A 72,089-nucleotide genomic window follows, 5' to 3' on the forward strand; every position below is an offset into this window, starting at 1 on the left:
CTCTCCCTTCACCTTTGGGTAGATTCTATTTTGGAGGTGGGGAGTTCCCTTGGTTCTTTCTGCTTGATTGATAAAGATTCTTCCAATGTTTTCTGTACTACGTATGCTCGCATACTAGTTGAAATTGATGTTTCTAAGGGACTCCCAAAAATGATTTCAGTGGCTTCTTCTTTAGGATCTTGGAATATCCTTCTTGACTATGAGGGTATTCCCTTCTGCTGTAGGAAGTGCCGCAAGATTGGTCACATGGCTTCTAGTTGCTCCCTGGGAAAATCTAGATCGAAGTTGCCCCCTTCTTGGTGGAAAGGGGTCTCAGAAGATCACTACACGATCCACAAGGTCCTCTCTCTAGGGTATGCAGACTCTCTTCAAGATATTGTGGTGGAGGTCTCTTCTACTATTCCAGGCTCTTCGGCAAAGGATCATCCTTTGGCACCTTTGGTTGCAGAAAATCAGTCCTCGGTTTTTGTTGTTTCATCTTCTGGTGCTTTAAAGGAGGATCCTCCATCGGCTCCTCCTCTAGTTTCTATTGTCCCATCTTCTGTGGATGTAGTTGATTTATCTTTTGGTGTCTTGGGGGCAGACACCTCTATTGCTCCATCTATGATTGTTGTTCCTTCTCTTGTTCCTACTGTAAACTCCACTACTGCTATTTTTCCCCTGGCTTCAGGGGTTTTTGGGTCTCGTTGTAGCTTAGCTAATTCTCAGTGCCAGTTGGCTACTAATTTGGTGGGGTTTGGAAGGTCCTTAGTTAATGTGCCCTCCATTTCTGTTTCATCTGGATCAGTCCTTCCTATGTCCTCTTCCCTAGATGCAGACTTTCCTGTTGCGGCCTATTCCCTAGTCTCAAGGATTTCTGGTTGCTCTGATGTTTCTGATTTTTGGTGGCAGAAGGCTATGGGTTTGGTGGAGGATGGATGGACTATAGTAAAAGGTAAAAAGATCAAGCCATCCACAGCCTCTTTTGACATGGCATTACGTTCTCACAAGAAGGGATCTAAAGGCAAGGCATGATTTTGATTTGCTATTCTTTTTTGCCCCCTGGTTTTTGGAATGTCATTCTTTGTAGTGCTTAATGGTTGGGGATTTCTTCCCCTCTTATCTTTGGGTTTCAGGAGCCTAGTCAAAACTTGTGTTGGTGGTTGTTGTTCTGCCACTTTGGTCACCTTTTGTTTGGTGATTTGTTGTACTGGCCTTTTTTTTGGCCGTTGTCCTTTGGTTGGGCTTTATCTGCTTATTTTCAGCCTTTTGTTCTATTTCAAACTTGGGTTTCAGGATCCCTGCAAAACTTGTTTATCTAATCAAAATCAATGTATGTTGCAAATGTCACAAGTTTGGACACTCAAGAAAATATTGCAGAACTCAAGTGCCAATAGTAAATCACAACGACACCAAGGGTAAAGGCAAAGTAGACATTGAGTAAAAAATGAAGGAAAATGTATGTATGGAACTGTATATCTAATGATACATCTTACATAAGTTCCAAACATAAAATGTGCTAAAGTTCATATTTACATAAGTAAAGATGCATAAGAACATATCTATGAAGGGACCAATGCAAAAGGAATCATATACATAGTCAGTGCTGAACATTAGTAAATTGGTTATATTGACTGAGTATTCCAATATGGACCAAGTACTTCAGAAGTTAAATTGATGTATAGGCCAAGTTAGATGGAAGATACCAAGATGTATAGTGAAGATCTAGTTCAAAGGTAAAATAAAAGACCAAGACAACTAGCTTCCACCTACCTAAGAACACAACATTAATGGTGAACCTAAATTGAGAAAAATGAAGTTTATATCATAATTTGAAGGCATTATTTCATACCTTGCATATAGAATTCAAGAGCATAGAGTGACTTGAGAAAAAGGAGACCCTAAGGTGATTTAGAGAGCAAATATGAGACAAGAAGATTGATTGATTGTAAATTGAAGTAGTGTTGAGTGATCTAGAGGAAGAAAGCTTATGAACCCTAACAAAGAGAAAAATGTCAACTTCATCATCTAGAGGAAAGAATCAAGGAGAAGAGGTTAGTAGGATTCAACTGGTGAGGAGTGATGCTTGTCCTCCACCTAAATTTCATGCTATTCTTGAGATTGCAATGAAAGGTGACTCAATGGGTGTGTTATCTTCGATGCCACCCAAGGTAATCATGATACATTATGTACACATTTGCTATATATGTAAGATTGAAGAATTAGGAGATTATGAAATACAAAAATCTTATAAGAAATTGTGTGACAAAGGAGTTTTGAGGGAGGAATTCAAAATTGTCAAGAGGAAAGGGTTAACTCGTACTCTAGAGTTCCCAAGAAATTTCAAAATTGAATGGATTAATGTTGTGCTAAGCAAGATTCACGATATGAAGTTTTGGCTACACAATGGACCAATTAAAATAACCAAGAAGATGATTCACAAGGTTACTAGCTATCCTACACTGGATAAGAAGAAGACAATGATAATACTGAGTTGGGAAGAAGTTGAAGAAAACATAGGTGCCAAGTGGAATGGATGAGGATTTTCCATCACAAACATTTCCAATCTATTGATTGAATCTTTAGTGAGAGTTATTTCTCACAAATTCTATCAATCAAGTAGATTGAATAGTGTGTCATGTATGGCAGTGGATCAAGTGTGGAAGATAGTCATGGAAGATCACAAATATGATCTTGCCAAGTTGTAGAAGCTATAATTAGCAGAAAACCTAACATCTATCAAGAAGACAAAGAACTTAATATGTACGTTTGGGTCACTTGTTATGTGTATTTTATTTTACACTCAGAAGTATTTTCCTTGTATTGGAAACATTTTTTGGAAACAAGGAAAACCACTAACAAGACAAATCCATGAATACATAACTCAATTAGGAGAGAATTTTGAGAATGTTATGGATACATATTTTGAAGAATTCAGATAGAGAATGAGGATGAGGATGAGAGTTCTAGAAGAGTTGTAATAAGACATTACAATGATGTATGTCTCCTAGTAGACACTAAAAACACATATGTGCAGGTAGTGAAGCTTAAAAAGGTATGGCAATGAAGCTAGTGTTGAGCAACCTGCAATGCAAGCAAAAGAAATGGAGACCACAAGGTTAAGCCACTCAAAACTAAAGAGAAGAAGATTGGTTAAAGGACCACCCACAAGAAGAATTAAATTTATTGATGAGGTATGTGTAGACCTACAAAGATCCTCAGGATTATCCAATTTTAGATTTGTGAAATATGAGATATTGGATGATGATGATAGAACAAAAGTTGAGGAGGCAATGATAGATATGATGGAAAATCATAAGTTAGCTATAAATTAAATAGAAAAGAAGATACCTATATATTTGTACAATATACTTGATAGAAGGTGGTAATAGGCAAAAGAAGAGAAAAACATAAGAATTGGTACATTAGCCAGATTTATCACAAGATCAGAAAGATTTTTTTTGGAAAAATACAAGAACAATTTTTTTCTAAGTATAGAATTTTTATGATATTAGAAAATAATATTGAAGCTATAATTTAACAAAATGAGTTTCTTTGGAAAAGCATTATAGGTCTCATAACAAAAGAGGTAACATAAACAAAGGATATTGAGGTAGTTACTATTGAAGATGATGAAAGTGATGAAGTGAGTTTAGGTGTGTCAAGCCTACAAGGCAACATGTCACCAATTCATGTTGACACCCTTGACATTCCATATATGTCCTCAGATGCATACAAGGAGGAGCAAGAGGGAGAAGAAACTAATAAGGACACTAGTGTAGACATTCCTACTAAAGGTAAAAAAGGACCAAATGTGTCATAACCTCACATTGAGGTAAATAAAGAGGAAAATAAGATTGTATCAAATGCACCTATTATTGTCTCTAGCACTAATGTACAAACATGACTGAGTGTTGATACCCTCTCACCATCTCCCAAAGTAGTGTCGAGTAGAAACACATCTACACCTTACACAAGGAGAGCAGTAAAGGACCTCTCTCTAGATATAAAAGTTAGTCTAGATGAAGTTATTGAGATGCCACAATTGGATTTTCCAAATGTCACTCTTGAGAAAAAAAAATTGTTGCAAGAAAGTTTGGCTAAGAAGAAAAAGAAGGAAGAGCTAAGGAAAGAGCATTAACATGAGTAGGTACTACATGATGTTAAAGAAATTTTTGTTGAAGCATTTGATATAAAAAATTTAGATGGGAAAGTCTCAATAATTTCCTAGCTTGTAAATATTGAATCAAATTAGAAATTGATGGATTGGTTAGCAAAGAAATTTGAGAATAAGGTTGTAGATAAAGTTTTTACAAATATTGCCAAGTAGAAAGTTTAATTATAGGAACATGTGTAGAACACACATGAACTAATTTATAAATTACAACATTTGTACAATATTTTATGTGATGTGCCAAGATTCACTAGTGATCTTCAGGAAAACATCTAGGAGATTCAAGCTAATATGAAGACAACAAGAAATACTATTTTGCAGCTAGCCAAATCTAGCTCCCAACACTATAACAAGTTATTGAATGCTCAAGAAAAGTTGACTGAGCTTTAGGTAGTTGACAAAAACATGCAATCACAATTGATCTCCATTCAATTGAAATTGATACCTCATTTGGAGGTTATGCAGAGAGAACTCAAATCAACACAGGATCTTATCAAAGATGATCATAATATTTCAGTGGCTGACAATTTAGTTGATTTGGTAGTTAGGTTATAATAGCAAATTCACATTTTGGAATCAGCAAGAACCACTTGGGATCATTCACTTGCTATGATCAACCAAATACAAAAACCTTTTATTGAAAAATATGGTTTGATTCCACCCATTCAACCCCAAAAATATACATAAGTGAAAAAAACAAGGGGGAATATAATTATGATGACATATTTTGAATGGAGAAAAAGAAGAATAGAAGAACAAGGGGAATGCAATGATGATTAGAAGAGTTCAAAGTCAGAAGGCAATTAGAACAAGTTATGACACTAAAAATTAGACTAATTAGCATAATGTATTTATATTGTTCATTATTTTTTTATTTGGCATAAGACAAATTTTTTGTAGTTCTATTTTGAACTAAGTCATAGGCTTAGGGGGAATACTCATATTAGCATTGTAATGATGTAATCATGACAAAGTTTTTTTGCCACTAATGTCAAAGTGGGAGATTGTTGGTATCTCTAACTACTATTGTCTATTAGTGTCAAAAACTTAGTTATATACTAGGCAGAGTTAGATGGTCATCACTATGACTGAGCTACTCTATATAGTCGGAGTCATTTAAAGACTTGTATATAAATATGTATATGTCAAGATCTATAGGAGACAAGCAAGTATATGGTCATCGACTATTTCCAATGTAAGTTGAGTCTAAATGTTAACCAATCAGTTTGAAGATATTGATGCTGAGTCACACAGAAGATGTTGAGCATAGTAAAGACCGAGTGTCAACAACATATATAGTGAGTGTCGAGTGTTAGAATTAGTAAGTATTGAGCAATGCAAAAATTACATTCAAGTTAGGAATGATGAAAACTTTGAGGTAAACCATTTCAAGTTGACATGGGCATGATATTTAATACTTGTAGAGTTTGTTACAAAGAGTTTTATGACATGGATCATAGATCCCTATGTTCTATGATGAATGAATCATATGGAGAGGTGAAACAACGAAGCATCTAGAAAACTCTTTATGAAATATTAAATGGGGTAGAACTTGAACTAGTTTCATATGGTGATAATGATGGTGGAGAGTATTATACGAAGGAGCGAAGAATTTATTCATGTGATTCAAGTGTGAACATTGTAGAAGAGGCAAAAATAGTTATGTTATTACAAGGCAGAGCAGGTGACCTAGTCAAAGCAGTGAAGGGTAGAAAGGCTATATTAGATCAAAGATCAGATTAGATTGGAAAGAGGAGATCCAACATTAGCTTATTAGAGAAGACCAAGGATCAAGTACTAAATCAATTCTAATAGATGGAGATAGGGTAAATCTCTTGACAAAGTAGTCTCAATAGATCTTTGTAGATCTCCTAACAGAGTCCCTACTTTTTTGTAAGTATAAAATCCTCTAATAGGGTGAGATCTAATAGTCTTAAAAGATTTTAGTAGGGCAGACCCCACATAGGGTAGATCATTGGATATGGTCAAATATTTTAAACTTAACATGTTAACTTTACTGTAGTAGTGAAGATTTGTGGGTGTCACCTCCACCCCAGTTTTACCTTCATTTTGAAGTGTTTCTAGGTAACCAAAATCTTTGTGTCATGTGATCAATAGATTACATCTATATGCTATTATAGTTTGATTATATAAGTTATGCATGTATAAGAAATTAAATATGAGATGACAAATGTGGTGAATACATTATAGAATTGTAGAAAAGGTTAAAGTGTTATAGATCCTAATTCACCCCCTGCCTCTCAGTATCTTGGTTTCTAATTTAGGCTTCCAAAAAATTATTCTTTTGTAGAAAAATGTTGACTCTGGCTTAAGGAAAATTTACAATTCAAATTTCCTCTTCCAAATAATTCACTTGATATGTTTAAAAGTTGGCCTTCTGCTTCTACGAGCAACACTTTTTGCTCCCTAAGCAAGCTTGCTCCATCAATTACTCTAGAAAGAAAGGAATTGAAGGTTATTCCAAGACAGAGAGTCAGACCTTATAAAACTTTGTAATAAAATTGAAGCCAAAATTGTAGAGGTTTCAAATAATAGACTTAGACAGATCAAAAAGTTTGATAATATTTTTTCTCAATAGGATTAAGATATTAGCAAAAACTGGCATAACCTTTCTATTCCCCCCCAATTAGAGCCTTGGGGTAAGAGATCACAATCAACTAGAGAAAATTATTGGTGGTTCCCTCCCCCAAAAAATTATCTCTAAATTAAATTTTTATGGGGCTTCCCATGGAAATCTAGGTAGAATAGGTATTGGATGCATTGTTCACAATTGGAAAAAGGAGATTCTTGGTAGATAGCCAAACCCACTAGTACTATGACTAATAATATAGTGGAACTTGAGCCATTGTAAAAAGGTTTAAACATCTGTTTAACTGTGGTTATTGAAAATATCAAAATTGAAGGAGACTCTCAAATCATAATAAATACTCTAAGAATAGGAACTATGCCATATTGATTAATAAACTCCAAATGCAAAGAACTAAGGAAATGTTAAGATTTTTTAAGAATGTTAGCTTTAAACACATATATAGAAAAGGAAGTGAGGAGGTTGAGAAAATAACAAATCTAGGTGTGGATAATGACATCATTTGGGAACAAGGTAATATTACTTAGAAGATCCAATAACTCCCCCTAGTCATCAATCTAATCCTTTCACTTATTTTGAACTCTAGATCCCTAAAACTTCTCTACTTTGTAGCCTTGATAATCTATAATCTGGGTTATTTGGTGAATAAATAAACCACACAAGAGATTATTATGATAGAAAGTGATATCATTACTTAGATTTCTTCTATATGTTACTCTGATAAAAATAAGCTTACACGTTCCAAAATTTAGATCTACATATTCTCATTAAAATTTAGTACATGGAGAAGTTAAGTCTAGCACTAACAAAGTTTATGGTTCTTAGAAATTTTTATATTTGGATATTATAATTTTTCAGAATACAAAGTGGTACTAACACTAACAAATTTCTCAAAGCTAATGTGTTTGTTTGTGTAGATTAGGGTGAAAATTATTAAGGAGCCTTACCTTTAGAATTATCAATTTAAATTTATCGAGTAAATGTCCAATAAGGACATAATTTAAATTTGTATTTTTTTGTAAAACAAGGGTACGCCCTTGCAAAAGCTTTGTAATCATAAATAAATGAGGGATGCCTCATAGATATTCATATTTTAGTTTATAGGACAAAGTCTAGACAATACCAAAGTTTTTTCCATCTTTTCCTCTAGTGCCCACAATGAATGAAGGAATATTGGAAACAAATTTAAAAATATAATAAAAAAGGCATTAGCCTATTGCTTATATATATGCGTGTGTGTACATATACACATATATGTGTGTGTAATGTAAAAATATAATATTTAAATATTTTAAATATTTATAATGTATTTTTTAACCATATACACACAATAAAGGAAGTATTCAAATTCAAGCTTAGAGTCATAATAATATTAAATATAAATATTTTAAATTTAAAATCTATGTTTTAACAATCTATATATAATAAAATAAATATTTAAGTTCAAGTTTAGAATCAAAATAATATTAAATATTATAGTAACATAAATGATAAAGATAAGATAAGATAAAATCATTAATGTCCAACTAGAGACCAACAAGGGTCTATGGGACTGAAAACTTATAGAACAACAAGCAAAAAACCAACAGACCACCAAATAGTGGTCAGGAAACAAAACAAAAGAGAAGAAAACCAGATACAAGACCAGACTAAGGGTTCTTCCTAGGCTAGAAGAAGTCCAACATTGAAGGATATGGACCCAGGTGAGGGAGTTTTGGTCTCACATTGGTTTTGACAATTGAGTGTCAACACACTTAACCAATTTCTAAGCTGATGCCAAATATGATATATATGTCGAGCTATAGTATGTGCGAAGCTAGAGATTCAATAAGTTTCAAGTATCGAATCACTATAGGTTCCAAGAAAAGTATAGATGTCGAGCAAGATAGAGTTACTATAAGAGACGAGCAAGAAAAAAAAAACTTATATGTGTTGAGCATTAGCAATCAGTAAAGGCTAAGTAACATAGAATCAACATATGAGTTTGTGGGTTCACAAACTTAGATGTAAGAATATCGAAGGATCTAAAAGATAAGATCAAATCTTTTACATTCCCTATGTAATCAACATGCAACCAATCAAAAAAATGGAGAAAGCATGCAACCAATAGGAAAATTGTAAAGAATTGAGCGAGAAAGATGGATGAATATCATTCATAGATTCATACCTAACCCTAAGTCTTTGAAGCCTTTATAAGGAAGTTGATACCCCATAATTTGTGTGTGTGAGAGAGTTTATGGGATAATTCTAGCAAAATTTAGAAGGGGTGTAAGGACTCAGAGGAAGAGGAGCATCATAGAATCTAATTGGTTAGAACAGAGCATCAACACTTAGAGCAAAGACATATTAGATCAAGAAGGATCAGATCAGATTGAGTAGAACAAGGATCTGGAATCGGCAATTAAAGATTGTAAGTCATCAAGTCAATACATTCTAATACTCTCTAGCGATTGTATTAGGAATGAAAATCCTATGATGATAGATTGGTTTAGCAGCCATATTGTAGATCCTTAACAGGGTTGTAAATCGTTTAACAAGGTAATATTCCAAGTGAGTGTTTGTAAATCCTTTAACCAGGTCACTTTTAACAAAGTGTAGAGCCTTTAATAGGGTAGTTCTTTCATAGGGCAGACCATTGGAAGTGGCCAAACTTTGTAACCTTAAATAGTTATATATTGCTCTAGTGATAATTTGTGGGTGTCATCCCCACCCCATTTTTACCTTCTCATTTTGGAGGGTTTTTGGGTACCAAAATCTTGGGTTATCCATTTTCATGCATGTCTTTACTTTCATGTTTATTAGAAGATGTTAGATGCATGTGAATAATCTCAGCTAAAAGTTTTAAAGGTTAAAGTTAGTTACTTTTGATTTACCCCCCCTCTCAAAAGTAAATCTTCCCACCTGTAATTCTAAAAAATGGTATCATAGTAGTGTTCTCACAAGGAGGAGCCTTACAACTTGGAGAAAAAGATCTAGAAATGGAAGATTACAAACTTGAGAAGGTCATAGAAAACTAGGTGATTGATATACAACTCACTCTACATACTCTAGAAGAAGCCAGGGAAGAACTGAGACAATCCTTAAAGAGAAGAAGAGAAATTGCCATAAATGAGAATGAAACACAATACAAGGAGATTGACACCTCAAAAGTGTTTGCAAATGGAGATTCCAAAGATTTTGATGCACCAATAGCATACCTAATGGAGAAGAATAGAGCCCAAGCAGAAGAGGACAAAACTCTCAAGCTTGAACAAGAATCACATGCCATGATGCTTTGTGAAGTGACTAAACAAAAGAACAGAGTCATTGAAGATAAATCTATGCTAGAAGTTGACAAGAGAAACCTTGCTAATAGGTTGGAAGAAAATTCAATTGAGCTTGCAAGAATTTCCAACATGCAGTTAGACACCCTAAGTCAAATGATGAATACACATCATGAACTAAATGTCAAAGATATTGAGATCTCCACATTGAAGATATAAAATGAACAACTAAAAAATGACCTGAAAAGAGAGAAGGAAATTGCAAAGAGCTTCAACAAACCTAATGAGGCCATAAAGTACTTTGAACAACTACTAAAATCATCAAGAGCCAACAATGATACTTCAAGACTAGGATACACTAGCACTGAAAAAAGAGAATCATCTAAGACTACGAAAGAAAGAGGTGAAAAAGGTAAGAACACTAAACCCACTTGTCATTTTTGTGGTAAAAAGGGACATACCTCTAATGTGTGTAGGAGAAAGAATGCCCATCAGCATGACAAACCTAAGAATATGGGTCACTGTCACAAGTGCAACAAGCAAGGACATCAAGCACATGAGTGTAGGACTAGAACCATTAGAACAATGCAGGAATAGAACCATCAGAACACCAAGATTTGAAGGTTATTGCTACAATTACAAGAAGTATGGACATAGAGCTTTTGAATGCAGATAAAAGTCTATGTGGACAACTAATCAACCAACAAGGGGAAATAATCATGGAACTCACTAATTGGGACTAGTACAACACTAGGTATAGCTATCACTACTATGAAGAATATGGACACATCCTTGAAAACTACATAAGAACACATTTCAGTGGACACTACAGTAGATGGTTGAGCCAAACCACATGTTTCGATTGTTTGAAGACTAGTCATATCAGTAGAAATTGCCCAACAAGGTCAAAGGTACCCAACTTAGAGTTCAACAAAGGAAAAAGAAAGGTAGATGTTGAACATATTAGAGGAGAAATGAATAAGACATGAAAGAAGAAAGATGGAAGCAACACATCTAATGAAGGGATCACTTCACCCAAAAGGTCAAGTGGTCACACTTAATCCAGCTAAGAAAAAGAAGGTATGTGGGATTGATATACAAAGCTTTATCATACATCAGTTCCAAGACAAGTAAGTGCTGAAAATGATAGATTAGCATGAATAGAGATGCAAAGTTAAAATTTCAAGATTTCATAAGTGTTGCCAAGTTGCCTTCAGATGCCTAGTACATGCTGAGTTGATTGCCAAAGTTAGTAGAAGCTAAATGGTTAATTGCAGCCGAGTTGGTAGTGGAAGCCAAATGAAGGGAAATTTCAATTGAAGCTGAGTATGGGAAACTCTAGTGTATGTTGAGTGTTGAAAGAAAATGGAAGTCGAGTAATGTAGAAATGCTTAAGAAGCTGAGTGAAGAGCTGTAAATGCACTAAGCATTAAATTCTATGAAATAAGGGTCTATGATCATATTTTGAATTATTTTTCCTCATCGCAAACAAAGAGCAAAGATGAAGAAGAGTGCAAAACAATTTCCAAGTAGAGAATCCAAAATTTGAGCATATTTCTATGTAGATTCAACATAGTTTCATTGATTCCAAGGTATTTATACTAGGTGTCGAGCTATGTAGTTTCAAATTTCTTCATGTTTAAACCCTAGATAGAAGAAATGGCCTCCAGTTATATGAAACCTTAGGAAAAAGAGCCATTTAAAGTTCAAGTTGTGTCAAATGAAGTCAAGCAACCAGATTTTTGGTCTATCCCTGAAGTTGCATACAAAATGACCTAGTCGGAGCCCTATCCATAATTCCTCCTAAGGTAGTGATGGTACAAGATGTTAGGAGATGTTATAATTGCAAGATAGGTGCTATAGGAGATATGGAGATCAAAGAATCTTATGATAGATTGTGTGAGAATGAATTTTTGAAAGAAGAATATCAAATGGCTAAAAGGAAGGTTTTAACTCATGCCATGGAATTCCCTACTATGTTTAAGACTGAATGGATCATAATTGTATTGAGTAGGATTCATGATGGCAATTTATGGTTAGAAGATGACCCAATAAAGATATCAAAGAGGATTGTACACAGAGTAACAAGGTATCCAATCCTAGATTGACCTAAGACCCTCAGAAGTGACTCTAAGGAACCTATTGAGAAATATATAGGAGCAAAACATAACAAGAGATGAATGACTATAGATATCATTCAAGACCCTCTTGTTGATTTTGTTGTTAGAGTCATTTCCCACAAGTTTTACCAATCTAGCAGACTCAATAGTGTTCTATGCATTGTAGTAGATGTTGGTTATAAACTTGTCAAAAAGGATCATACCTATGATCTAGTAGAATTACAACTATAGCAAATCCATGAGAAATTAGGAGCTATAAGGAGAACTAAGGGAGCACAATGTAAATTTGGTGTAATTTTGATTTGTATATTTTTCTATGTACAAAATGAATTTTCATCCTTTGGAAAAGTTAGTTGGAAAACCAATAGGTCCATTGTAGCCTAGGTGAATGAGTATATTGAACAAATGGGGGCAAATTTTGAAACACTTATGACAAGCTATTTTGAAGATTTAAAGAAATCCATGAAGCAGAGACTAAGGATATATATTTTATTAGTTGAGAAAAAAGTAAATGATGTCTGCTTTCTTGTAGATATTGATTACACTTGCATACAAGCAACCATACCTAGGGTTAGATGGTTTAGACCTCTTGAATATGAGATAAACATTGATGAGGCATCTGTAATCATTACAACATTACTAGTAGAAGAATTAGATAAGAGGGCACCACATTTTGGGACTTATGATGTAGTGAGATCAAAAGTAGACATGGAGTTAAAGACAACTTCTACATTAAAGAAAAAGGATAAATTGGTGAAAAAGCTCAAGGCCAAATTTGGAGAAGGTACAATAGAGGCAGAGGAGGCAGAAGAAGATGAAGAGGCAGATGATGGTGAAGATGAACAGGGGCAAGAACCACTAGCATTAACCCAAGGCATGGGTGAGGATACTAAGGAAGAAGAAGGTTTTGAGCAAGAAGCACCAAAGACAGAACCTAAGAAGAAAAAGGCACATAAACAACTTGCTGCACAACCAAAAGGCAAAAAGAAGGCTAAGCCAAGCCCAACCAAACCTACCACAAGGGCAGATACAAGGGCAACAACAAAATTGGAAAAGTAATAGGAGAAGCAGAAACCAACACAACAAGGAGGGCTAGAAGAGAAAAAGAGAAGCAAATATGTGGCACCCCCAGAATTAGATGAGGGAAGGACAAAATCTGATAATGAACAATTTAGAGTGGTAAGTCACACCACTAAATCTAACCTTGAAAATATTTATGATAAAATTAGGGATAATGCAGATTTGAATGCATTGAAAACCATTGATTTTAATAAGCTAAGTAGAGAGGAACAAAACATAGTGGAATAATCAATCTATACTATGATGGCCAAGTTCAAGACTACTCCACTTGAACTGGACAATAATATGCCTAAGGAGCTATACTCCATTGTTGAAACTAAATGGCATTATTGGCTAAACATGGAGAAAGAAATAAGAGAGTCAACATTGGCATGTGTAATACCTAACCTAACTAAAGGTCAAATAAGCAAGGCTAGCAAGAAACATGGGAGAAAATTTGCACCCAAATAGAGAGCCTTCAGTATTCTACAAAATAAGATTGAGGATGTTGTAAAGATGTCCACACAAATGTGGAAATTGATTTATGAGATGACTACAATGAAGGAAGGACAAGAAGATCCCTTTGAGGGAAGAAATAATGATGAAGAGGAAAAGGAAAATGAAAAATAGGAAGAAGGAGAGAAAGAAAAGGAAGAGGTAACAATGGAGAAGGAAACACAGAAAGGTGACCTAGCAACAGTTGAGAAGCAACAACAGGAATAGAGTGTCTAAGACAAACAATTGTCACCACCTAGTCCTCCACATGTCACACCTAAAACTATAGAAATTTTAATTGTGAAGGATTTTTTTGACACCTCAGGTCAAAACATTAAGCCATTGATTACAGAACATCTCAAAAAGATCCTTCACCAAACAACTTTGCAATCACAATTGTGTACAAATCTAGTTTTGGTGAGTGTAGAGGAACTTCAAAAGGTTGTAGCTGAGATTACCAAGGAGAAGGTGAATACACAAGAACCACCTTCACAAACTCCAATAGCTAGAAGTGGTCAACCACAAGAGCAAGCAGCACAAGACACATTTTCTAAGGTTGACACTATAGTCATAGTAACTGTCGAGGAAGAAATAAAGGAGAAAACACAACAAAAAGATACCTCTAATCCTATAGCACAAAGTCAAGGTGCACCTTGTCTGATCACTATAATTGATCAAGGAAGAATAGAAGAAGATAAGGAAGAGGAGAGAACCCCTAAGGAGAGAGAACAAGAGGCAATACAAACACTGGTCAATTTTCCTACTACAGGGACTCCTACTAAGCAACCAAGCACTGATGCAGTACCACTACAAATATTAGCACCAAGCTCGAGCTCTACCAAGGTAGCAAGGGTACTTCATTATGGAGACCCTACACTTGATGAGGAAATAGTCATACCAAGTTATGAATACAAAAAAATGAACATAGCATATATTAATGAAGTGCAAGAGGCACTAGAGAAGAAAAGAAGCATGAGATACTCATAATGAGTATAGATAAAGGAAAGCATTAATAGAGATCAAAGACATCTTTCTTGATGTTTTTAGCCTACCAGTACCTAATGAAACAAAGCCCATTATGGAGCAACTATCCAACATAGTGGACCAGGTACAAAATGAAGACCTTGATACCAATGTCAAATTACTAGAATGGTCTGAAAAGAGATTCCAAATGAAGTTAAATGAGAAAATATATGGTGAAATAGCACTATCACAAGTAGAATTGGGAAAGAAAGTTGAGAAGGTGAAAACAGTACTTGAGAATATATTCTCATTATACTCCAAGTTGTGTGATTCCTCATATTTCACAAAAGAGACTAGCAAGAGAATCTTGATCTTGGAGAGGACCCTTAAGTTATCAAGTACACAACTACCAAAGGATCTAGCTCAAAGTGAGAAGAATTTTTCCACAACACTTCACACCCAAAAAGAATTAGCTATACTCATAGAAGATGAGGCCAACATTAAGGCCAAATTAATTCAGATTTAGTCTACAATAACCCCACAAATGAAACTATTGCATAAAGAGACGACCTATGTAGAAAATGTTTTGAAGAAATATACTAATCTTTTTACATTAGAAGTCCTGGTACACCTTGTAGCAGAGATAACCATCTAGCTCAAAGCACTAGAAATTTCCTTAGACAATTGGGATGCTTCTCTGAAGATTATCATGGAGGTAAATCAAATGTTTTTGGCTAAGTATTCCATTCATTCATAGGAGCTTTTTACATAAGTGTCAAAAAGGGGGAGATAATACATTATGTAGATATGGGGGAGAAATACATTTTTGAGATGGAGATAATAAAAGAAACCTAAAGGAGGAGATATACCCAGAGGGGGAGAAAATAAAATTCTGAGGAGAGATAAGAAAATAAAGCCAAAAGGATACAAAAACTACAAGGAGATGTGTTAAAGGGGGAGTAGAAACAAAGGGAGAGTACAAATAGAGTAGAAATAGAGCAAACAGAAACAAAAGAAAAGGAATGATAAGGCAGAAAATGGAAATAGCATGAGACAAATCCAACATAAAAGATTTTGGATATAGAAATGGCACATTAGCTCAAGTGGAGTTACAAGTTTTTAAGTGTTTTTGACACTCATGTCAAAGGGGGAGATTGTTGGTCTCAAATTGGTTTTGACAATTGAGTGTCAACACACTTAACCAATTTCTAAGATGATGCCAAGTATGATATAGATGCTGAGCTACAATATGTGTCAAGCCAGAGACTCAATAGGTGCCGAGTAAACTTTAGGTGCTGAGTAAGTTTTATGTGTTGAGTCACTATAGGTGTTGAGTCACTATAGGTACCAAGAAAAGTATAGATATCAAGCGAGACAGAGTTACTATAAGAGCTGAGCAAGACATAAATCCTATATGTGTCGAGCATCAACAATCAATAAGTGTCGAGTAACACAGAATCAACATGAGTTTGTGCCTTCACAAACTCAAATGTAAACCATTTTTGAGCCAACTTAAGATGAATCTCGAAGGATCTAAAAGATAAGATTGAATCTTTTACATTCCTTATGTAATCAACATGTAGCCAATCAAAAAAATAGAGAAAGCATGCAACCAATAGGAAAAGTGTAAAGAATTGAGCGGGAAAGATGGATGAATATCATTCGTAGATTCATACCTAAACCTAAGTCTTCAAAGAAGTCGACACCCCATAATTCATGTGTGTGAGAGAGTTTATGGGAGAATGCTAGTGAAATTTAGAAGGGGCGTAAGGACTTAGAGGAAGAGCAACATCGCAGAATCTAGCTGGTTAGAACATAGCATCAACACTTCGAGTAGAGACATATCAGATCAGGAAGGATCATATCAGATCGAGCAGAACAAGGATCTAGAATCAACAATTAAAGATTGTAAGTCATTAGGTCAATACATTCTAATACTCTCTAGCCATTGTATTAGGAATGAAAATCCTATGATGATAGGTTGGTTTAGCAACCATATTGTAGATCCTTAGCAGGATTGTAAATCCTTTAACAGGGAAACATTCCAAGTGAATGTTTGTAAATTCTTTAACCATGTCACTTTTAACAAAGTATAAAGCCTTTAATAGGGTAGGCCTTTCATAGGGAAAACCATTGGAAGTGGTTAAACTTTGTAACCTTAAATAGTTACATATTGTTATAGTGATAATTTGTGGATGTCATCCCCACCCCAGTTTTACCTTCTCATTTTGGAGGGTTTCTGGGTGATCAAAATCTTATCTATTTTCATGCATGTCTTTACTTTCATATTTATTAGAAGATGTTAGATTCATGTCAATAATCTCAGCTAAAAGTTTTAAAGGTTAAAGTTAGTTACTTCTAATTCACGCCCCCCCCCCCTCAGAAGTAAATCTTCCCACCTATAATTCCAATAGGGTGAGCATGTAGACATCATTGTGATCTACTTGTGGGCTGACACTGATGAAGATGAAGATGAAGAGAAGCCTTGTGGGGGCACACAGATCTAGAGTAAATAGTGGTGAAGGCATCTGAGGGTCGCTTCACACCTCACCTAGAGGGTAGGGGCAAGAAGAAGTTCGTAATGAGTTGCTCTATAGCTTGCTTCAGGGAGAATAGAAGCGATAGGGTGTGAACACAAAGCTGCATTGCCTCTTGGAGATAAAGCACCAAACATCTTTGATCTGTGTAGTTGAAGGAGTTGATCTGTGTAGCTGAAGGAGCTCAATGAGTTGCACTCTCTGAATAAACAATAGAATCTCCCTCTGATATCGTAATAAATAGGGCAATGGAAAATGAAGTGTAACTCAGTCTCAGTCATGCCCAATGTGCATAGCCTACAAATATGGTCCTCTCTATCAATGTGGTGGTCTATCTGGGCTCGTAGATGATGGGAACCAACCTTGAAAGATCCTAACGTGAATTGAAGAGCATGACACCAACTCTGAGATATATATCTGGGTCAAGCAATAATCCCATCCTACATGTCCAGAAAGTGCTCAGCATAGAAAGTTATCCTTGGACCTAACCTCCCAAGTGGGTTAGTCCAAGTTGTAATGAGGTACTATCTATAGATGTCAAGTCTGACCTGCTCGTTCAACTCCTGTCTAGAAGGGAGAAGATGAGCAAGAGCATCTAATGAGAACTGAAAGTGGGGTAGGTGATCAATGTCTATCTCGATGGAGCTTAGAAGGGAAGGTAAATAATTTAAGAATCTACATTTTTATTTATTTAGTTAGTTAATGTTAGAAAATACTTTTTTTTTGTAAAGACAAGAAAAATCAGAATTGTTCGTTATTTCAAATTTCATATTAAAATTTTACAAACTAAAAATAAGTTATACATTAAATTTATAAAGATTTTACTTTAAGTAGAAATGTATTTTTACTTGAGTTCATATTTATATTTGTTAGAAATGGAAAAAGAAATATGTAAATAAGCAATACCAGGAAAGAATCTAAGTGAGTTAATGCATGAAAAGATATTACCATAAGATAGGAGAGAGAAAGCTTCAAGATCCAACACCATGAGACAAGATATTTGGAAAGGGGAAAGCAAAGAAAACCCCTTGTGACATTATGAATGAGGCATGATAAGCCTAAGGAGAGAGAGAGAGAGAGAGAGAGAGAGAGAGAGAGAGAGAGAGAGAGCAATGCTCATACAATAATTGAGAAGAGGAAGAAAACCTCATTAGAAATGAGAGAGGAGGGTCATCTCTTAAATAGATATGAGAGAGAGGAGTTAGAATGTAACTCCCATGTCTATGAATGCCACCATTCATAAGTGTGTGAGGCCAAGTGTGAGATTCCTCTTAAGGAGGAATAATCTAAATTACAAATTACAATAAATATTTGTCCTCACATATTCCACTAGAGGACAAAATAAGATGTAGTGGAAAAAGGACAAAAAAGAAATATATTAGGATACCTTGGCTTATATCCTAATATATTATAACAATAAAGAAAGGATGTCTAACCTTGGTTTATAAACACACCAAGGAAAGATTACAACTTCTAACACCCCCTTTTAATCTTTACTTGGGGTAATTATATCAAGGGGTATTAAACCCATAATTTACAAAAATCTGCAACTTAATCTTCAATATGAAGTAATTTGATTGTCTTCAAGCCATATGGTACATTTGCAAATCCAAGAGAAGTACATGAGCCCTTTGAATGCGATCAAGTGGAAGCATAGACACATATTCATATGTGGAAAACCAAGAAGGTTCCTTGATGGATCACCTAAAAAAAAAAAGAACAAAAACAAGACAACTATCCACAAATAGAATTACATTGAATGGAGAAATTAGTAAAAAAAAATGAAGTTATAATAATTTAATCAAGGAGGAACTAAGAGAGATGAGAATAAATGAATGTGTTCACCAACATGCAATGGAGTTAACATGAAATCTTAAAAAAGTCATAAGCTCAAGATGATCATAATATGGGTCAAAATGACCAATATTTATGCAATAAATCTCTCATGAAAGAAACATACTAATGCACAAATGACCACAGACAAGGCCAACTAATGAAACTTGCATCAACATTGCGTCAATCACATGGATATAGACAGTCCACTAATGAGTCATCCCACTACAAGTTAATGGGCTGCAACACCATAACTTACATGACCCATGATCTAAGCAATAAAGTATGCAGAACATTATCACATTGTATATTTATCAAAGAAATATAAGAGAGACAAAAATAAATAAGTAGAACATGTGCCTCAAGCACCAAATAATTCAAGTTACAATTTTTCCAAGAATTATAGCTGAAGTGGACCAAAGGAAGGGTTTATGAGGAGTAACAACATATTGCCTTCAAATAAGAAATCCATCATGGACAAGCAACATCATTGCCATGAGGAAAAAGATCAATATGGGTCAAAATAGCTTCTCAAATAAAGTCTCCAATATTGGAGTGCTCCAAGATATGGTAGCCTCATCACCTATACACTCAAAAATGAGCAAAGTGTAGGAAGTCATACCATGACTAAATCAAAACTAGGAGCATACACCAAGGAGATAAAGAGATTGAAATGGGAAATCCCCATAAAATATCATCCTCACATTGAGGAATAAAGTGGAACAAATGGAGGGAAACTCCATTGAAGTAAGTGCACACCAATTATAGGTTGGAGGGATACTCCACGGGCCAGATAAGTCAACTACGAGTCAATTTAAAACTGTCGGGTCCACCATAGTTAACCTTGATAAATTAGCTCCTGATGCAACTTACAAAAAATATCATATAAATCAATGGTATAAAACCATAAAGTGCCAACATGGGCAAGGAACAATGCTATAGAAGCATAAAAATGCAACCATGTGCAGATAGGTCAATTAACTCAAATCATTAAATAATGAAGGCAATAGTGTAAGATACTCATAAACCTGAATAATTGAGATAAAAAGAAGCATTTGGAAGAGCAATAAGCATAAGTTATCAGTTAAAATCTCCATGCAAGGTGAACACGAGTGAGAAGATATTAAGGATGGGCTCACCATGAAAGACAATAATCCTCCTAGATTATGGCAAAAAAGGAATTATAAATGAGGATATTTATTTAAAAAAAAACTCTTTAACTTTTTATATTAAAAAAATAATAATAAAAATTTGATTAGTTTTAATATTTAATACTAAGAAAACTTCTTAAAAAAAATTATCCTTAACTTCTCCTTTTTTTACTTAAAACAACGTAAAGGAGGAAGAGAGATTTAAAGTAAAATATTGCACTTGTGTTTGAGCTGTCTGACAATGAATGATTACATGCCAAAAATAGGTTGACAAGAGGCAATGATAAAAGTAAATGATGCTTCTGTCAAGAGCTAAAAAAGAAAGAATCTTGCAAGAAAAGACAAGAAAACATTACTTACTCATCTAGTGCTATAATGAGCAATTGCAGAGAGATTCCTGTGGTCCAAGACAGGCCAAGGCAAAAAAAGACACTTTGTGATCAGATTGAAGCAAGGTGTGCAAAGAATAAAGCAATGAGAAGCGATGAGGCAACAACAATATGACAAGGGGCCTAGAGACTATCATGAGGAGGCGATGGTGCTGGAAGAGAAAAACGGCCTCGAGCAACAACTATATGAAATAGCCAGATAAGCAGGAAAATAAACCCAGAGCTTTAGGCATGCAAAAGTCGAGCTTGCTCTTACCTTTTGCAACCTTCCCAAATCAAAGCTTAAACCCTAGCTATATGGACAGGTATGCGATAGACATATTACTATAAAGATACTGATAGAGAAAGCACCGAGGCAGGGCTTGCAAACATACTCAACAATGTTCTAGGTCTGGTTCAATCGATCTAAATTTTTTTTTGCAATGTGGGTAGGATTGAGGAGGCAACTTCACACGGCGGTGGAAAAAAACTGCAATAATGAAGCATAAATACAAGGGCTGGGAGGAAGAGCGGAAGAAGAAGCTGAAAATGAGAACCTTCAAGTGTGCACTAAGGTTTTGCCAAAATTATCGTGTCCCTCGGTGGGAGGAGAAAGTCAGCCTAGCGAAGCCCTTCGAAGGAAACCCTTCCTACTGGTGGAACAACCGCTATGAAGAAATTGCGATCGACAAGAACAAGGAAATGACTGGGAATGATGTCTCTCTCACAGGCTTCCATGTCTATGGAAAGAATGGAGATGAATGGCTGGCTGCCTCGCCCGACGGCCTCGTTGAGGGCCAATGCTGTATTGTTCTCGCTGCGTAAGGACCTTGCTTGCTGCCATGGCTTTAATGCTTAGCCTCGGTCCACTGAGAAGAAGGCAGACGAGAGGAAAACCATGGGGAAGAAGAATCCCACCGCTATTGCAAAGAAGAAGCCCAAGGAGAAAGCTCCTCCAAAGGACGGAAAAAGGGGCTGCAGTCTACGGTTAAATTAACCCTTCCTGGTGAGCTTGCCAAGCATGCCGTGTCGGAGAGCGTTTTGGGCAGCAGCAGAATGCAAAGAAAACCCTCTGGCGGGTCGCAGGATTTGGAAGTGTGGGCACCATCGTGGATTACTTCCTTAATATTATAAAAAATTAATTTCTAAAACTCATACCCTATCGAGATGGTACCCTAAATTCTAAATCCTTGTTCTAGTGAACAAAAAAAACATAAATCTGAACATTGTTTAGTTATGAAAGGTTGTAACCCATCAAAAACTAGCATATATATTTGAACATTTCAAATAAAAACTAATGTAACAAAATGATACTGTAGAAAAATAGAACAAGCCTTCCAAAGAGGGTTAGATGAAAACTAATAGAAAATAAGAAGTAACCTGCACAAATTAGAGAAAACAGAAGTTAAACGGGTTTGGCGGTAAACCAACCAAATCCAAAAAAAACTTCAATTTCTTCCAACTTAAGAAGATTAAAAAAAATTACTGAAATCTCTCTCAAGAGTCTCCTTCGAATCGTACCTTCATGCAAACACTCAAAACAAAGATTAAACTGCTTTGATACCATGTTAGAAATGGAAAAAGAAATATGTAAATAAGCAATACCAGGAAAGAATATATGTGAATTAATGCATGAAAAGATATTACCATAAGATAGGAGAGAGAAAGCTTCAAGATCCAACACCATGAGACAAGATATTTGGAAAGGGGAAAGCAAAGAAAACCCCTTGAGACATTATGAATGAGGCATGATAAGCCTAAGAAGAGAGAGAGAGAGAGAGAGAGAGAGAGAGAGAGAGAGAGAGAGAGAGAGAGAGAGAGCAAGATAGCAATGCTCATACAATAATTGAGAAGAGGAAGAAAACCTCATTAGAAATGAGAGAGGAGGGTCATCTCTTAAATAGAGATGAGAGAGAGGAGTTAGAATGTAACTCCCATGTCTATGAATGCCACCATTCATAAGTGTGTGAGGCCAAGTGTGAGATTCCTCTTAAGGAGGAATAATCTAAATTACAAATTACAATAAATATTTGTCCTCACATATTCCACTAGAGGACAAAATAAGATGTAGTTGAAAAAGGACAAAAAAGAAATATATTAGGATACCTTGGCTTATATCCTAATATATTATAACAATAAAGAAAAGACGTCTAACCTTGGTTTATAAACACACCAAGGAAAGATTACAACTTCTAACAATATTGCAAAATATTTCAAATATTAAGCTTGTTGATAAAATGATATAACTATTTAAAATTACAATTTTTATTTAATATTTCTCTTTATTCTCATTACAAATATGGTTATGTCTTTTGTGTTATTTACAAAATACTTGACATTTGAAATATGTGTGGTCTTGAAGAAGGAGAACAAAGAAAATTTACATTGTAAATATGCATTATCTTCAATAATAACAACAAAATAATTGCATTACTAATATCACAATGTTACTATAATCATTGTTTAAGATAAATATAAAATGATAAAAAAATTAGTAAGATAAATTAATTTCACTTTATGTGTTTAAAAAATTGAACTTTAAATTCATAAAATATTATTTTTAATTTATATTGATAACGAAAAAAATTCAATAAACACATAGTGAAAATATTATTTGAAATAGTGAAGATATTAGAAATTAATAAATATTACAATAGGGAAAAAACAATTCAAATCTTGTTTCATGATGTGATTCTCTTTTTCTTATTATTATTTTATATCTCCTAACTTTTTTGCTAATAGAATTAGAAATAATTAATATTTGTAATGTTGCAATGTCTTTTTTTTTATATCGATAATCATTTTTGACTTGAGCTTTGAACCAATGGAGTCACATTTGGGTGACCCAATTTCTCAAGAAAATCCAACTCAAGATGTGCACCTAGTAGACAAAAAGTCTGATAAATGCCAAAACATTTAATCTCCTTACCCCTCCACTACATCAACCTATCTCTTCAAATCCATCACCTTATAACTCCCAAACACCTTATCACTCACATCATTTGTTATATCTTTGTCCCCTTATAACTCCTCTTGAGTGTACAAACAACATCTAACGGACATGTATGAAGTGTGGGATAGAATATCAAGTAGTGAACAAGAAATACTCCTATTCATATCACAATGTTTGATAGAAAATGCATCAATTAGGAAATAGTGAATACAATATTGGGGGCATCATATCCTTTGAATAGAATTCCACATTAACAATAGTGCCAGAGAAATCACATGGGTGGGAAATAAAATGGTAAGCCATTGACAAGGTCCAAATGTGACATGGGTGTGGAACATAAGACCTCATATATTCAAGGCTCATGGCAAACTATCATGTTGTAGGGTCATCCCTCCATGTATAATGTATGTTGTTAAAAATATTGCAACTTCTCTTTAAAAGAATAAATTTTGCTCCAATTTTGTTCACTTAAGCATCCAATATATTACTAGAGATAGTATGTTCTTAAAATATTATGTAGAATTAAAAAATACTATTATAAAAAAAAAAAAAAATGGGTAATAGGGTAAAGCTGAGATTAATTTTTTATTTCTAAGTTCAAATAAACTCAAACACAAGACCTTTCCATTAGAGGTTCATTACCTCAAGTAATTTCAAAAAAATAATAATCTTGGTGATAGTTTTTTAGTATTTTTAATAAAATAAAGTACTTTTACAATAAGAGTTCAAGTAGTAACAGTCCAAAAACACCCCTAAATAGCCATAGAACCACTCTTTACATATTTGAACAATTTAAAGATAGGATTTTAAATAAACCCTAACCCTACAACTACATTCATAAAAAATAATAGAAATTGAAACTTGTGCTACATACTGAAATTGTAGGGTGTATGCCCAAAACCCATCGACCACCCACATTAGAGTTTCATAACATAGTAATAGCAAGAAATTTTAACAAAAAATTCCATGAAAAATAGCATGTTGCCTCCAAATCTACATCAAATCCCTCCATTTCTTGACCAAACCAAAGTTTAGGTCAATGAACAACTACCATTATTGAAAACCAAGAAAGCCACGATTAAAAAACTATTAATGGTCCAATACTCCAGTTACAACCATAATATAATTACGAAAATCAAACCACAAGAAATTTGGCATCCTTCATGTCAACCTAGAATTGTAAAATGATCATTCCCAACCCAATCTACATAAGAGTCCAAACAAGAAACATGTACACAAAAATTCCAAAATGATCATGCAAAAATCCCCAGACTAGAAGTTATGAAAAGAAAAGAAAGGTACCATTGTAGAGTTTCCTTCATCTTTTAGTTTCAACCCTCTTCCATAGCTCCAAAAATTTCTTCATGCAACCAAGCATTAATTCTTTCTTGTGAGAAATCCTCTCCACTATTTCACACCTCCTCCATTTGCTTGAGTTTCTCTTGGAGTTTGGCTTCATCCTCCTTAGTCTACTCAAAATTTTGTTTTATTCTTTCAATGTCTTCATTAGGGAACCAAATCATGACCACTATTTCCACAACAAACCTATGTTGCATGGTCTCTCTAAACCTTTTAATTTTTAAACTTTCATCAAAATACCACATAAAAAATGTGTAGTTAATACCCTCAATCTTCTCAAGGTCAATCTTTTTGTCTCCCAAATTTATTTCGAATCCTAGAATGGATTTCAATAGAATTTCAAAAATTCCTCCAAGTACTTCTTGAGATACAAATATTTCCTTAATAATCTTAATGGTGGCTTTATCATCGCCAATATGCAATTCCCAAGCCATAATCAATGAGTAAATTTTTATGTTGGTCATGTGGCAATTCTCAACATGGTGGAACATTTCCCCTAGTAGAATTAAGACATTTTTTGTGAGCTTATTATTCATAAATTTAAACATTTTATCCAACCTCAACCTTATACTCCACCCATGAAATGGGTTTCATTGCTTAGTCAAGTGAGAGTGAAGGAGGTTTCTATCTCTTCAAGTTGTAGAGAACTTTAGGAATGAGGGTGAAATGACCAAAAAAGAACTTACAATTTTTTGTTCTTGGAGGCAAACAAAACAATCATATTGTTAAGAATTAAAGTCCAAACAAGATAACTAAGAGGGGTGGGGGGTGGTGGTAAATTAGTTGTGAGAAATATAATTAAATCAAAACTTATAAAATCGATCACCAATAACTAAAATAATGAAGCACAACAATATGAAACCATACACCATAAAATACTATTTTTTATTTACTAGAGAAACCCTTGATCAGAGGGAAAAACAAGCTAAGGATGGCACCCATGAAATAATGTTCTACAATATAAGCTCTATGTGAAATGATATGACCTTGTTATGAGTCAAATATAGTGCATTTAGTACAACAATCCCTATTAAAGGATAGATCCTTGTCAGGAGACCTTGAACCCTATTTAGAAGGTTCTATCCCTATTGGAGGTTGATGAGAACATGTAGATCTACATTCCAAATGCTTTGAAAAAAGTGAAAGATAGATATTTTAGTATAATAAATCCAACAAGCATGAACATATTGATCTATAACTTAATTACCATATTTGTTCCTTTGAAGTCCACTAGGAATGATAGGTTCTTCACATGAATCTAAACAAATTCTCTACTCCACTTTGACAATATATCATCAATTCTTGCATATACATCCCAAATAAGGAAAATAGCTTTCCTTTATAACGTTATGTTGAAAATATATTGATACAAGTATGATAAAGGTGTTTCAATCATTGTTTTGTCACTAATGTCAAACCTACTACTTGTCGGTAAGACAAATGCTTATATGATTTAAGTACTATCATTTATTTTGTTGATGAAGAGGATCTAATAAAATGAGGTAACAATAGCACCTAGAGGAAAGGTTGAGTTATGATATGAAAAGGAGTACAAGAATTAGTTAAGATAGTGATACTATAGTGCATTAATAATCTACTTAAGGTTACAAAGGTTGGTTACATTGATTAAGTTCAGAAGAAAAAGTTAAAAAAAGTTTTTCTGCCAAGCTTGACAATTTTCATAGTAGGTGTTGAGAAAAGTTAGTGCAAGCCAAGTAGAAAATCAGTTGGAATTGAGCAAAGTCAATTTCAGAGTAAGTCGATTAAAACAGGGTAAGCTGAGTAAAGTTTAGTTGATATCGAGCACTAGTAAACATTAGTTCATGTTGAGTGTTTTAATAGTGGATGCCAAGAAACACAATATGTGTCAAGCATTAGAAGCCAGTTAATGCTGAGTGTCAACATTATGAGAAAGATTGAGAATCTGTTGAATCTAAGCCAATAAGTTTGATTTCTTGAATTCTGTGAATTGTGTTGAAGATAAGGTTGATGAGCTGGTGGCATAGAATTCATGGTAAACCATTTTGAGGTGAATTCAAGAGAGTTGAAGGAAAAGTTTCTAGAAGGTAATGTGATGAAATAAAATCTAGATTCATTGAATCCTACCTAATTTGACCTAATCCTAAAATAGACGATGGAGGATGAATGACAAAATATCTTAATTCTCTATTTATAGAGATGGTTGGTCAGAAGCAAGGGTTGTCATGTGCAAGAACCTAAGGAAGACAAGGAGTCTAGGGTATTGCATCATTTAGTGACCTAAGAGAAGAGACTGCATTGGCGAATAAAGCAAGAAGGCTTAAGGGTATGGATTCTTGAAGGGTGAACAAGCTATTAGAGCTTAAGTGTGTGAAAGCCAAGTAGAATGGAGGACTGAAATAGAGATTTGTAATCTGAAAGTGTGTTGTAAGTTGTTATTAGATCAATCCTTACTATTACTCTCTAATCATTGTATTAGTCTAGGTAAATCCCTTGGATTAAGGTTGACCTAACGGTCATTTGTAAATCCTTTAACTAGGTGACATTCCAAGTGAATGATCTAAAGTCCTCTAACAAGGCTCACCCCTAACAAGGTGATTGAAATCCTTTAACCAAGTCACATTTAATAGTGTGCATTGTAACCTTTAACAGGATTGGTCTTTCATAGGGCATCACATCAAAAGAGTGAGAATGAGTAGCATTTTATTGGTGGTTTTTCCCAAATTGAGTTTCTACATTAAATCACTGTGTCAAGTGTTTCATGTTTACATTTCTGCAAGTTGATTTGACAGTAACCTACAAGTTTAAGTGATTGAATAATCTAATGGATGCATGGATGATGAAAATGTTTTATGGGTTCACGAAGCTGTGAAAATTTTTAGTTATACATCTGAACCTTGGATAACTGATTAACCCCCCCTCTTAGTTATTCTAAAGAATTCAAATAATTGGTATTAGAGCTACCTGCTTAAGATGACTAGTTTGAAGGTACTAGAAGAAATAAGATCAAGATGTGAAAAAGAGAAGTACCTAAGCTTAATAGAGATAAATTTCCTACATGAAAAGGTCTGATGAAGCTACACCTGGGAGGTCTTGGAGATCATGCACAATCTACCATTGATGTTGAGAATTTTGATCATGTTGGAGCCCTAACTACAACTAGAAAATGTTGGAGATAGCCTCTACCCTAAGCTATGCCAAGTTTGATGATATCAAGGGTCATGACGGTGCAAAGAAAATGTGGGATGCTTTACACACTATCCATGGAGGTGACAAGAATGTTCTAAGAGCCAAAGCTAAAAGTCTCAGAGGTAATTTTAATGATATGAGAATGCAAGAAGGTGAGAATATTGCTCAATATTTCTCTAGGATAAAAGACATTATTAATACAATAAGAGGAGCTACTAGTAAAATGGATGATAATACTATACTAAGCAAAGTTTTGAGAAAACTACTGCCTATTTATGTTATTAGAGTTTCTGCAATACAAGAACTGATAAGTATGTTGGGGAATAATCTAACTCTTGAAGCTCTGATAGGTAGGCTCACTGCTTTGAGCTATCTAATTTTGATAATTATAGACCTGAAAATATTGAATCTGCTTTCAAAGTTGAACTGTCATTGAAGGAACCTAATTTGAAGAAGAAGAAGCAAAAGACAAAATGTGTCCAGTGATAGAGATACATATGAGTAAGATGTAGATCAACTAGAAGCATTATAGCGAGGAGATTTCACAGACGTAAAGACAAGTTTAAAGGTAAGTTACCTATCATGTCTTTCAATTGAAATGAGATTGGTCATATTGCTGCTAGATTTCCAGAGAAGAATAATTATAGAGGTGGTGACAAGTACAAAAGTAGAAGAGATGAAGACAAAAAAGACTACAAAGACAAAGGCGAGAAGTCTTGCTACATTGTTAAAGAGGAAACAAAAGATGGATCTGACGATCATGATGATGAAGTGGTGTATGTTGCAATGAAGGATGAATCTAATGAGGATGAGGCAACTACACTAGTGTCTTGTGTGAACAACAATGACAAATGGATCATTGATAGTGGGTGTTAACATCACATGATTGGAGATAACAGTATGTTCATTACCTTGAACTATTATGATGGAAATAGTGTAATATTTGGTAATGATGCACCATGTCTGATAAAAGGAAAATGTTTTATCAAGCTTGCAGAAAATATTTTATGTGACAATGCTTACTATATTGAAGGAATTAACTATAATTTGTTAAGTGTGTCACAACTGAATAATTTAGGATGTAAGGTTGAGTTTGAAAACAAAATTGCTAAGAATATATGATACTAACGGAAAACTAATTGGAAAAGGTGATCAAACTAGAAGTAATCTATTCTACCTTGATATAGAGGATGCTACTTGTTTAGTTATAGAATTTGGTGATGTATGGCTATGGAACAAGAGGTTATGTCATGTTAATTTTGATAATTTGGTTAGTATTAGTAACATGAGAAGAGTTAAAGGTTTGCCTAAGTTGAAGAAGCCTGACAATATAATTTGCAAACAATGTCAGTTAGGCAAAATGACATAGTCAAGTTTTTTGAGTAAGACTCATACCTCTAAAGGAATACTTGAGATTGTTCATATTGAATTGTATGGACCAATTGAAGTGCAAAGCTACAAAGGAGATAAGTACATTATGCTTCTTGTTGATGATCATTCTAGAATGATGATAGTTATGTTTCTAAAATAGAAATTTGATACTTCTCAAATGTTTAAGTGGTACTTACCGAGAGTTGAGAAAGAAATAGGAAAAAGTCTAAAATGTTTGAGATTTGATAGAGGAGGAGAATTTACATCAAATGAGTCTGAAATTTTTTGTAATGATAGAGGAATCAAAAGATAGACATCTACTGCTAGAACCCCTCCACAAAATAGAATTTCTGAAAGGAGGAATAGATTTGTAATGGACTATGTTAGGACACTCATGATGTAGAAGAATGTTGCTTTGAAATACTGGAGAGAAGTTCTAAGTACAACTATCTATACCTTGAACCATGTGCAAGTCAAGAAAGGTACTCATTCAACACCTTTTGAACTATGGTATGGATACTCACCAAATATAAAATAATTTAAGGTATTTGGAAGCAAATTCTACATTCTAAAAGATTTCAAGAATGGTAGACTAGATGCAAAAAAGTGAAGAAGGTATATTTCTTGGTTATTCCATGAGAAGTAAAGCTTATAAGTGTGTAAATACTAATGCAAACAAAGTTGTGGAAAGTGAAAATGTGAAATTTGATGAATATACAAAAGTATATGAGGCTGAACCTATGAAGGAACCAAAAGAATACAAATCATTTGTATACTTTTATTAAGGTATGCTTGCTGATGAAAATGTTGTAAATCAAGTTCCAAACCAACAACAAGTTTCAGTGACTACCAAGTCACATAATATGAATGTCGAATTGCGTTCAAGAATGAAACTACATTCAGGTGCCAAGTTATAGAATGAAGTTGAAGCATATTCTGATTCTAAGATTAGTGTACATGAAAGAGATGTTGAACTACCTAATAGAGATGTACATAGTGATTTAGAAGTTGAGAGACCAAATGTAGAAGCTAGAGCTGAACCAAGATTATCTAAGAATGTCAAGAGACATCATCTTGCTGCACAAATCATTGGAGATAAAGATGCTAGATCAATGATAAGGAACAAGTTGATAAATGATACATGTTTTCTGAGCATGCAAGAACCCAAAATAGTGAGAGATTCCTTAGAAGATGTGGATTGGAGTAAAGCCATAGAAGAAGAGATTGAACAAATTGAGAAAAAATAAGACATGGACTCTAGTTCCTAGACCAAAAGACAAAAATGTGATTGGTACCAAGTGGGTATATAGAAACAAGTTAGATAAAAATGGTGAAGTCACAAGGAACAAGGCAAGATTAGTCTGTAAAGGATATGAACAAGAAGAAGGAATAGACTATGGAGAGAGATTCACTCCTATTGCAAGATTGGAAGGAATAACAACTCTACTTTCTTACTCTGCATACAAAGGTTTCAAAGTTTATCAAATGGATGTTAAGTCTACATTTTTGAAAGGTATATTGGAGGAAGAGGTTTATATAGAATAGCCAGAAGGATTTGTAGATGCTAACAACAAAAGCATGCTATGTAGACTACACAAAGCTTTATACGGTTTGAAACAAGCACCAAGAGCATGGTATGAGAGGCTTCATAATTATCTTGTGAAGATTGGATTTGAGAGGACTGATGATAACCAAAATCTATGATTGAAGATAGAGAAAGGAAAAGGTATTTTGTTATTTGAAATTTTTGTTGATGATATCATATTTGGAGGACAGAATACTTTATGTAATGCTTTTACAAATGAAATGAAGAAATACTTTGAGATGTCTATGTTTGGAGAGATCAAGTTCTTTATGGGTTTGCAAGTACATAAGATGAAATATGGTATATAAATCACTCAGTCAAAGTATGTGAAGGATTGAAAACTTTTGGATTGGAAGATTTCAAGCTCATAAGTACACCTATGGTGATAGGACATAAATTGTCAAAGAATGATGATTCAGCTGAGGTGAATCAAACATTATGCAGGTCTATGATTGACAAATTACAATATGTAGTACATAGTAGACCTAATTTTGCATTATCTGTAGGGATAGTTGCAAGATTCTCTACTAATCCTAGGGAGAATCATTTGATGGTTGTTAAGAGAATAATGAGATATCTAAAAGGAACAGAGGTCTATGGTCTATACTACAAGAAAAATGAGAAATTTGAATTGAGAGTCTATACTGATGTTGGTTGGGCTGGAAATATTGTTGACAAAAAGAGAACAAGTGGAGGATTATTTTTCTTAGGCAAAAGGTTGGTTATATGGACTAGCAAGAAATAAAATTGCATTTCTCAATCTACTATTGAAGCTGAATATGTTGTTGTTGTAGTAAATTGTACAAACATTGTTTGAATCAAACAATTACTTAAAGGTATGAAGGAAGAAATCACTGAACCTGTGATACTTAATTATGATGATGCAAGTGCTATAAATATATCAAAGAATCTTTTGATGCATACAAAGACTAAGAACATTGCAATCAAGTATCATTACTTGAGAGAATTATTTCAAGTTAAAGAGGTGAAGATGGAATATGTTAACACTAAAGAGAAAATTGTTGATATATTTACAAAAGCATTATCTAAGGATGCTCATGAGTATCTAAGAGGTAAAATAGGGTTGATACCCCTATCAAAGGCTATCTAAGAAGCATGTGGAGTGTCTTGCATCAAACAAGCTTGATTGACATATGTTAAACATTAATGCAGTGAATCTTACTTTAGGAGCTGCCTAAAGCAATCAAAGATCTGGAACTACAAATCAATCACAAGAAAGGTGTCAGAGGGAGAAACTAAAAATATTCATATTTTCATATGAAGATGACATGTCTTTGACATTGTTGTCAAAGAGGGAGAAAGTGTACTTAGAGTTAAAGTGTGCTGAGAGAGAAAGTGTACCTGCTGATTACATCTACCTAGTAAGAGGGAGATAATGTTGAGGGACGATATAAGAAGTAATCAAGAGGGAGTCATAACAATGAGTTGATTGTATGTTGATCATAACATAATTTTCTAACCTATTCAAAAGATGAAAGCTATTGATAGAGGGAGAGATTTCAATACAAGGAATTATTTTCTTTTTGCTATTTTGTTGGTGTTACTGATTAAGTTCGGTTTGCCATCAATGGCAAAGAGGGAGATTTTTGAAAAAATATTGATACAAGTATGATAAATGTGCTTCAATCATTATTTTTCACTGATGTCAAACCTTATATTTGGTGGTAAGACAATTGTTTATATGATTTAAGTACTATCATTTATTTGATTGATGAAGAGGATTTGATCAAATGAGGTAACAATAGCACCTAGAAGAAAGGTTGAGTTATGATATGAAAAGAAGTACAAGAATTAGTTAAGATAGTGATATTATAGTGCATTGATAATCTACTTAAGGTTGAAAATTTTGGTTACACTAGTTAAGTTTAGAAGAACAAGTTAAACAAAGTTTTTTTTGCCAAGCTTGACAATTTTCATTGTAGGTGCCAAGCAAAGTTAGTGAAAGCCAAGCAGAAAATTAGTTGGAGCCGAGAAAAGTTAATTTTAGTGTAAGCTGAGTAAAAAAATGTAAGCTAAGTAAAGTTTAGTTGATGTTGAGCACCAATAAACTTTAGTTCGTATCGAGTGTTTTGACAGTGGATGTCGAGTAACGAACTATGTGTCAAGCATCAAAAGTCAATTAATGTCAAGTGTCAAGATTATGAGAAAGATCAAGAATTAAATGAATTTGAACTAACAAGTTTGATTTCTTGAATTGTGTGAACCGTGTGGAAGATAAGGTTGATGAGATGGTGGCACATAATTCATGGTAAACCATTTTGAGACAAATTCAAGAGGATTGAAGGAAAAGCTTCTATGAGGGAATATACTAAAATGAGAGGTAGATTAATTGAATCCTACCTAATCTGACCTGACCCTAAAATGGACAATGGAGGATGAACAACAAAATATCTTAATTCTCTATTTATAGAGATGGTTGGTCAGAAGAAAGGGTTGTCATGTGCGAGAACCTAAGGAAGAAAAGGAGTCTAGGGTATTGCTTCATTCAATGACCTAAGAGAAGAGACTACATTGGAAAACAAAGCAAGAAGGCTTAAGGGTATGGATGGTTGAAGGACGAACAAGCTATCAAAGTTGAAGTGTGTCAAAGCCAAGCAAATGGAAGACTAAAATAGAGGTTTTTAATCTACAAGTGTGTTGTAAATTGTTATCAGATCAAGCCTTACTATTACTCTCTAATCATTATATCAATCTAGCGTAAATCCTTTGGATTAAGGTTGACCTAACAGTCATTTGTAAATCATTTAACTGGGTGATATTCTACGTGAATGATCTAAAGTCCTCTAATAAAGCTCACTCCTAACAGGGTGATTGAAATCCTTTAACTGAGTCACATTTAACAGTTTGCATTGTAACCTTTAACAGGGTTAGTTTTTCAGAAGGCATCACTTTAGAAGAGTGAGAATGAGTAGCATGTTACTGGTGGTTTTTTCCAAATTGGGTTTTCATGTTAAATCATTGTGTCAAGTGTGTTATTGAATTTGTTATGTTTCATGTGTACATTTTTGCAAATTATTTTGATAGTAACATACAAGTTTAAGTGATTGCATACTCTAATGGATGCATGCATAATGAAAATTTTTTATGGGTTCACCAAGCTATGAAATTTTTTAATTATACATCTAGACCTTGGATAACTGATTCACCCCCCTCTAATTTTCTTTGGTAATATATCATCAATTCTTGCATCTATACATCCCAAACAAGGAAAATAGCTTTCCTTTATACCCTATAGAAATAATTAATTAAGTTGGCCTATTAGGACATCCCCAATGTATGATTAATTACATAGGACCATGTTAAGGCATGCACACGTTCATAAGTATCTAAAAAAATATTATTTAAAGTGTCCCACATGATAAAATAAGAATATAACATTTTCCAATGATAATTCACATGGTACAATCACTCACTTGGTTCCCAATAAAATGCATCGCATGTTACACATCAACAACCTTTCTAAAGTAAGATGAATGACTCAAAAATCCAAACATACTTATATGGACAATTCTTCTTTCATCTTCCATGCTCAACAACATGAATTCCCATTCACCATCAAGATATTGAGAAAATATTGTAATTGACTCTATTAAATTTTCTTCCACACTGGTCTTCAACCAATCTTCACAAAACAAACTCTAACTCAACTAGAATATCACATCTTTACAATGAATATAGACAAGATGTATACACTCATTCTCCTCACAAATATAGGCATGCCTACCTAAATCTACAATTATTGTGTACACTGAGTTGATAAGTAGTTTGTGATATACATAATTTGAGTCTATCATGATCTAAAGAACATATATTGACATTAATGACAAAATTTGTCATTAAAAAATAAATCTTTGTGACATTCCCAACTGTCGACAATGCATTCTATTTCTAACAATCTCCCTCTTTGGAATTAATGGCAACATATGGTAAAAAACCATCAATCCAAAAGTAATCACAAGAATAAAAGTTTCTGACTATCCTCAACATATGTTGTCCTCAAAATTTGCATACATATTCCTTCCTAGATGAAAGTTTTTTCATATATTCTCTCCCCCTTTGACATAAATGGAAAAGAAGCCAATATGTCAAATGTTAACAATATCAATAATCTCCCCCCAGTGAAGATATATCCTTGTCAAACTGATCAAAATACCTACATTAGATCAAGCCAAGATGCAACTAGAAATAAGATCAAGTGCCAACAAACACTGCTATAAAAAAACATTACATAAGAGTTCTAGTACTAGTTCTGCACCATGTGACCACTCCCCCTAAGAATCAATACCAAGCATTGCATCCACATAAATGAATGTGCACTAAATATACTACCTCAATTACTCTTCAAAAGGAGGGTCCATCACCCATGCATGCCTTTGAGATATATGAAAGTTGTGCTCAAGAAAACATTTAGTAAAGATATCTATCACTTGCTCTTTTGTACTTACATATTCCAATCTAATTTCCTTCTTAGTGACTTTCTCTCTTAGAAAATGATACTTGATGGCAATGTGTTTAGTCTTTTAATCTAATGTTGGATTCTTTGAGATGTTAATTGTGTTGAAAAGAGATTGTTTTAAAGTGAAGAACCTATAATGGAATAATCATTATTTTTTTAATGATGTCAAACTTGCTACCTATTGGTGAGGCAATTTATTTTTGGTCTGAAAGCTATCATTTAGTTGATTGATGAAGGGGATTTGAAAAGATGAGATAAAAAAAGCAACTAGAGAAAGGTTGAGTTATTTGGTATATAAAAGGAGCACTGAGACCAAGTAAGACATCAATACTATTGGTGTAAATAAGTATTTACTTATTACACTTACTTAAGTTTATGCATTATCTATTTATTTTGCATTATTTTATTTGTGAGACACTCAGGAGTTTGTGCAATCTTGTGAGTTGTCATGATGACACCACAGGGGGTCCGCACCTCTTTTAAGCACATGGTGTCTACAACACAAGAATCTTCTACACACATATGACACTTATTCATTCTTATCCATTCATCTAGGATGTTGGATAAGGTGCTTGGTTGTCTTATCTTCTGGTTGTTTTTAGAGACATTCTAGGTGCTTCCTGAGAAGCCTTTATATATAGGCACTCCTAGTGTGTTGAACATCACATTTTGAATAGAGCAATGTATTCGAACATACTCTGATTAATTGATCATATCCATTTTTGGTCTACACTTGTGCTTGTGTTTGAGTTCTTAGTTCCTAGGTGAATTTTGCCCTTAGAAAATTTCTTACAAATACTATAGTGTATTGTTTATCTACTTAAAGTCTAAAATGAAAGATTACTCAAGTTAAGATTGAAAGAAGATCAAGTAAGAAAAGTGTATGCCAAGCCTTGCCAAGAAGTTAGTTCAAGCCGAGAAAAAATTAGTAGAAGCTGAATGAAAATTAATACATGTCAAGAAAAGAAGAAAAATAGTGCAAATTGAGTGAATATTAGTATATGTCAAGTAAAGTTTAGTTGGTTTCCAGCATTAGTAAACTTTAATGTTGGCGAAGTGACAGAACAACATAGATGTTGAGTGATAGCAAATAGTGTTAAATCAAAGATCTAATGAATCTAAGCTGACTAATTTGATTTATTGAATTATGTGAAGCATGTGGAAGATAAATATGATGAGTTGGTGACACAAAATTCAAGGTAAACCATTTTTGGGAGAATTCAAGGAAGATTGTAGAGGAAGTTTCTAGAGAAATAAAATGGAAAATTAGGTAGATTCACAGAATCCTACCTAACCCTAAATTGGACAATTGTGGTTAAGTGGTAAAATATCTAAATTCTCTATTTATAGAGATAGCTGGTCAGAAGCAAAGGTTTTCATGTGCGAGAATGTAAGGAAAACAAGGAGTCTAGGGTATTGCTTCATCTAGTGGCAAAATAGAAGAGACTACAGTTGGCATACAAAGCAAGAAGGCTTAAGAGGATGAATACTTGAAGGGTGGACAAGCTATTAGAGCTAAAGAGTATGAATGCCAAGAAAAATGGAGGATTGAAATAGAGATCTGTAATCTGTAAGTGACTTGTATTTTTTATCAAATCAAGTTGTACTATTTTTTTCTAATAATTATACTAGTGTGGATAAAATACTTTGAATTAATGTTGACCTAATAGTCATTTGTAAATCGTTTAACTAAGTGACATTCTAATGAATGGTCTAAAGTCCTCTAACAAGGTTCACTCATAATAGGGTGATTGAAATCTTTTAACTAGGTCACATTTAACAATGTGTATCATGACCTTTAATAGGGTTGGCCTTTCACGGGGCATCACTTCAAAAGAGTGAGAATTGGTAACATGTTACTGGTATTTTTTCCAAAATTGGGTTTCCAAGTAAAATCCTTGTGTCAAATTGTGTGAATGTTCTTATGGTATTTCATATTCACTTTTTTCTAAAGTTGTTTTGACCTGGGACAATAACCTACAGAGTTAAAGTATTGTATGATCTAATGGATGCATGCATGTTGAGGTTTTATGGATATGGATTTGATTAGTATTGAAAATTTTTATTTATACATCTGGACCTTGGATAACTAATCCCCCCCTCTCAATTATTCCAACAAAGTCTAACAATTGGTATTAGAGCCATAGTGCTTGAGAGGAAATGGTTTGAAGGTACTAAGAGCTAAAGATCAAGATGTATAAAAAGAGGTGCCCAAACTCAACAAGAAAAAGTTTCCTATATGGAAAAGTTTGATGAACCTACACCTAGGAAGTCTTAGAGACCACGCACAATCTACCATCACCATTGAGCATGTTGATCCTGCTAGAGCCCTAACCATTGATGATCTAAAAAAGAAGAAAAAACACAATCAAACAACGTTGGAGATTGTCTCTACCCTAAGTTACTCAAATTTTGATGACATCAAAGAATGTGACACTGTAAAGAAGATGTGAGATGCTATACAAACAATTTATGGAGGAGATAAAAATGTTTTCAGAGCCAAATCTGAAAGTCTAAGAGGGAATTTCAATGGCATGAGAATGCAAGAAGGTGAGAACATTGTTCAGTATTGCACTATAATAAAAGATGTTGTGAATGCTATTAGAGGAGCTAATGGTATCATTGACGATGAAACTATAATTAACAAAGTACTGAGAACACTACTTCCTATCTATGATGTTAGATTTTATGCCATACAAGAACTAAGATGTATACCTAGTAGTAATATGAGCCTTGAAGGATTGATGGGTAGACTCATTGCCTTTGAACTCTCTAATTTTGATAATTTCAAAACTAAAAATGTTGAATCTTCTTTCCAAGCTAAACTATCATTAAAGGAACCTAAAGAGAAAAAGAGAAAGGTCAAATATGTTTCTAGTGATAGTGATACCAATGAGGAGGATGTAGAAAAACTAGAAGCATTGCTAGTGAGGAGATTTCATAGAGGCAAAGACAAATTAAAAGGTAAGCTACCTATCATGTGCTTTAATTGTAATGAGGTTGGTCATATTGCTGCTAGATGTCCAGAGGAGAAGAATAATAGAAGTGGAGACAAATACATAAGTAAAAGAGATGAGGACAAAAAAGATTATAAAGATAGAGGAAAGAAGTCTTGCTACATTGTTGAAGAGGAAACTAAAGATGGATCCGATGACCATAATGATGAAGTGGTGTATGTTGTAATGAAGGATGATTTTGATGAGGATGAGGCAATTGCACTAGTATCTTATGTGAACAAGATTGATAGATAGATCATTGATAGTAGTTGTTCACATCACATGACTGGAGATAAAAGTAAGTTCATTACCTTTGATTATTACAATGGAAATAGTATAAGATTTAGTAATGATGCACACTATTTGATAAAAGGTAAAGGATCAATCAAACTGAAAAAAAAAAGTCATGTGTGACAATGCTTATTATGTAGAAGGACTTAACTATAACTTGTTGGGTGTGTCACAACTGAATAGTTCAAGTTGCAAAGTTGAGTTTGAGGATAAGAAAGAAAAGATCTATGATATTGATGGGAAACTAATTGGAAAAGGTGATCAAACTAAAGGTAATCTATTTTATTTTGACATGAACGATGCTACTTGTCTTATTGTAGAATATGATGATGTGTGGCTATGCCATAAGAGGTTATGCCATGTTAACTTTGATAACTTAGTTAGTATCAGTAATATGAAAAGAGTTAAAGGTTTGCCTAAACTGAAGAAACCTAAAAATATGATTTGCAAACAATGCCAGTTAGGCAAAGATGAAAAGATCTAGTTTTAAAAGTAAGACTTCTCTAAAGAAATTTTGAAATTAGTTCGTACTGATTTTTGTGGACCAATTGATGTGCAAAGCTACAAAGGGGACAAGTACACTATCCCATTTGCTGATCATTATTCTAGGATGATGACAATTATGTTTTTGAAACAAAAATCTGATGCTTTCCAAATGTTTAAGTGGTACTTAGCTAGAGTTGAAAAGGAGACATATGAGATCTAATAGAGGTGAAGAATTTACATCAAATAAGTTTGAGAGATTTTGTAATGATAGAGGAATAAAGAAATAGACTACTGCACTTAGGACCCCTTCACAAAATGGGATTTTTGAATGGAGGAATGTGTTAGGATTGAACCTCAGACAGAAATAGCAATTACATACAAATATAACCAATATCAAAAAATAATAGATTGCACAAAAGAGAATACGAGACACCAAGATTTAACATGGTTCACCCAATCCCTGGGCTATGTCCACCAACAACAAGTCCAATATTTGATTACAATCCACAATTCACAATCCCTTACAACTCAATACCATCGCAAGAAGCTACAATCTTACCATTACATTATGAAATCCCTAACCCTAAGTCTTTTTATAAAAGTTTTTTTTGCTTACAAAATTAGGGCTAGAATAAGTCGTCCAATAGGAAAAATAGTAGTTGACACCTTTCACAATATAAGGACTTTTTTGGCTTCGAGGGTGCTACCCCCAAGAACCCCTGTAGGGTTGTTGCCCCTCGACTTTTCCCTATACTATGATAGGGAGTGCACCTGGGGCACTGCCCATTGACCCCATCTTGGGGGTGCTACCCTGAAACCCCCATAGAAATGATGTGGGGAGAAAATTGTGCCAAATAAACCTCTGAGTCTGATTAGGCTCCACATCACAACAGAATGGATCTGTAATGGACTATACTAGAACACTCATGATGGAGAAGAATATTGCTTTGAAATATTGGAGATAATTTGTAAGTACAACTTTCTATACCTTGAACCATGTACAAGTCAAGAAAGGTACTCATTCAACACCTTTTGAACTATGGTGTGGATGCTCACCCAATGTAAAATATTTTAAGGCATTTGGAAGCAAGTGCTATATTATTAAAGATAACATGAATGGTCAATTAGGTGTTAAAAGTGAAGAAGGTATATTCCTTGGCTATTCCACAAGAAGTAAAGCTATAAGAATTTGAATACTAACACTAACAAAGTTTTGGAAAGTGCAAATGTGAAGTTTGATGAATATACAACAGTACATGAAGCTAAACTTATGAAGGAACCTAAAGAGTACAAATATTTTATATACTTTTATGAAGGTATGCCTACTGATGAAGTTGTTGTAAACCAAGTTGTAAATCATCAGCAAGTATCAATGACTGCCAAGTCACATAAAATGAATAGTTGCATTCATTAATCGAGTTACAATTAGGAGCCAAGTTGTAGATAGAAGTTGAGGTACATTCTAATTCTAAGATAATTGTACATGAAATGAATGTCAATCTACCTGATAGAAAAGTACATAGTGATTCTAAAGTTGATAGACCCATTGAAGAAAGAAGACAAAAACCACGATTGTCAAAGTATGTTAGAAGACATCACCCTACTAAACAAGTTATTGGAGATAAAGAAGCTAGACCAATGACAAGGAATAACCTGAGAAGTGATACATGTTTGTTGTGAATTCATGAGTCTAAGACAATGAAAGATGCCTTAGAGAATGCATACAAGAGCAAAGCCATGAAAGAAGAGATCGATCAAATTGAGAAGAACAAAACATAGACTCTAGTATGTAGACCAGAGAACAAGAATATGATTGGAACCAAGTGGGTATACAGAAACAAGTTAGATGAGAATGGTGAAGTCACAAGGAATAAGGAAAGATTAGTTTACAAAGGGAATGTACAAGAAGAAGGAATTGACTATAGAGAAATATTTTCTCCAGTTGCAAGATTGGAAGGAGTAAGAACTCTTCTTACTTACTCTACATACAAAAGTTTCAAAAAAAAATCAAATGGATGTGAAGTCAACATTTTTGAATGGTATACTAGAAGAAGAGGTTTATATAGAACAACCTAAAGGATTTTTTGATCCAAGCAAAAAGAATGTGGCATGTAGACTACACAAAGCTTTACATGGTTTAAAGCAAGCCCCAAGAGCATGGTATGAAAGGATTCACAATTATCTTGTGAAGATTGGTTTTGAGAAGAATGGTGATAACAACAATTTGTAATTGAAGACAGAAGGAGGTAAAGGTATTTTACTAGCTGAAATTTTTGTTGATGATATCATATTTGGAGGTCAAAATGCATTATGTGAGGCATTTGCAAATGAAATGAAGAAATAATTTGAGATGTCTATGTTTGGAGAGATCAAGTTCTTTGTTGTTTTGCAACTATATATCAAATGAAATATGGTATATACATCACTCAGTCTAAGTATGTGAAAGAAATACTAAAAACTTTTGGTTTAGGGGATTCAAAACAAGTTAGCACTCCTATGGTGACAATTAGACATAAACTTTCAAAGAATGATGATTCTGCTGATGTGAATCAAAAATTGTACAGGTCTATGATTAGCAAGTTGCAATATGTAGTACATAGTAGACTTGACATTACATTAGCTGTTGGGATTGTTGCAAGATTTTTTGCAAATCCTAAGGAGAATCATTTGATGGGTATTAAGAGAATTATGAGATATCTGAAAGGAATATAAGACTATGGTCTATACTACAAGAAAAATGAAATATTTGAATTAAGATCCTATACATAAGTTGATTGGGCTGGAGAATTGATGACAAAAAGAGCACAAGTGGTGGAACATTTTTCTTAAGAAAGAGATTGGTCACCTAGACCAGTAACAAACAAAATTCTATATCCCAATTTACTGTTGAAGCTAAATATGTGGTTGCTACAGAAAATTGTACAAATGTGGTATGGATCAAACAACTACTCAAGGGTATGAAGGATAAAATCATTGAGCCTATGGTGCTTTATTGTGATAATACAAGTGTTATAAACATATCAAAGAACCTTGTGATGCACACAAAAACTAAGCACATTGCAATCAAGTATCATTACTTGAGGGAGTTGGTTCAAGACAAAGAAGTGGGGATGGTATATGTGAATACAAAAGAACAAGTAGCTGATATATTCATAAAACCTTTACCTAAGGATTCACATGAATATCTTAGAGGTAAACTAGGGGTGATACCCATATCCCAAGCTACTTAAGAAGCATGAGTAGTACCCTTCATCAACTGAGATGAATGTTGTATCTTACAACTTGATACAGTGGATCTTACTTTAGGAGCTGCCTAAAGTAATGAAGGAGCTAAATTAGAAGACTTACAATCACATGCAAGGTGACAAAGTGTAGTGCCTGCCCCTGGTTCGTATTTTGTTATCGTTGCTGAACTCTTTTATAGCTAATTTTATGTTGTTGGTTAGCAACATTCTTTTGAGATTATCATATATTGTGCTATGGATTCAGTTTATTATGTGATGAGATTACTTAGACTTTACATTTCATGTATGCATGATGATTATTTTTAGTGTTCACAATTATTGATGATGATTATTACATTGCTTTCAATTATTAATGATGATTAGTAAGATGATTTATTATCATATGTGCTTTCTTATGGATACTTACCCCATACTTGCATGTGTATGGTGTGCGTGTTTGCCTTGCGTGTTTGCTTTTGTATGGTGTGTCTAATGTGGTTAAGGAAGGGAGTCGTAGTCACCTGCTAGTCGGGATCTACACAATGCACCACTTCCTACCATTGTTTGTTTAGTTTAGTAAATATTGTGTTTGTGCATGCATGGTTTTTATGCAGGTTGCAGGTACCGGGTATCGACTTCCCTGAATTGCCAGGATGAGCGTACCCTATCACATTATCTCAATGATAAGAGAGGGGAGATAAATTTTCAAGTCCAAATCCCAACCCTTTGAGCCATTTGTCCTAATTGAAAAATTAGGACAAGTATCTGAGTTGAATACCCACCAAATGTGTCGGATGACATATTTCGTAATTTTTAACCCTTTAGATTTATTTTGTATGATTTGTTCTATGATGGGTTTTCATATTTTATCTTGGAGGTCTATGGTGAATTTTCCATTAATTAAGTCTTAATAAATAGATTTAATTAATAAATTATTTATTTGAGAAAATTAATAAAATATCATGATCTTTGATATTTTGATTGTAATTAATTAAATGTGAATTATTGGGGAAAAGGAATTAAATTAAAAAAAAATAGAAATTAACATTAATAATAATTATAAAATAATAATAAAGTAATAAATAAAATAATAATAATAAAAGTTATAAAAATTAAAATGAAAGTTATAAAATTTAAATAGAGATTATTTAAAAAGTAAATTGGAGTTATAAGCTTGCATGGGAATTAACATGTGTCAACAACGCGGGGATTAGTGCATCAATTAAGCACAAGGTGTCTACAACTCTATGACTCATCAAAAAGGTTGGAAAAGACCCATGCTTAGTTGGTGACACCTTTCAGCGGTTTCAAGAAGCAATCCAAAGGTTTCTTGAGAGCTCTTTATATTCAGGCATTCATAAAAGCTTAGGGAGGGGGTGGAGAGCAATTGGAGCATTGGAGGACTCAAGAACTCTGAAGAAGGGAGCTTGCTCTGCGGGTTTTCTAAGGAAGAGCGAATTAGCATTAGAATTCGGGTAGATTCTTGTGATTTTTCTTATGCTATTTCCGCATCATGCATTCCTGTCTTCTTCGTGTCTTCCATATGTCTTCTGAGGAATTTCATATTTATATTGTATGCATTTTCAATTTGGGCAATTAAATTTATTTGAGAATTTTATATGCATAGATTTAAAAAAAAAGAGAAAACGGGTTTGGGTTCGAATTAGAATAAAATTGAAATAGATTTGAAATTAAAATAGAAATTCTAAGTTGAAATTTTGAATAGTTAGATGTAATCTTTCTATCAATTATATTTTTAGATGCGTATGAATAAACCTTTTTATGGTGAAATTTAGAGAACAATTACCTTTTAAGAAGAAATTTTTAATTGTCCTGTCGCTGCCCCTTGGATAGACCCGAACTCAGTCATACATAACTTTTTATTGGGATCAAATTTATTCGATTGCTCCAGTCAGAAGTGGCGCAACTTGGCCCTCTCCAACATATTTAAATTTCAGCCCGATCCAACGGTTCATTAGGGAGATATGGCCATCGTACTGAGACTGTTTTATTCGAAGACAGATATTTCTCCATTTCTCATAACCAAGAGTTCTTTATGCTTAAACTTCACAAAAATAATATATCAAAGCATGGAATGAATTAAGATATTATTGCAATCTTCCCTTATTAGAATCTTATTAACATGCATTAGTTTTATATGGTTTATTATCTAATCTAATTAAATCAAATTTAATTAAGATTAGTTAATAGTAGAAGAAGTGTAATTAATTATTAGTCAATCTAAGTAAATAGATTTTTAATTGAGAAAAAATTAAAAGAAAAGAGATTTTTAATATAGTTTATATAGTGGACTTTTTGTAATGTATATTAAATACTATTTAATATATATTAAATAATTTAGAGATGGTAATTTTATATTACGTTTTTAAATGAAGAGACTTTAATGATAATGGATTAAGATTTAATTGACATGAAGTCACTATTATAACATTGTTATAATTTGAATTACTATGGTATTATTAATACGTTATATATTATTAATTAAATTATTGATATACCTTGATGGTATTAAGAGTTAACTAATGAAGCTTATGTAAAGTTCTCTAGATCGATTAATAATAGTTTTGATGAGTTTATTATTTATTAATGTTTGTTGGGACTAACAAACTATTAATAAATAATAGTGTAAATAGTTTAAATAGTTATCAATTAATACGATCAGAGTTAATCTAGAGGAGATTAGTTAATGATTGAAGTACTGTAAAAGATATTAATCAAATTGACTTGGTTAATAATTTGGAGTATTAATTAATTGAATTATTGTACATAGGGGAAACTTATTTGAGATAATAATACTTGGTATTGGGGATTTATTATAACTTGTTATTATTAAAATAAAATGGGAACATTGTTGGAAGAATGACGAATGTGGTCATTATAGATTTATTAATAAGATTTCCAATATAGCTTGTTATTAAATATTAACAAGTTATTATTATTGAACTATGAATATGAATATTTGTGTACTAAATTATAGATGACTTTTAACGCACAAAATTATAGTTAGTTATTAGTCAACTGATATTAATTGGATTGTTGCCTTAGATATGTAATTATTAATTAAATTAATTAGAGTTAATTAGATTTAATTAATAATCAAGTTATGTGATAGTGTTTTAATTGATATGCTAATATCGATTCCTCTAGTAAAGTTGTGAAGTATTTACATCGAAGTTGATAAGTCGTGCTCTCGTGACTTGGATAACGACCTTAGATGTTTTAATGGTGAGACTTAGTATTATTGAATTGGAAACTATTAGATGTTAATAGGTCATGGAGGGTGTACCTATGTTAATTGTTTGATTTAATTGATCATTTTAATAAAGTTATAATTCTTCTTAATTGGTTCTTTTATAAATGAATAATGATCTTTGATTTATGAAGGAGGTTAATCAATTAGAATATGGATCATGGTTAAATATAAAAGACAATTTAATTAAAGGTCAGTGATGATCAGTTTAATGAGTAAATAATTATCCTTAAGTTATTCTTAGAATAATGCTATCGGGGAACAAATGGGTTGACTTGTAGGTCAAATGATAACTTTATACCCTTGAAAGTATACTTGCAAACAGAAAACTGAAAAACCCCTACACATTATTCAACTATGTGAATTTAGTAAACCAAAACATGTGTTTGCATCGTGTATTCTATATGCTTCTTGTTTTGGATTTTGGGTTGACTAGTGTTGACCAGTCCTAGGATGTTACCAGAGGCTCGGGGGTTATGAAATATGATGGCATGTTGATCTTATTTGGTCTCGATCTTTATAAGCCTAACCATGGTAATGTGATCGTATGCTCTATGAAATGTTTGTATTTACTGATTGTTATTGTTCATCAGTCTTCATGTGTGAAGCTGAGAGGTATGTGTATGAGACACTTGAGCTAATCATTTTTGAGTCATTGATCAGTTATCCTTGGATTATTTTTTAGTCGCCATGATGGGACTGAAATATGGATTTATTTCTCGATGATGTCATGTTGTGACATGTTTGATTCAACCATTTTGGAGTCTTCGATCAGTATGATTTTGAGATATTCTTGGTTGCTTGTTGAGAACCATTTATCTTGAGATATATTTTGGTTATTGAGAACTAATTGATACTTATGATTATCAGTGATGCCTTCAGTTGCCAATAGAGAACTGTTGTGGTCATGATTTTCTATCGATGCTTTTTCAGATGCTCATGGAGATTTGATGATTCTTATCTTGGAGATTTGATGATTCTTATTATGGATATTTGATGCTTTTATGCATATTTGATGATTTTATTATGGATTATCTTTTATGATTTTGAGATTTATGATTCCATGAGCTTAGGGTAGGTAATCTACTTGTAGTGTCGGGAAGTGGCTTGCAATGGGGGTCAGGGCCCTAAGTGGCTGCCAGGGTAACTCATTGTAAGTTTGGTTAATAAGTGATAACATTTACACACTAAATGGGGATTAAATGAACCTAAAAAGATAATTGTTTTGGTTCTCACCCATGCCTTGAGCGCTTGTACAGGCTAGGATGGGAGTAGTGAGAATGCATGGTTGCGACCATGCAATCCGTAGTATGCCTCGTCAGTATGAGAGGATACTAGTGGCCGCATGAGATCAGTATGGACCCGTGGAGTTTAGCTAACTGCCAGGATAACTTGTATGTGATAATTGCGATGACACTTTCTCGCTTGCAGAGTAGGTTTCCTACATGTCTTTGTGTGCCTCTGGGAATTAGATGTCAATTTTGTGTGATGGAACCTTTGAGTTAGTATACTTTTAGGATTCTTAGACTTATAGAGATTTGTGCTTCATGAATTGATATCCTATTTGGGACTTGAGATTATCTCCTTAGCACGGTGGGAGTGGACCACTTAGGTTCCATGCGATCGGGTGGTAGTGTATTTTCCACTCTTATCATTTGAGATCCGTCTGAGACACCGTGGTTGGATTATCCTTGGTTGGTATTTATTCTTCATTATGTTCTTGGAGCATTATGATAGATAATATACCTTATGATGGATGTATTTACTGGTATGTTTCTTATATTGATGATTTTCTTTACTTTGCATATGTTAGTTGATGATTTATTATGCTTTACTTTGCATGTTAGTAGGATGTTTTAGGAGTGACATTCCTACTATATTAATACCGATGATCTCTTCGATGCTTTGGAATGTTACGCATGGAGGGATGGCTAGGATCCATGATGGTCTAATGATGCTATTTATAGTTGGGAGGAACCGTACACTTAGTTATTTATGTTTGTGATATATGGTTATCTTTTGTGATGGATGTTTATATCTTTTGTGATGATGTATCATGTATGATATGTGGTTTCATTTATGTTATTGCCTCATGGATTAATATTAGATGATGATGATGTACTTTATTTACTTGGATGTTTATTCTTTTAAGCTTTTCATACCCTATGATATGTACAGTGGATGATTGAGCTAAACTAAAATATAATTACAAAAGGACACTTGTATATTGTTTAAGTACATTGGATGTATCATTGTTATTTCATAAGGATGAGATGTTAGATGAATAGTTAATTTAGATGTGATACAACGTTAATGGATCTTTAAAGAATGTAGCCTATTATGTATATATGTTATGTTTATTTTCATTTGAATTGTTGCTATTGCTTCCGCAAATGTTATGAATGGTTTTATCTTTCATGTTTAAAAAAAAAATTGTTTGGCAAGCTTAGTAAAATTCTTTGGATTCCTTAGCGGGGCATTACACAAAGGGAGAACTTAAATTGATTATAACTACATACAAAGAGGATAAGTCTTTGACATTGTTGTCAAAGGGGGAGATATCAAAAAGAGGGAGATAAAAGAAAGAAAAATAACTTACAGAGGGAGATATAAGAGAGATACATTGGAGGAGATTGACAAAGCTTACATTACCCTATATAGAGGAAGGACATATACTGATAGAGGGAGAAATTTCACACAGATATTATTTTATTTTTGTTATTATTGTTGATATTGGTTTCCCATCAATGCCAAAGAGGGAGGTTGTTGAAAAGAGATTGTTTTGAAGTAAAAAAACTGTAATGGAACAATCATTATTTTGTCAATGATGTCAAACCTGCTACTTGCTGGCGAGACAATTTTTTTTTGTTTGAAAGCTATCATTTATTTGATTGATGAAGAGGATTTGAAAAGAGGAGATAACAAAAGCACCTAGAGAAAGGTTGATTTATTTGGTATATAAAAGGAACACTAGGACCTTGTAAAACATTGATACTGTAGTGCATTGTTTATCTACTTAAAGTTTGAAATGTAAGATTACTCAAGTTAAGACTGAAAGAAGATCAAGTAAGAAAAGTGTCTGCCAAGACTTGCTGAGTAGTCAGTGCAAGCCGAGTAGAAATTAGTAGAAGCCAAGTGAAAATCAATAGGTGCCAAGAAAAGAAGACAAACAGTGCAATCCAAGTGAATGTTAGTATATGCCGAGTAAAGTTTAGTTGGTTCCAAGCATCAATAGACTTAAGTGTTGGCCAAGAGACAAAACAATATAAATGTTGAGTGACAAAAAACAATGTTAAATAAAAGACTTGATGAATCTGAGTTGACTAATTTGATTTCTTGAATTATGTGAAGCATGTGGAAGATAACTATGATGAGCTCATGGTACAAAATTCAAGGTAAATCATTTTCAGGCAAATTCAAGGAAGATTGTAGAGGAAGTTTCTAAAGGAACAAAATAGAAAAGTGGGTAGATTCATTGAGTCCTAACTAACTCTAAAATGGAGGATTGTGGTTAAGTGGAAAAAGATCTAAATAGTTCAGAAGAAAAGCTTGTCATATGCAAGAACCTAAGGAAGACAAGGAGTCTAGGGTCTTGCTTCATGTAGTGGCCAAACAAAAGAGATTGTAGTTGGCATACAAAGCAAGAAGGCTAAAGAGGATGAATGCTTGAAGAGTGAGCAAGCTATAAAAGCTAAAGAGTATGAATGCCAAACAAATGGTGGATTGAAATAGAGATCTGTAGTCTATAAGTGAGTTGTAAATTTTTATCAGATCAAGTCCTACTGCTACTTTCTAATAACTATACTAGTGTGGATAAAATCCTTTGGATTAAAGTTGACCTAATGGTCATTTCTAAATCCTTTAACCAGGTGAAATTCTAATGGAATGGTCTAAAAGCCTCTAACAAGGCTCGCTCCTGACAGGGTGATTGAAATCCTTTAACTAAGTCATATTTAACAGTGTGTATTGTAACCTTTAATAGGGTTGGCCTTTCACAGGGAATCACTTTAGAAGAGTGAGAATTAGTAGCATGTTACTGGTATTTTTTCCCAAACTGAGTTTCCATGTAAAATCCTTGTGTCAAATTGTGTGAATGTTCTTATGGTATTTCATGTTCACATTTCTGCAAAGTTGTTTTGACCTAGGACAATAACCTACAAAGTTAAAGTATTGTTGATCTAATGGATGCATGCATGTTTAGGTTTTATGGATATGGATATGATTAGTACTAAAAAAAAATTATTTGTACATCTGGACCTTGGATAACTGATCCCACCCCCGCCACCTTAATTATTCTAAATAATTCCAACAAATTATACATGCATCATCACAATGCATGATGATAGGTTCAAAAAAATTAACACCAATACACTTTAGCATCTTTTTCATCCACATCAACCTATTACAATTATTTTCTGTTGCTATATGTTATTCTTCTACAATACATTGTGATATGTGTACCATTTTAAATTGGAAGCACTTCAATTTATGACCATTTGGCACCTATTTAATGCAATTTAATGTTAAATTTGCATTTAGGATGTATTATCATATCTCCCTTATACTTCTCTTAAATAGGATCTAGGTAGGACCTAATAGGTCCTCCTTGGCATTCCTATTCTATAATGCGAAACTTGATGTAGAATCTATTTACGTAGGTTCTCCCTTTCTCTTCTTCCAATCATTTTGACTCTTTTTCAACACTAAAACATGATTTTCTCAAAATCTACACATGGATTTTGAGATTAGAGACCTATTTTGGGGACCCCAAGATAGTCCTAGGGATTGATGCACCTAATTAGCAAGGACATAGTATGTTCCTTCTAAATTAGGGATATGGTATGTCCCTTCTAGATCAATTAGCGACACCATGCACCCTGTTTGGGTCTCATTTTTGGGCCCTGTATGAGGGGTTGATATGAGTGGGAGAAAGTTGATTTGGAATCATTTATAAGCACCCTTAATTTCTTAATTTGGTATGATATGGTATGATGATATGTAAGCATGAACAAAGTGATTGAGCAAGTAAGAGCAATAAAGCACACACATACTTAATGTGGACAAACCATTGTGGACATCCCAATTTGTCTTTGTAAATTTTTAAGGTGAAAGCAAGGAGACTTGAAACCATCCTTTGAACAAAGAAAGTTCTTCATTTCTCCATTTCATTCTATCATTCAAGCATTCAAGTTTCAATAATGGAGTAGAAAATACAAATTATGAGTATGGTTTAGAGTAATTTAGCCTTGGGTGCTTGTTATGATTTATTGTTTATCCACAAATATATGTATTATTACTTCATCATCATTAAAGTTCAAAATTCATGCTAGCATTTGGATTTAGGGATTTATATCTTAGTATTATACATTCAAAGCTCATACACAAGCATCACACACACTACTATTGATTCAACAACTATCTACAAAGGTGGAAACCACCAAACAAGAGGTTGACTCAGGCAAACTCCTACATAGCCACCCAAAACACCCCATTTTGAAATATATACATATCTCATAAGGAAAATAGAACATAGATTTAGATACCCTTTTCTTGAAACTATGGAAATATGGAATCAGATTTGGGACCAGACACTACTCGTTAGGGTTATATTTCTTCCCTGTTGAGAAAAGTCACCTACACTGAGAAAAGGTGACTCTACTAGAAGGACAAAAGACTTTTGGGTTGTGTAGATTAGATAATTTTAGGCCTAGATCCAGCTCTATTCATCGACAAGAGAAATACATCATGATTTTTTAGATCTAATCATTTAACTTCCTCTTCAAGATAAGTACTTTATTTTCTTTTGTTAATTCAACAATTCATACTTTTCTTTACATTATTATTCATAGATTTAGAAGTGATTTATTTGGATTGCAAGGATATTGTGCATTCTTTTACCTATCTTTACAATTGTTAGATATTGGTTTGAGTTAAGTGCTCCACTATCATTTAAATTGTATTGACCTAATAAGATTTAAAATCCTTAAGGATTGGTTGGAAATAATCCTTCTCCTTGTTCGCATCCTCTTGAGGTGTTAGGATATGTGATGAACTTGTGGTGTATTTCCTTGATTCACATTCCCCTTACACATTTTTGGTGAACCCGACTATCGACATGTCCTCTTTTGAATTTGGAGTTAGATTATTACATTTTATCATCTATTGAACTCATTCTTTTATGGTGTTAGATCTAATATTACATTTAATTTTAGATTAGACATTGCATGCATATTATATTCCATTTCTCATATGTTCTTGCATTCTTTATATCAAAATACTTAAAAAATCATAAAAAATAAATAAAAAACACAAAAAAAATTACATTGGTACTTTTAGTTTACTTTAAATATGTTTGATTTCTTTTATGATTACTTTGATCATAGCTTTGTAGTTCATAAGGATAGTACTCTAGATAAAGGACTTTGCTTGTAAAGATGATGTGGTTTCTCATGATCCTATTCTACTTTATTTTGCACCTCTTTCCACCAAACTTTATGATAAGTTATATGCATGGCTTTCTTTTTCCATAACTATTTGTGTCGTTGGTACACCTCATGTACACTATCCTAAACCTTTGATGATTGTTAAGGGTTATCCTCTCATAACTATTACAAGTAAACCTATAAACACTTTAAACTATTTTTTTAATCCAAATTCTATTACTCATGCCTATTATACTCAAAATAATCCTCAACCTACCATTCTAGTTTCTTTACTACCTTCTCAATTGATGCTTCCTCAAGCACCTTGATCTAACTACTTCTAAGGAGTATAACTTGGTTGAACAATTGTGTACTACTCCCATTAAGATCTCTCTTTTAGAAGTGCTTCAAATTTCACCTACCTGTCATGAAGCTTTGCAAAAGGATTTATCTACTCTTCTCATTCCTCCAACTAATACATATACTATTAATTCATTTTTAAAGTGTATGTATATTGTGTCATCCATTCCTCCTATTTTCTTCACTGAAGATGGCCTTCCTCCTCTTGATATTTAAAATAAGTATGATGCTCTTATGGTATTTTTTTCTATTATTAGGAATACTATACAACATGTTCTAATAGATAATAATTCAAGTTTGAAAGTTTGTAGCATAGATATGTTAAAATCTATACAAGTTGATCTTTCCACTACTTAGCCTAATCATATTTCTATTCATGGATTTGATAACATTGCTAATAAAACTTTGGGTATTTTTATATTACCCATTAAAGATGGCCCCATGATCTCGAATACTCCTATGCATGTCTTTCCTAAACCATTGAAGGAAAAACTTCTTTTAGGATGACCTTGATTATATTGTTCCTTCTAATCTTCCTTGAAAAGTGCATTTTGTTTACAATAATATCACATATATTATTCATGATGACGACACACCTAATCCTTTTTTTAATGTGGAATATACTCAAGCTTCTTATGCACAAGAGCTTAAGACACTTGAAACTAAAGATGGACCTATAAAGAATGAAAATCCTTCTTCTCTTTCTAAGGATGATTGTGATACACTATATTTCAATCCTACATTTACTAGAGAATATAAGGTGTCAGATTTACAGTTCATGAAAAAGGAAAAAGACCCCTAAAAGAAAGCATATAATTCCACTCCTCTTTTGGTTGATTTGAAAATAACCTTTATGCCTACTTCTACCGAAGAGATTGTAGAGACTATTAAGCCTAATTTCTATGGTATACATACATATGAAGCACCTTTAATTCCTAAAAACATGGATGGGTGTAATTATCCTATTTATAATTTGTTGAAGAAATATGGATTTAATGGTAAAGGTTGTGGAAAATATGAACAAGTTATAGAAGTTGCATTGGATGGTGGATTTACCAAACATAAATATGGTTTATGATTTCATCTTTTTACAAAAACTTTAGTGTTCCCTTTTAATGTCAATCAAATTTATAGTGGACCTTTAAAACTAATTAACCTAGATATTTTGGATCTTGACACAAAAATTGAGTTGGATCATTTTCCTAATGATGATGCCCTAGTTAATTTTCTAGGGGTCTATGCTAGTCTTCCTTCTTTTGATCATAAGAAGTGATGACCATATTGATTAAATGTTGATGGCTACTTTGGGGAAAATATGGTTTTTGACAACACATATGATGATAATTTACCAATTGAAGACTCCACAAAAAGTAATTTTCTTATTACATATACCATTGATGTTCAAATGGATCCAGCTGATCCCAAAAAAATTAAAATTGGCAAGTGTTTGACTCAAGAAGAATATGGAAATTTTATTCTCTCTTGATTGAATTCAAAGATATCTTTGCATGATCTTATTCGTATATGCCTAGCATTGATCCTAAAATCATGAAAAATAATTGTGTCCTTGCATCAAATGTTAAACTTGTTAAATAAAAGATTCATAAAATGAATTTGAGTATTACTCTTCTTGTTGAGGTGGAAATTGGAAAACATTTGGATACTGGATTTATTAGCTCTATTGATTACTCTCCTTCAATATCAAATATTATTATTTTTTCTAAGGGAGAAAACAAGATTAGGATGTGTATTGACTATCAAGATTTAAATAAGGATTCCTTGAAACACACATTTCCCTTACATAATATTGACATGATAGTGGATTCTATAGCTAGACATGTTTTATTATCTTTCATAGATGGATTTTCTAGTTATAATCGGATCTTTGTCCCCCTAGAAGATCAACATTAAACAACATTAATAACACCTTGGGGAACCTTTTGTTGATTCATGATGCCCTTCAGATTAAAGAATGAGCCTATAACTAATTAACGAAATATGACTTATATTTCATGATTACATGCATAAAATCCATGGAGATTATATTGATGTTATTCTGGCTAAATCCATTAAATGTGAAGACCATATTTCTACCCTTAGAAAAATCTTTGAAAGGTTACTTACCTATAATATGTTCTTGAATCCTCTCAAGAGGGCCTTTGGGGTAGATAATGGGAAATTGCTAGGATTTATTATCTCTAATCAATGTATTGAAGTGGATACTAAAAATATAGAGGCAATTGTCAACATGCCTCTATTAGATAACTGAGAGAGGGGGTGAATCAGTTTAGTTATCTTGTAGTCCCTTCAAACACTTTAGTACCAAACAAGCTTCATAAACATCAAAAGAAATCACTTGTGATCTCATTCAACTTCACAATCAACACTTATAATCAAATTACTCCAAACTGTTCATTCACTATTTATGTTATTACTGAATATTAGTAATAAAACTTAGTTGTTACTAAGTTGTAGTAAAAAGTAAATAACATGAAAATTAACTAAATAACATGAAAATTAACTTGTAACATAAAAACAATCACTCATTTGATATGAAGATTTTTAAAGTGGAAGCCCTATAAAGGGAAAAACTGTTAGAGTAAATAATTAATTTACTAATTATTTATTCTATTTACTTAAGCCTACTTAGGTAAATGCATTCATTAATTAGTTGTAGTCTAGAAGTTAGTTATAAGTTGTTGACAATACAGAAGTTTGTTCTCTCCTAAGTCATACTTATCCTCTCACATTGTTCGAGGGCTTTCCACCTTATGTGGATCTATGCTTAGTTGTCACACTTATCTCCTAGTGTCTTCTAGCTTGTTCAAGGAGATTCCTAGAGCTCTTTATATTTGGGCCCCCTCATTGTATTACATATCTAATTCTCATTGTAAATACATATTTTTATTGTGTTTGCATATTTTCTCTCTCATGTCCATTTAGGGTTTTTCCCTTGCTCCACGCTCTTCCTTCCTTGGCTTCCCTTTGATAGGTTTTCACATGCAGGTGATCTTGGGTGTCTTCAAAGTTGGATTTTATCAACTCCAACATGGTATCAGAGCCTTCCTACTGCTACTTGGTTGAAGGATTTTTGAAGCTGTGATTTGGAGTCACAAACCCTAGTTTGTTTGTGCATTTTTTCTTCAAATCGAGGGAACAACAAATTTTCGGAGCACATTGGGCCCAAATGGATGTTGCCATTAGATTCAGAAGGCACTTTTCAACTAGGATCGATATAAAATTTGTCAAGTTTGGAGACAGGGCTCTGGGAGGTAAAAAAAAATTCATTCCAGGCTGGTGTATGAACGAATTTGAGAAAAAAAAAATAAAAAAATAAAATAAAATATATATATATATATATATATATATATTTTGGAGCACCGTCGCAGCAGGACCCCTGCGCCACCGCGGTGCCGCCCCTGCGCTACTTTGTAGCCTCCTCCACTGCCCGCAAGCCACTCCTTCCAACGGCGCCTCTAGACTGCGCTACTTCTGACACTGCTCTGCCATGGTCTGACCACCACCGTATTCGCCACCGCCGTGAGTTCTGCACTCGTCCACCGCCTCTACAGGTCTTAGCACTATCAGCACCAACCAAGGTTTGACACGTGACATGGGCGCCACGTAGCACCTTGACACATCACCCTGCTAACATCATATTGCCACGTGGCACCTTTTTTTGGTGCAACGGCCACCAAGCCATCAAATTTATGCTAGGGAATTGCTAACATCAGCAATGCATCATCATCCTTGCTTGCACTTCTCCTCCAAGGTCATTTTGACCTACTTGTAGTTTTTTGGCCATAACTTGAGCATACAGAGGTATTTTTCCGATCCGAAAGAAGCGCTAGAAAGCTGGTTCCGAGATGAAGACATTGGTGTAGGTATTTACAAGTTTTGATGCTTTTTTGTTGCCTATTTTTTTAATTAAAGTCCAAAGTTGTATTTTTGACTTCGACATGCATATCTTTTGCGTCCCATGCCCGTTTTTTGAAAAATTTATATTTTTGGAAAGCTGGTTTTGTCACCTTTTCAGAAATGTGATCCTTTTTCTCATTTTTTGGCCCATTCTCTTTCTATAATATTTTTACCATTTTTACTATATGGTGGATATCTTGAGTGTTTTAGGCCCGAGGATCGTTTTCCTGGCATGGTTTCCTTTGTTTTGGGTTGTACTATGTTTTGTATCAACTTGTTTTCAGTTTTGATCATTGTAGCTATCATTTTGAAGCACTTTTATGTATCACACTAAGATAAAATGTCATTTTTGCATTTCAGATTCATGAACATTGTTTTTGAGTCAATTGTACATGCACTATTTTTATAAAGCACCATGGGGGGATAATTGTTTGCTATTTTAGGCATTCTCCCTTTGTCAAGTGAGTGTCCCTTCCATGAAATTAGCCCATGTAAAGTCAGTTTGATCGTGTCTTTATAGGTGTTTGTACCTCTTCCTCTCTCGTCTTTCTTGGTTCGTTTGCAGGAGACTTTGGCCCACCTTCTCAGTTGCTTGTCATCACACCCCGTCTGCATTAAGGGGGGTTATGTTGTTATTCTAATCTAATGCATCCTTGGTTCGATGGTTCGATAGTGTGAGCTATGTATTCAGTGGTTGATCCTATATACAAGGCGATTGCAGTGGTTGGCTACCTATGCATTTCAATGAGATGGATCATCTACCATATAGACATGCTCGGTTTGTGCCTTCTTCTTCAATGGAGGTTCTTCAAATCAGTAGTTTTCTTCTGATGGAAGAGTTTTTGCGGCTTCTTCATGCTTCAGTGATGCTCTTCATGATCACTCCTTGTTCCTATTTTAGGGGACATTTCCCTAGTTGGAGGCTTCTTCAATTCCTCACTAGGTTTTTACCTCTTTTTGGGGGAGGGTTTTTCCCACATGGTTTTCTCTCTTTCCCCATTTTCAGAGGTTGCATGTCTTTGCATTGTACATGGGTACCTAACATGGCCTTGTTGCCGGGACCCAATTCTACATTTCATCTTAGTTTTGTGAGCTTAAGGAATTTCCCTAAGTTGCACTTAAAGGGGGGTGTTAGAGTAAATAATTAATTTACTAATTATTTATTCTATTTACTTAATCTTACTTAGGTAAATGCATTCATTAATTAGTTCTAGTCTAGGAGTTAGTTATAAGTTGTTGACAATACGGGAGTTTGTTCTCTCCTAAGTCATATTTATCCTCTCACATTGTTCGAGGACTTTCCACCTTATGTGGATGTATGCTTAGTTGTCACACTTATCTCCTAGCATCTTCTAGCTTATTCTAGGAGATTCCTGGAGCTCTTTATATTCGAGCTCCCTCATTGTATTACATATCTAATTCTCATTTTAAATACATATTTTCATTATGTTTGCATATTTCCTCTCTCATGTCCATTTAGGGTTTTTCCCTTGCTCCACGCTCTTCCTTCCTTGGCTTCCCTTTGACAGGTTTTCGCATGCAGGTGATCTTGGGCATCTTTGGAGTTGGATTTTATCAACTCCAACAAAAACCACATGGGAGCAACAACCCATAATTTTCACTCTTTTGAAGTGAGCTCTATAGGAGCCAGCCTTGTCACACATTTACATACACATTGTTAATGTGACCTTGTTAGAGGATTTACACCAAAATACCATCTATACCTTATCAGTCCTTGATCCCATCTAAAGAATGGCTTGCTTTAAAGGACTTACAAGTATCATTAATCAATGTTACCATATAGGATTTCACATACTTGTTAGGTCCACTTAGTTAACTAGATTTTTCTGCTATAATGATTAAAAAGTAACAATAAAAATTGATCTGTTACAGTTAGCACTACCTTGCTTAATCATATCTCCTTTCCACATGCTTTATTTCTAATCTTCTTTGTTTGATCTCTTACTGCCTAATTCACATCTTCACTCTTTCACTTTTTCCTTAACTTTGCTTGATCTCCTCTTTCCTTTTCTCAGTTCACTTGGCTCTTATTTTTTTCAGCAACTTTGCATTTTTAACTCTTTGATTAACAACTCCATCAACAACATCAACAACCAAAAAAATCTTCAACTACTTCTTAAATAACAATCCATGTGCTTCCTAATGCTTCCAATTATTGTCTCTTAATCATATCATCAATCTTAGGTTCATTGCATTTAGTCACTTAGAAAATAGAACTTTCATAAAACTTTGTGATTATCCTTATCCTTCTTCAATATTCATCATTCGATCTTCATTGTATGTTTCCAGTCATAGAGCTCGTAACAAACTTTGACTCACACCTATGAATATCTCAAACATTCTTTATTTCCACCAAAGGCCGGCTTTAGATTCCATTTTTACAAACTTGTTCTTCTTCTTGTTAATTGGTGAACATAACATTTCACTCAAGCAATATATCACTTGGTCAATATTGAACTCACTTGGATAACATAGAACTTTCACTTGCTTAGCGAAACGCTTGACAAACACTATATTTACTTAGTGTACATTCTCTTCCTTCTTTAACCTTTTTCATTCATTGTATCTTGTATAACACATTAGATTATAGTATTACATGATTATAAAACAATAAAACCAAAATTACATTATCACTATCCAACTCATTCAAGTTCCTATTGAATACCATACTTATCAACTCTATCTTCAACATACTTTGTTCAAATTCTCTTCATCAATCAAGTTAATAGAGCACTTTATTGAATTAGCATAATGTCTAATAAAAAAAGACTTGACATCAATGCCAACATAACAATTGATATGACTCTTTTAAATACATTCACAACATTCTTAGTTGCATAATCAGTTGGTGCTAACAATCTCCCCCTTTGGCTTTGATGGAAACATAAAAGATATGATTTTACATTACATAAGATAATCAAATATATGCGTTGAAAACAACACAACTTATTAATTTCTTTGTCTTTATCATTAGGTTCTCTGTATCTCAATATGTATCTTCAGTAGCAACAATCTTCAATATTTTCTCCCCCTTAGGATATACACTCTTTTAGTTCAGCTTCACTTTGATTCTTTTATAATTACTCCCCCTTGATTTTGTTTAATGTTCAAAGTTCATGTTTATATGAATGATGAGTGTTTAAATTCATATTATAAAAAAAAAATTGATGGAATCATGAAATTTTTTTTATGAGATGTATTATTATTCTATTGCAATAATGTCATTTTTAAATCATGATGTTGACAATATTGATGCAGTGGTATGTTTAGAGTTGGTGAGTGTAGGTACTGAAGGTGGAAGGGTGGTTGAGGTAGAGGAGTTTAGCTCCTCAATAGGGTCGATATGGGACTAACTGGTGTAGGCACACACATGCACTTAAAAAGACTTATCTTGTTTATGTTATTATTATGCATAAAAAATTAATTTGGTTTATGTGAATAATTTAAGATTAGTATTGTGGGTATATTTGTGATTTACATATTATGGATTAACTTTAATCACATTGAAAGTTGTTTCACGTCTTCATTTATTTAATTTAGCATTTTGATTTCAAATTTGAACTTGAGTTATATGTGGAGAAATGTAAATGCATTTAATATAACTAATAACTCCATTTAAATATTTTAGAACCAAAACTAGAGTACTTCCCTTTATATATGGAATAGGAATTCACACAATAAGGGCAATCGATTAATTATCCACAACTTCAAGTTAGAAAAAGGGGAAATGCATTAATGTGCAAGTTTGGCATTAACAAAAAGGGAGAGTTCGAAGGAGTGAGGACGAAAAATGTAGAGAAGGAGAGTTCGTAGGAGTTTTTTTATAGAAAAAAAAACCGTATGCAAGGAGTCAGCTGGGGAAATGTTTAGACTTGTTTAGAGGAAACACAAGAAACTTAGAGCTCGCACACAACAAGAAGTCAAGGGAGATACTAGGTGATTCAAGGCTTCATTGTTTCTAAAAACCAAAGAGAGTTGTGAAGGTCAACACATTTCTTCCAATTTGTGACTCAATTTGGAATTTTAGTGTTGGAGATTTGAAGGGACAATAGTAAGTGAAACAAGAAAAGCATAAAGTGTTTCCAGGCTCTTTTATAATGCAGCTACAATTACAAAATTGGATGTTTTGTAATAGAATGATTTTAAATGCTTAATTTGTGATGAGTTTTGTTTGTTCAAGTTTTTTTTAGAACTGAACAACAAATGAGTTTTATTTATTTAGCATTCTAGTATGTGTATTGGTTGGGTTTTGAGGGATAGGATGAGTGGAAAATAAATTCAAACCCTAGATCTACTTAGGTGCATCTTTTGTGGCTTTGTTTTAGAGCAAAAATTTAAGATCTGTAAGATTCATTTCTTTAAATCTTTTGAGCTAAGGCAATGACTTACCTTATAAGAGTCTTGATAGAAATTTTTTATTTGTCATCTCATAGAGAAACCCATAAATATCTATATTCAAATTTAGATGGAAAATAGTGGAGATGTTGTTCACAGTATGTAAATGCTTAAAGTTTTTTTTTAAGTTGTAAAACGATTATACTACTTGGACCAGCATGTGGGTAGTAAGCATAATTGATAATGGGAGGTAATGGTATGGTGGCTTGAGGTCTTCTCTTAGTTAATTTTATTTATGCATGCAAATCCTTAGTAGGGAGTGTATTTGTCTAAAAAATTATCAAAACTTGGACAAATTAATAGATAAACAAGCCAATGAACAACATTCTCGGTGCTATATACAAAATGGATCGTTTCTAATAAGAAAACATATGCGTAACATTTGGGTATATGATCAATTGAATCACAGTTTTGAGCCTAAAAATATTCCATCACTTGTCTGGAGATGTCTGGTAATAAGGCTATACAACCATATAATGAACGATTCTTCTAATGGAAATACTTTAGAAAATTATTGTAGATGGTGAAATCATAGAAAAAGTTTGTTAAAAATAAATGTTGCAATAATAGTAGTTTTGATATAAGCATAGGATTCTTTTTTAGAGAATATAAACATTAAAGATTAAGTGTTGCATTTAGATTATCAAGTTATGTTCAGCTTCTTTCTAAATAATTCTTGTAAATGAGTAGATTGTTGTCCGCAAAGTTGAACTTTTGTGTTTTAATTTAAAAGTGTTTGGAGGAGAATAAAGGGATTTGAAGTCTGTCACTTGAAATTCTGAAAATGATAGTTCCATGTGTTATGTATGAAGAGTACTTAGGGATCATTTTTCAAGAGTTATCTAACTAGTAACATGATAGTAACATAATAGAAAGTTCAAATTGAAACACTTGTACATAGGATTTTATTCTTTTTCTTAGATCTTAATAACAAAACAACACTCTCTCTTCTTATTTCTATTTTATAAACAATAGAATGGATAGTAAATAAGTTTATGAAATGGAATTTTCTTTTTGCAATCAATCCAGTTGAATGAAGTTCTTGTGTGATGAACTAATGTGTTAAATAGTAATACCATCTCTACGAAAGGTGCTAAATGTGGATATAAAGGGGAGGGTAGACTTGACAAGAAAATTATGATGTTTTTCTAAATTTATCTATCTGCCAATCTTTTACATTACGTTGGTTCATGAAGCTTGGCCAAGCTCGGTAAAATATTTATGCATATGATTGAAATGCAAGGTTAAATTTCTTATTTTTCCCTCTTCCACATCCTTGTGTATGTTTTCTACTAGGCATATGTTGGTAAGTAGAATTAGGCACTTGGCTGCACCAAATCTTTCTGATCCAATTGTGATAAATTACTAGCCTTCTCATGCTGAGTTGCTAGCCTTCTCATGCCAAGGTCAGGTAGTTCTTCTTAACTGGAGAACCTCAGGGAGTTAACAACTCCATGGTTGGGTGGTAAAAGTGCCTAAGCCACTCTTCTATCCCATGATAGGAGATGGACCGCACTTTGATGGCTTGGAGACTGAACTACATGTGGATGGGCTCACAAGTCTGATGGCATGTTATCTTATGTGTTTTTATGTTTATTACACTTTTACCTCATAAGACGTACTCATGATTCTGTATGTTCGATGTGCAAGTTGACATAGTTTTCAACACAAGTATGATGTTTATATATATATATATATATATCTTAGATTTTTTCTGGATTTGTAGTATCGACATGTGGTCGGCTTTGTATTAACTTTGAAAGACGCTTATTATGTACATCTGATGCAATTGATGACAACATGATTCATCTTTGTAACTCGACTAAATTTCGTATTTTTTTTCAACTTTGAAGAAATAGAAATGAATTATTACATATGTGTTGTTGACATTTGAATTTTCAACTTTATTTTTCTATTTATATTGGTAAATTTTGCTTAAGTGACATTAATGAGAGAAATTGGTTCTTACAATGTCTAGATGAGAGGTATTTCTAGTAAGGGAGTTGTCCTTATGAGTATGATTTGGAAGGGAGAATATGTCTTCATCACTCAATATTTCATCTCTAGTTCATATCAAACTATAATGAAACTAAAAATATATGTCAAATAATTAATATATGGTAAAGGTTATTGTTACTCAAATTCTCTAAAATATTTTTGGTAGTCTCCTTAAAATTAAATAGACTAAATTGCATTAACACATTTAAATAAATAAAAGGGTGCAATTAAGATTCATTATACAAACATTAAAAAGGCCAAACTGCGAAACTAAAATCTAGATGAAGGAGAATAGTCCTTCCAATTTTGAGGAACCAAAATGATAGGATAAATCCTATAAGCAAGGACTCTCAAGTAGGTGACTATATCAACACATTCTTAAAGTATAAATGTGCTATTTATGAAAAGTGGCCATTACTAAGTGTACCATAAATATTTTCCAATTTAGTATCTACTGGGGCAATTAGGTTGGTGATAAAAGGCACATGCATGAGAGGACCCATTGTTAGATAATAACTACAATGAGGAAAAGAGAAAAAGACAAGATTGTGGAAACAATCTTTATTTATTTTAGAAAATGAACAATTTTTATCTTCAAAAGGAAACTTGAAGTTTTTTGAAGAATAAATTGAGTTTTATTCTATGTTGAGAGTTTTTCTCTTCTCTTCAAGAGGTTATATATCTTTCTTCTTTCTGAAGGCCACATATCATAATGTTTTCAAGAGAAATATTGCAACAACAACTATGAAGTTGAAGATGTAAGATGTTTCCTTGACATATTGTCAAGGTTTTACCACTATATTTGTGAATTGTTTTTTATTAGATAAACAGATTTTGAAGGGTGCCCTGTACAAGACTAAAGCTATTCAATAAACTCAAAAACAAAGATACAACAAACAAAAGCAGAACTGGTCACCCCCCAGAACATAAGGTAACCAAGGTGACAAAAAGCCTATCACCAACCAAAAGAAATGATCTAGCAAGGGGGCAAAGCCAGATATATCACGATTTGCCCTTTGATTTCGAGCCACCCTTGCATGATCTGACATTCATTTCTAAAGGAGTAGATGGTCTAGTGTTCTTTCTTTTAACCACAGTCCAACCATCCTCCACCTTAGTTGCCTCAGCAACCCAATCCCCAAATGAAATCAAACAATGAAGCCTAGGGGGATCTGAAACACCAACATTCATCCTAGAAAAGCCTGTAGCCAACTGGCCCCTCGCAAAAATAGGAGGAAGGACAGGGCCAAGGCCAGGAAAAGGGTCCTGGCCAACAAGACCAGGAGGAACATCTAGTACTAGGGCAGAAGGAGCAGGAACCTCCTCAAACATCGGCACCGAAAGAAGAATTATTGTTTGTGTTGTTATTATTCGTTATTTCTTTGCACCTAATTTGTATTGTAAGTTTATTATTTCTTGTTAGTGCTTCTGCTTTCATAACACCCACTACCATCAAAATACACATATCAATGCAATTTAACATGCGAACACTTAAGTACTTTAAATGCAACTGTTCAAGCACTTTGAAAGTGCATCATGATTTGGGATTTTTTAAATCTTCTAAAAAAATTTACATACACTTATAACACAAAAAAACAATTTGATTTTTTTTACAGTGCTCCAAATTGTGTGTTGTACAACCCAACCAAAAACATAAGCTTTCAAAAAAAAGTGTGATATTTGAATGAATTAATAGAAAAGATATGTCCTTGGCTAATCTTTAATACAAAGGTAGGTGCTAATCTCAATAAAAAGGTGAGTGAGCTATATTTTTCTTTAGCTCATTTTTAAAAATATCTACAAAATTAAAAATAAATAAAATGTAACTATCAAACTTTTGATAGTTCGTAATTTAGTTGTTCAATTTGAATAAGTATAGGACAACTAACTCTTTTGGACTTGTCTAGACAAAGAAAAAAGCACAAATATGCTATATTAATCACCTAGAGCTAAAATATTCATAAACATGTCATCCTTTAAAAATGGGCTTTTTATATAGAAAACCTAACAAAGCCCATCAATGAAATACTTGATATAAAATAATATTTTAAAACGTATCTTAAAAATTCTCAAACAAACTAATCACAATTACAATTAATTGTTTAACATATGAGATATTTTATGTCAATTGAACATCTAATGAAATAAAAGTGACACTTTAACACCAATCAATAAATATACATACACCTTGACTACCTTTAGTGGAAAGAGTGTTCATATATCGTATCTAAGATAAACATATTTATCTATAATATAAAATATTAATATTTCACCAGCATTTTTACAATTGGTCCCCAAAAAACAACATAAACCCAATACTAAGTGTTCAGATCAAACTTATAAATATGATCCATGAAAAGAGCATTTGTAACAGCTAAAATTGACCTTATAAAGACTTCTAAAAAAAACTACTTACTTTTGTTTTGATGTTTGTTCTTAATCTAGATCCATCTTCATATCAAGGCAATTGACTTTTTAAAAGAAAATATAATTCAACATATCATAATCACAATGATTCAAAATATCTAAATATGTTGTTGTTCTTCCTACTTGAATGCGTGTCTTCCTACTTGATGGGACTCAAAATTGCATTCCCATTTTGAGTATCGTCCCAAAATTTTGAGTCACTTTGAGCTCTATAAATGCATTTTCATGCTTTTCTACCCGGTTATTGTTTTAAGACCTAGAAGGTGTTTTATGTTTCCAACACCTTGCATTCAACATATCTATGCATCCTATAATGATAAATTGTTATTTCAAGTCATTCAGTGAATTTATGTTTTGAGCAGTGTTCAATTTTGCATTTTTACCTATGTCAAACAATGACAAGAGGCCTAGTTTGCATTTGAATATCTTATACCTGGTAGTTTTTCATGGCTCGTCGCTTTGGGATTGTTTAGTATGCATATCAGTGAATCTATGTTTCAATTTTAAAGTCATTTTGATATGTTTTGACAAAGTTTTTAATCCCTCAAAGTTGGTTACTTATTTGTCATGTTGATGCAAAATGCCCTTAAATTCGAGAAGCCCTATTTCTACCCATTATAACTTTGACCCAATTGACCATACTAAGAAAAATCCTTTTGCATTGTATTCTAGAGTTCACACACTTGCTTTTCTTCAGATTTGAGCTTGTGACGAATCTATTTGATCAGTTTTCAAACTCAATTCCGAATGCAATTTATAACTTTTTACTAGTGTCACAAAATGCAGATTGATTAGTACCCTAGTTTGGGATGTCATATCTTTGATTCTATAATAGATGAGATCAAATGGTTTGTTCCACTGCATTCTACTTCAAAAATATTTCAAGTGTGCATGTTTATAAACCTTGACAAATCCATCTGCACACTTTCCCAAGGCCATTCCATTTGCAAAAAACACTTCTCTATTGATGTTTCCAGTCCTGCAATTCTCAGTAGCCCAATTTGCATGCTCGCCAAATGCGTCATGTTATTTTCCATGAGCTCAAATCACATAATTATATTGCCCTCATGGCAATGAACTAATTCTCCAATTTTCAAACCTTCAAGCATCTGTTTGCCCAATTTGCAAAGCTAAAACCAAACACATTTTATGGTTTTCTAACAAGTTTATCTACAGGAAGTTTTGACTAGGCAACTTTGGATGTCAATATCTTTTGATTGAGTTGTCGTCATGCGATGAGATCTAGCAAGGTGCAAGATTGTGGAACAAAGGACCGACACATCAGTTTTCAGAGCCCAATTATCTGTTTGGGTCAGTTTTTTAAAGCCAGCGGATAGGCCCTATTAGCAGAGAATCACAGTTTGCAAATAAGATGTGAAATGAGTTTTAATGATCAATTAGTGCTCGAAATTAATTCCAATTAGTATCGGGTGTTTCTATGGATCAGTTTACAATGTTAGTTGTTCGAAAATGAAATTTTTTTAGCCGAATCTGCTTTGGAGCCCAACTGCTTCTATAAGATCAACAACATGTTATGAGCATTTTCATTAAATCAAGTCATTGAGATATGGACATAACGGAATATGTTTTATTTTTAAGAAATCAACATGGTTATCAATATATAAATTTTGTTCTTTAGTTTTGAAGGATTTGTGATTCTTAAATGCATTAGCAAATAAAAGATGAAATTGAGCTTGTCATAATAGTCCCAAGGCTCACACTTGTTTGAGAAGTAATTCCAATATTGAACTTTCTAATGAAGGGCAGGTTTTAAATTCTTCACTTGAAGAAGTTGCTAGGAGATAGATAGATAGATAGATAAAATTTTAACATCCACGAGGCTAAAAATAGCCTATGGGACAGCAAGACAACTCAAGCAGACTTAAGTAACAATGTTCGTTGCTTGTGTAAAATGATGATGAATCCACCCAATTGCTCAATGTACTCTTCATTGAATAGGTTATGCCAAGAACTGTCACATATTGTGTCCGCAAATTTATCTCTACTACTCTTGTAGGCTTCACATTCTAAAATAAAGTGTTGTTCAGTTTCCACTTTCCCAGAATTGCAGAATCTGCAAATTCTTTCTTCCCAAGCCTCTTTTGGCCTCTTCCAATGTCCAGTCTCACAACAAAGTTGGTGAGAGTTGGTTCTTAGCTGAGCAATAAGAATTTTAGCCCTCCAAGAAATGTTGGCTCCTATGTATGCTTTTTGGAGTTGATCACAAGCGGGGTTGAACTCATTTATATAATATAATTTCTTCCTTCCGATCTCGCTTCTCCAATTTCTCTTGTAGAATTTCTCCATGACAAAGACCTTTATTTCTTTATTATTTGTGGGGCACATATTGAATTGAATATTCCATTTACTCATCTATTTGATGTTTTGTTGCATCCATGTCCTTTTTCACTGACATAGTGTGTCACTAAAAACCACTTTAGGCCATCTATCCTCTTCCATTTTTTCGATTCTTTTTAGATAAGTTAGAAGGCGAACCATAGCAAGTGCCTCAATAGGAGCAACCCCCATTTCACTTAGCATGATATCATATGGAACAGTGCTTTTGATTTTAAACTTGCTTGTGATCAAGCACTTTGGATTCCTTCGATTTGTTTCCATTGTGCTATAGTAGTGTTGCTGGCCCATAATTCACACCCGTAAAGAACAATTGGCAGCACAAGAAGACCGAACAAGGTTTGAATAGTTTTCCAATCCCACAACTCTGCTTCACGACACCTATTCTAAAGAGCATAAAAAGCCTTCCACCCACCTAATATCTTTTTATACCTGTAGCTAAACCAGCTTAGTTTTTTGTTGAAATCAATGCCAAGGTATTTATACTCCGCAACTTCTTCAAGAACACTTCCATTGTAATAAAATTCATGTTGGTGTTGTTTTTTATTATTAGAGAAAATTATAACTTTAGTCTTGCTGATATTGACCTGCATCCCCACCATTTCGCAAAAGCGCTCAAGAGAAGATAGATGATCTTGCAAACCATAGGCAGATTTGGCAATTAAAATGAGATCGTCCGCATATAGGAGCAGCTTTATAAAAAATTCACCTAGTTGAATGCCTTCACCGTTTTGCATGTTTAACCACTCTTCCAGTTTGTCAATATATAAACCAAACAAAGTAGGAGATAAAAGGGCAGCCCTGTTTGACCCTAATATCGCTCCTAAAACATTCTGAAATGCCATCTGAAGTTCTGATTTTAACTTTCACCTTTTCGTACATCCTATGAATAGCAGCTTTGAGATGCATAGGAATCCCCAATTCTTCCATCCTAAACCAAAGCTTGTCTCTCGGGACGGTGTCAAAAGCCTTTTTAAAGTCGACAAAGAAACAAAATACCTCTTCCTTTTTCTCCCATTCTTTTTCAATAATGTGTCTCAAAGTGACACAGTGATCCACTGTTGAGTGCTTTGGCCTAAAACCAACTTGCCCTTTAGCACGTTTATGGTTTTCTTCTGCCCATTTGCTGATCCTAGTTTCTATCATGCTGCCAAAAAGTTTAGCAAAGAGGGGATTGATCATTATAGTCCTGTAGTTGGAGGGATTGTTAACATCACCACTCTTAAAAAGTGGTATTGCAAGGTTGATTGTCCAATCTTTCGGAAACCCTTCTTGGCAAATTTTGTTGAAAATTTCAGTGATGTGCGGTGCAAGAGTTTTCATACCCCACTTTAGATATTCTGCTTGGAGCGCAACAAGGTCTTTTGCTTTACCTCCACCTAACTTCTTAATCCCTGCCTCTATCTCTTGCACAGTGAAAAGATTTGTATCTTGTTCATAAAGTTTCTTAGCATATTCAAACCATTGGGTGGCAGTAATATTATTATTTTCAGTTTGTTTTCTCCTTGGTTGGAGTTCTTTCCAAAAACGTTTGGGGTTATTTCTGTCCAAGAAAATTAACTCCTCTCTCCTCGTGAACATAAAATCAATTTTTTTCTTCTTTAGGATCTGTTTGTAGGCCTTAATGTCAAGGTTAGTTTTATTTGACTCCCTTAAGTTTCTTCTAGCCCTCTTGCATTCCTTATCAAACGGAGCATTGGCTGGAAAACAATTAGTTTCAGATTTTCTATTTTTTGCTCTCTTGCATTTTGAAAGAGCCTCATGAATCAAATTTGATAAATCATAACTGTTAACACCATGTTTATACATAGGGTGTCCCATACAAAGTTCTTCAAGAGTAGTTCTGAAAGTGTTACTGTTTTCTGAAGTTAACAAAATTCTGCCCTGAGAAGGGGGGTATTGAGGGCCTTGGGTTTTTGCTCCAATCCGCCTATCCTTTGCCCAATACAAATTTACGTACAACGGTCTATGATCTGATTTGAGATCCCAAATGTGTTCTCCAATTGCAACTTCTTCAATATTTTCATACAAATTCTGCGAACAAATTACATAATCTACCACACTTGACCCGTTGTATGTGTTGCAAGTGAAAGTGCCTGACTTAGCCCATCTAGCCAAACCATTACAAATTATGAGATCAAATGTGCCACATAGAGTGATCAATTCTTCCCCAAAATGATTGCAGCCTTTAGCATCTTCGGATATTCTTTCCCATTGATAATTTCTTTCTTTTGTGAGCCAAATAGGGTTATCATTTACTTTGGAGCTAAAAATACTTGCTTGCCAATTTATTGTCCTGGCATTGAAATCTCCAACAAGAAGAACATCCCCATGCTGCGAAAAAATAGCAACATCTTTCTTTAACACAGCATAGGGGTCATTGTGATCTATAATTAAGGCTTGAGTTATTCTAAAGCTCTCATCCAACTAATCAAATGGTAAAGTCATAAAATAAGGAAACTTAAGCAACAAGATCAAACAATGATGGTGCAATGGTTAAACAAATTTTTGATGAAAGATATAAGGAGATGTTTCAGTATGATGGGTAGCATTTTTCTAAATGTTAGCATGCCATTAGATGCATAAGGATTCCACACTTTTATTTTATGCGTACTCATCACAAGCAACTCCTTGTTCCTTCACCAAATTGGCAACTTCTTTTCCATGGGCTCTAGATTTAGAAGATCACGCCATGGCTAGAAGAACAGATTTGGTTTGCAGAGAATATCCATTAAAACTGCAAATCTCCACGTTGAAAGGAAGGCCATTAGGGCAGATCAAACCTGCAGGCACATTGGGTGAGGAACAAGTTGAAATGCATGAAATATCACTGGTTTCAACTCTTTTTCCCATATCGCCAGCACGCACTACCACCACATTCATTTTTCAAAGGAGCATTCGTAGATGCAAGGGATCTCCGCGCGGGAAGAAGACAGAGCATCCTAGGCAAAGTAAAGAGGATTTCCCACAACATCCATGACATTGGAGGTAGGTCTTTCAAAGTATGCAGCCGTAACATGAAAGGTGAAAGAGGAAGCATGAGCATGAAAAAGGTTTCCCAAGCCAAGTGAGGAGGATTTTCCCATGGTTGGAGACGCCATCTTTTCCACAAGCTCCACCCACATCCACGTGAAAGATGAAGGTAGAGCTTCACGGCATGGCGACAGATGTTGGAAACCAATAAGGACGCTTTATCCCACATAGGCAAGGTTATATTCTGTCATGATCTGTTTAAAGATGGAGGCTCGTATGAGAAGTCGTCTTGAGGGGCAGGGACCTTTTAAGACTCGCAATTCATCCGTGGAGGGGCCCATCCGGCCAATTGGCGATGAGAGAAATTTTGACCAAAGCAATGTATGACTACGAAGATGCCACGTGGCGCGTAGTTGAGGTTTGTCGTGAGAACGTAAAGGGAAGATTGAAGCCATATGATGTTACGAGATTTTGATTAAGGAGCCACGACGATACGTGGGAAAAACTAGAGGTAAGATATTATTGTAGGATCAGAAGCAATGAATTAAGATATTATTGTAGGATCAGAAGCAATAAATTAAAGATTTGAGATGTCACGATTTCATCGTAACATCGAGTTGTGGTGTGATTGAGGAGGCTTAATATAGTGTGTCTAACATCGGGTTGTCGTGTGATCGAGGAGGCTTAATATAGTGTGTCTGATGCTACGAAATTGAAGGTGGGGTAATCGTGTAGTCGGGAAAGACGAATTTGAGAGCTACAATAATACAATTTGGTTGTAATATCGTAGATGCATATATTTCAAATGCAGAAGTGTATGGGGCTTGCCTAGGTGCATTTTCACAAATAGGAATTTGACACATAACATCGGTGGATTGGAGAGAGAATTGAAAAAGGAATAAAAATAAAGTTGAGAAGCATTTCACCGTATCAGAAATTCAAAAAGGAAAGATTTGATTTGATTTGGGATATTATATAGTTCAACTGTATAGTATTTTAAATTTTTCAAATTTAATACTCAGTTCTTTTCCCGGGACTTGAATTTTTGAAATGGACCTCAGAGGCACGATTTTAATCTGAAACATGCAGTGTGATATACTGTCAAGACCGGGAGAAGATGCACTTTTCATTTCCGAGATCAGATTTTGCATAAGTCTCAAGCGGCAAAAGCTACAAGAGGTTTTATGATTCTGAGGGCTCCTCAGTGCAAATGTTGATTTGATGTTTTCAGAATGGAATGAGATCAGATTTGGTAAGATATGATTTCATTGATCACTTTAAAGATGAGTTGAATGTGTTAAAGCAGGCAGTTGGAAGCAATGAAGTGTTTGCCGACAGTACAGTTGAATTTCATGGCAAAAGCAGAAGTGATAAAACAAGATCAGATTTGAAGCTCCAGCTCATTTGATGATGTGTATTTGATATTTCTCCAGATGATATTTTACTAATTACTTTAAGGAGATATATATCAGATATTTTGTTACAACAA

The sequence above is a fragment of the Cupressus sempervirens genome, chromosome 10 (assembly GCF_028749045.1).
Source record: "Cupressus sempervirens isolate cs-2001-9-10 chromosome 10, ASM2874904v1, whole genome shotgun sequence".
Taxonomy (NCBI): domain Eukaryota; kingdom Viridiplantae; phylum Streptophyta; class Pinopsida; order Cupressales; family Cupressaceae; genus Cupressus; species Cupressus sempervirens.